Here is a 70,182-nt window from a genome sequence, read left to right as displayed (position 1 = left end):
CGATCCCAGGTCTCCAGGACCACGCCCTGGGCCGAAGGTGGCGCTAAACCACTGAGCCACTCGGGCTGCCTATCTTATGGGTTTGTTTTTTTTTTTTTTAAGATTTTTATTTATTCATGAGAGACACACAGAGAGAGGCAGAGACATAGACAGAGGGAGAAGCAGACTCCCTGTGGGCAGCCTGATACCAGACTCTGATCCTAGAGCCCCAGGATCACAACCTAAGCCAAAGACAGATGCTCAACTGCTGAGCCACCCAGGTGCCCCTTGGAGTCAGTTTTATGGAGGCAGCCCCTTGTCTATGCATCAAGCTCCTCGGGCTTTATCCTCAGCTCTAGAGCCCACTTTCTGCATCCTCAGTGTGTGTGACTCTGGGTTCTGGACAAACAGGGATCAAGGGTTCCCTTCATCCCAAAGGATGGGTTCCCTTCATCCCAAAGGATCTCACTTTCCTCCTTTACTCCTCCTGCCTTGGCTCACCCTGATTCAAGTCTTTATTCCCAGTCAGTATGAACAATAGGAGCTCTTCCATAAGGGCACTCACTGTATGCCAGGTCCTCTCTCACCCTTTACTGCATAGACTCATTTGATCTTCGTAACACCCCTATGAGGTCAATACTATTTCTATGCCCTTTTTGTGAATGAGGAAACCAAGATACAGAGAGATTAATCTAGCACTCCATGAAGGTGGGGGTCTGGGCCTAGATCTAAGTTTGCCATATATATATATATATGTGTGTATATATATATATATATATAGTTCCCTGTATGGAACCTGCTTCTTCCTCTGCCTGTGTCTCTGCCTCTGTGTCTCTCATGAATAAATAAAATCTTAAAAAAAAAAAAAAAAAAAAAACCCTGTCTGCCTGTCTCTATTAAAGGACTTCCTCACAGTGGGGAAAAAAAAAAAAAAAAAGATTTTAAGAGAAGGAGAGTGAGCACAAGCAGGGGAGGAGGAGAAGGAGAGAGAAGCAGGCTCCCTGCAGAACACGGAGCCGATGATGTGGGGCTGGATCCCAGGACACTGGGATCATGACCTGAGCCTAAGGCAGATGCTTAACGGACTGAGCCATCCAGGCGCCCCTAAGTTTGCAACTTCTATGTGATGTTGACTTGTACCTGACAGCCGTGCCTCACATCTACATGACTGGATTTAGAGGGCATAGGACTAGTCCTTGCATCTGACAAGGCCCAGCTCTTTACCCAGACAAGTATCTCTTGGTCCTCCAGAGAACAAACAGAGCCCCCTCCCCCTTCTGCTCATGACATTCTGCTCCCCACCCCACCCCCAAGTGTTCCTGAGAGTCTGCCACTGGCCTAGGTGGCTCTTTGCTTTCCTTGGGAGCCTGTGTGTTCCCTGAGGCATTCTGCACACGTGAATGATGAATGGCTAAGGCTTTCATCAGGAAGGGAGACCCTGTTGTACACTTCAGACACTTAACCCCGGAGAAGTCCTTCCAGAGATCTAACCACAGTTTGTCCTGTGGCAACAGTAGCTCGAAATAAACCCTCTGGATTCTGTCCTTACTCCACACACAGACTGCTGGTAGGGTTCTCCCTCCTGCTTCTTTCCTCTTGGCTTGGGGTTCCTCCCCTTCCCACCTCCCCCCTGAACGCCAGAAGCAGCTCATCCTCCCCAGCCTCCTTCCCTGAGCCCAACCCCTCCCCTGCACCCCTACCTAGAGTGACCAGCTGCCTTCTCTCCCATCACCACCACCAGGAGCAGGGACGCCAGCAGGAGACTGAAGATCTTCATGGCCACCATCTTCCAAGGGTGATTTCCTGAGCCGGGAGAGAAAAGGGATGAGGATGAGGGAAGCACTGTGCCCAGGCACAGCCTTCAGGCCACCCAGGTACTGCTGATGCCTCAGAGCCTCTGTGGCTTCTGCCGGTGGGGGGCACTGAGCTCCGGGGGTCAGGGCTTTTCTGAGAGGCTAGAACAACACTTGGGGGGCTGGCAGGGGTGCTGGGTGTTGGAGTCAGATACTAGAAGGGTCACGGAGCCTGGCCAGGAGGAGGACCTGCTTTTTGTTGTGGAGTCTGAGTTGGGGAGGGCAGGGGGGAGAGGTCCAGGCAGAAGAGAGCAGCTAAGACCCCTGACAGCCGCCTTCCTGGCTCCAGTGGCTGGACGTCAAAGGCATGTGGCCTGGCGAGACTCCCCATAGAGCCCCCCAAAGTCCATACCAGCCCTGCTTCCAGCTGTGGGATTGGCTGTCACCTAAACCATCACAGCTCTTTCGCCCCAAGTGAAAGGCACAGGTAGGACCATTCCATCCTCTCCTCCCCGAGGTTCACTATCTCTGTGCAGGGAAGCTCTTCTTGGGGTCCTGCTGCAGGAAGATGAGGTCTGGTGGCCCAAATAGCTCTAGGTCTAACTTTGGTTTTCAGAGCTGGGAGGAAGGTTCCTTACTTACTGCTCTTCATCCCAACAGAAGACTCCCTGGATGAAATGGGACCAGGCCTCATTCATCCTCCTGCCTTTGTCACTAGGTGTTACAGGAATCCTGAGAGCCACCTTCTTATTTCTTAGAATGTAAGATGCAAGGATGCCAAGCATCTCTGGGTGCCAAGACCCACTGCCTCTCCAGTATCCCCTCCACCCATCCCCTGTCCCAGCTGCTCTCTCACCTGGCTTCCTTTCCAGCTCTTCCAGAAGGACAGGGCAGGGGTTTCTTCCTCCTACCTTCCGGTCCTTTGGAGCCTGTCTCAAGAAAGTCTGCTGTAGCTCCTTTATATCCAGGCATCACACACCTGCTGATTAGCCTAAAAGCGTCTTATCTCAAGAAATTAAGTCCACAGCTCCCGCCACATTAAGTCCATTTTACGCGTAATAAAGTTGCCCTTTCCACTTGAACTGTGCTAATCGATGATTAACATTTGGGTATCTCCAGTTCCCTGCGGGGGTAGGCCGCCTTAAGTGTCCTCTTTCTTCTCCCCCCTCCTCCCTTCTGGGCACAGGGCCCTGTATTCTTCTAGCCTCACTTCCTTTCCAGGTGTCCCCAGTTGGAAAGGGGGCCCTGGGTGAGGGCAGACTTGGGTCGGGTGGCACTAGCTGGGGAAGGACCCCTCCCATAGGCAACAGGCTACCCTGGGGTCCGAGAGAGTGGAGCACAGTCATTTGCACCCCAGCTCTGGATAGTGGCACACAGCTTTGTCAGTGAGGCCATGTCCCTATTGTGAAATCTAGGGGGGTATCCCAGCTGGCCAGGGAAAGGGTTGGAGGGAGAGTAAGAGGGTTGAAGGACCGTGAAGGATGGAAGTTTCCTGGGGGAGCTGGGAACTGAGGACTTGCAGTCAAGCTGCCCTCCTGTGTTAGGGCAGGATAGAGTTGGGGAGGGACCCCAGGGTGGCTCAGCAGTTGGGTGTCTGCCTTTGGCTCAGGGCCTGATCCCCGTCAGGGATCAAGTCCCACATCAGGCTTTCTGCAAGGGGCCTGCTTCTCTCTCTGTCTTTCATGAATAAATAAATAAAATCTTAAAAAGAAAAAAAGAATGGAGTGGGGAAAGTGGTCCACTTACCCCTTGGGAACTTGAAGGAAAGTGGGCAGCTACAATTCTATCTGTAAAGATTTATGAGACCCAGTGTGGACCTGTCTCTGCTATCAGACTGGGGAGCCCTGAGGTCATGCTGTGCCTGTTCGACTGGAGGGCTCTCTGGCACAGGGGCTTTGTTCCCCTGATCAGACTGGGGGGTCTGTACCAGGAGTGTGAACCAGGAGCCATCTCTTCCCCATCCTACAGAAGGTTCCTGAGGCTAAGGGCCATGCCTGCCCCTCAGACTGGAGACCCCTCGAGGTGCTGCCTCTGCCTTTCACCAAGGACTGAGTATATGCCTCTCTCCTCATGGCTCAGCCTAGAAGGGGCAGGGCAGACACTGCATTTTTGGCAGACCCCCCAGGTCCTCCTTCCCAGGCTATTCCTACTCTACTCACCATAGCACTTTGAACCATCAACAACCCAGCTCATGCTCTGCTTATTAGCTCCAGGGTCTAGTAAAGGCCACTTTCCTTTCCAGGTAAACTGTGGCCAGGAAGCAGCTCCAGCATGAAATTAAGTGCTTGTGTGGGATGAGAGTTAACTGGACTGGGGCGGGGTGGGGGGCAATTCAACTCTGCTTCCTAGAAACCTTGCCCACCCATTTTTCACTATCTAGAAAAACTTCTCTCCGGGCAAGCTCTCCAAATTCCATCTCCCAGCTATCAATGGGCAGAGTGATTAGACATCGATTCAGATTTGGCCTCCAAATGGGATGTGGGGTTGCTTGTGCTCCTGCTTCCTGTTGAGCAACAGTTAATGGGCTCAGAAGAGTCTGTATGTCAAAACCTGGGCACCTCCACCTGGAGGCACAAGGTATCCAAGGAGGGTGGACATCATTCCCTGGGACCTCGGTAAATCTGATGCCAAAACAGAGTCAAGGAGGATTCTGGGATGGGTCCCTGCACTGCAGCTCTGAGTGTCTGCCTGGTGCTCTGGGGATTTGTTTTGGGGGTGGGCTGCTCTGAAGGCCACTTGTGCTTCAAATTCTCACCCCACCCCCTCTTGGAGGGAACCTCTCTGCAGCCCACCCCCCAACCTGTTTCCCTTTGATCTTTTTGGCTCTCATGCTGTGCAGTGGACAGACTAAGGAGAATGTAGCCTGAGCCCTGGTGGAGGAAGGAATGTGGGGAGATCAGAGAAGATGCCAGATGCCCAGAGGAGCTCACAGCCCTCACCCCCTAGAGCATATTGGGAGGCTGGGGAAAAGGTAGCCTTCTTTTTAAAAATTTATTTTAAATTAAAAAAAATTTTGAAAAAAAGAAAAAAATTGTTTTAAAATTTATTTTTCATGAGAGAGAGAGAGAGAGAAAGAGAGACAGAGAGACAGAGACACAGGCAGAGGGAGAAGCAGGCACCATGCTGGGAGCCCGATGTGGGACTTGATTCTGGGTCATGCCCTGGGCTGAAGGCAGATGCTCAACCACTGAGCCACCCAGGTGCCCCTATTTATTTATTTTTTTTAGATTTTATTTATTTACTCATGAGAGACACAGAGATACAGGCAGAGGGAGAAACAGGCTCCATGCAGGGAGCCCGATGTGGGACTCCATCCTGAATCCCTAGGATCACGCCCTGGGCCAAAGGTGGTTCTAAACTGCTGAGCCACCCGGGCTACCCTATATTTTTTATTTTTTAAAAAGATTTTTTTTATTTGAGAGACAGGAAGACCATGCATAAGTGGGTGGAGGGGCAGAGAGAGAAGCAGACTCTCCACTGAGCAGGGAACCCAACATGAGGCTCAGTCTTGGGACCTTGGGACCACAACCCAAGCTGTAGACAGATATTTAACCAACTGAGATACCCAAGTGCCAAAAGATGGCCTTCTGAAGTTTCTGGGGGATCGGAAGGAAGGGGCTGCTGGATTTGATCAAGATAGTTTAATGAGGGCTCCCCAGGTAGCTCAGGAGAGTGTGTGACTCTGGATCTTGGGGTTGTGAGTTCGAGCTTCACGTTGGGTGTGGAGGCTACTTAAATTTTATTTTTATTTATTTATTTATTTTTTAAAAGGAACGTTTGGGGGCAGCCGGGGTGGCTCAGCGGTTTAGCGCCAGCTTCAGCCCAGGGTCCGATCCTGGGACCTGAGATCAAGTCCCACATTGGGCTCCCTGCATGGAGCCTACTTCTCCCTCTGCCTGTGTCTCTGCATCTCTCTCTGATGTGTCTCTCATTAATAGATAGATAAAATCTTTAAAAAAAAAAAAAAGAAAGAAAGAAAGAAAGAAAGAAAGAAAGAAAGAAAGAAAGAAAGAAAAAGAAAGAAAGAAAGAAAAGAAAAGAAAAAGAAAGGAAGGGATCCCTGGGTGGCGCAGCGGTTTGGCGCCTGCCTTTGGCCCAGGGCGCGATCCTGGAGATCCGGGATCGAATCCCACGTCAGGCTCCCGGTGCATGGAGCCTGCTTCTCCCTCTGCCTGTGTCTCTGCCTCTCTCTCTCACTGTGTTCCTATCATAAATAAATTTAAAAAAAAATTAAAAAAAAAAAAAAAAGAAAAAAAGAAAAAGAAAGGAACATTTGGGACGCCTGGGTGGCTCAGTGGTTGAGAGCCTGCCTTCAGCCCAGGGCGTGATCCTGGAGTCCTAGGATCGAGTCCCACATCAGGCTTCCTGCATGGAGCCTGCTTCTCCCTCTGCCTGTGTGTGTCTCTCTCTCTTGCTGTGTCTCTCATGAATAAATAAATAAATAAAAATCTTTAAAAATAATAAAATAAAAATTAAAATAAGTAAAGATAGCTAAATCCACTGGCAACTCTACCAGCCCGGCCACCACACATGGGGAGAAGTGGCCCTAGTGTGCCGCCTGCAGCACGGTGCAGGGGTGGGGTCTGGGAGTGGGGGGCTCTGACCCTCAGTCCACTGGGGAGCTGTTCCAGGATGTGAGGGGTCACAGGGTCACAGGGGCTGGGAAAGCAAGAGGAAGCCCAGATACCAAGGCTGGGGGCGAGGGGCAGACAGGTGGAGAGAGTGGGGGTGCGAGAGGTGCCTAGGACTCCTGGAAGCCAGGGAATCAGCGCAGGAAGGGACGATGGTGATATTGTGAGAGAACCCAGGGTCCTGCTTCCCAGACCCTCCCAACCTCTGGATCCAGACACCAGGAGGAGAACTGGAATGGCAGAGGAGCCTTGGGGGCTTGCTGGCTCTTCCAGCTCCCGGTGGTGACTCACCGTTCCCGCCACAGCCCGAGGGCCACCGCAGACATTCCAGACCCAGCTCCACCGCCAGGCCAGGGTGACTCAGAGGGCTGCAGCCTCCCTGCCAACGACTCTGCTCCAGAAGTTCGCTTGGCCTTCAAGCTCCCCGGCTGACTCAGAAGGCAGACATCCCCTCTCCGAGCTCTCCTACGCCAGGTGGCGGGTTTATGCTTCTCCTCCTGCGGAGGATACAAAGGGACAAACTCTGCTGAGTCATCGGGTCTGTCCTGATTCCTAGAAGGGCCACTTTCAGCTTTCCTCCCCAGTCACATCACAAGCCCAGTGGTGGTCCCAAACATTTTTGCCCAAGTCAGCCCCTGTACCACCCAGGCCAAGATAGATACTTTTCAGAGGGATCTTCAGAGAAAGACTTAGTCAATAAGATTGCAGTAACTTTGTACGGTGACAGATGGTCGCTGCGTTTATGGTGGTGAGCATTTTGTAATGTATAGAGTTGTCAAATCACCATGCTATATACCCCCAAGGAATACGATATGTCAACTAACATTTTAAAATAAAGAAAATAAAACTCTCCACTCACAACACGGAAGATACTACCTAAAACCTCTCTTGGCCATCTGTTATAAGGAATCAGTTTGGAAGTCCCCTCTCAGGTCTAACTCCAATCCCTCTTGCTGTTTTCACAGGCTGTTTTTGGTCTGCTTTTGTCAAGAAAAGAGCTCAGCCCTTAGTAATTGCGACCTAATCCATGGGAGAAGAACTGTGGGGCAGTGTTAGAACTGGGAGAGGTGACCACAAGGCTCTCACTTCCAGAGAGGGAAAGAACTGGTGGTACATTTAGGGTGAAAGGCCAAAGGGCCAGGCCTCCCAGGGAAAGCAGCATTCCTAACTCCTTCTCTGTCCCAGGTGGGAGCACCTCCCAGGAGAAGGAGGTGAGGGGTGAGAAGAGAAAGCTTCCCCTTTTCTCTGCATGCAGACAGCTTCCAGGTCCCCAGTGAAGCCTAGCCCATTCCTGTGATAGGTATGGGGAGGTCCTTCTGCAACCTCCACAGCCACACCCTTTTTAAAATAGATTAGGGAGGGAATGCCTGGGTGGCTCTGCAGTTTAGCCTCTGCCTTCGGCTCAGGGCGTGATCCCGGAGTCCCTGGATGAGTCCCACATCAGACTCGCTGCAAGGAGCCTGCTTCTTCCTCTGCCTGTGTCTCTGCCTCTCTCTTTCTGTCTCTCGTGAATAAATAAATAAAATCTTTAAAAATAGGGCAGCCCCAGTGGCGCAGAGGTTTAGCACTGCCTGCAGCCCAGGGTATGATCCTGGAGACCCTGGATGGAGTCCCACGTCGGGCTCTCTGCATGGAGCCTGTTTCTCTCTCTCTCTCTCTCTCTCTCTCTCTCTCTCTCTCTCTCTCTCTCTGTGTGTGTGTGTGTCTCTATGAATAAATAAATAAAATCTTAATAAAAATAGATGATAGATATAGATAGATAGATAGATAGATGATAGATAGATAGATAGATAGATAGATAGATAGATAGATAGATAGATAGATAGATTAGGGAGTAGCCTGTGGGGTGGAGAGGGTATAGGAGGAGGATTCCAGCCCCAGCTCCACCTGCCCACCACTCCCAGGTAAGCTTTGGATTTGGACAAAGCCCTTATCCACTCTGAGCTTTTAGTTTGCACATCTCTGAATTGGAGATAAGAAAACCGAATCTGGGGGATCCCTGGGTGGCGCAGCGGTTTGGCGCCTGCCTTTGGCCCAGGGCGCGATCCCAGAGACCCTGGATCGAATCCCACGTCAGGCTCCCGGTGCATGGAGCCTGCTTCTCCCTCTGCCTGTGTCTCTGCCTCTCTCTCTCTCTCTCTCTCTCTCTCTCTGTGACTATAATTAAAAAAAAAAAAAATTAAAAAAAAAGAAAACCAAATCTGGGAATGTCTGGTGATGCTTGGTCTCAGGGTGGTGAGTTCAAGCCCCAAGTTAGGCAGGGAGACTACTTAAAAGGGAAAAAATAAATAAATAAATAAAAAATAAAAAACAATAACCACCTTCACCCCAGGAAAAAAACAAACAAACAAACTAGAATTAGTCCCCCCTACCTCATAGGTAAGTGTGAGATTGTTTTGTTAACTTGCCAGTGTAGTGTTCTCTGGCATGGTCTCCTCTACTTCACTCTATGGTGAGCATTCAGTAAGATGAAATATCAAAGCCAGGTTGGGGTGCCTGGGTAGCTCAGTTGGTTAAGTGTCTGCCTTCAGCTCAGATCATGATCCCAGGGTCCCTGGGCCCCTGGGCTCCCTACCCAGTAGAGAGTCTGCTTCTTTTCCCTCTCTCCCCTACCCCAGCTCTCGCTCTCTCTCTCTCTCTCTCTCAAATAAAATCTTTAAGAAAAAAAATTGTTTGGGGAAACAAGCATACTGAGCAGATACATTGTGTTACATCATATCTTGACACATTAGTGATCCTTTGCTGGGTAACTAATTGCTCCAAACATTACCAATATAAAGCAACAGAACATTCCCTAACTCACAGTTTCTGAGAATCGGGAACCTGGCGGTGGTTCAGCTGGTGCTTCTAGCTCAGGTCTTCATGAAGTTGAAGTGAGCTGATAGCCTAGTTGCAATCTCAGAAACCTGGGGCTGTAGATCGCCTTGTAGGCTGAAGACTTCAGACCTCTCCACACTTCTTCCCTCAGAGCAAAGTCATCCACCTAAATTGAAAGTTTAAGTGAAATTTAGAAATGACGTACCATCCCTTCAGCTTTATGCTGTTGGCCACATAGATCAACACTGGCACCATATGGGAGGAACTGCACAAGGCTGTGAACGGAGGGAGGTGGGGGGCTCATTAAGGGCCACCTTAGAGGTTGGCTACCGAATCCATAATCTGCCCTTTAAAAATACTGTCCATTATTATTATTACAGAAGGTGCTAGATTTATTTTTTAGATTTTTAAAAAAATTTTTTAAAAAATTTTTAAGATTTTTAAAAAATATATTTTATTTATTTATTCATGAGAGACACACACAGAGAGGTAGAGACATAGAGAAGCAGGTTCCATGCAGGGAGCCCGACGTGGGACTCGATCCCAGGACTCCAGGATCACACCCTGAGCCAAAGGCAGATGCTCAACTACTGAGCCACCCAGGCATCCTAGAAGGTGCTAGACTTATGAAACATTTCTGTTCATCACCATGAACTCTGGCCATTTAATATCTACTTATATTTATCTCAGTCTGCTTCTGTCTGCAAGAGTGAGAACTGAGATGATTTTGTATGCTGAAGACAGATAAAGCAAGAACTTTGATATTCCACCAAGACCAGCAGAGTACAGATAACAAAATGAATTGTATTCCCAGAGGGTACTTGCTATTTAGGCAGAAAATACTGCATGGGATATACTTATACTAAAAAGTGTTTTTAGGGGTGCCTGGGTGGCTTATTTGTTTAAGTGTCTGACTTTAGCTCAAGTCATGATCTTTGGGTCCTGGGACTGAGTTTCGACATCAGGCTCAGTGCTCAGCGGGAACTCTGCTTCTCCTGCTCCCTCTGCCCCTCCCCCGACTCATGCTCTCTCTCTCTCTCTCTCTCTCTCTCTCTCTCTCAAATACATGAATAAATAAGTCTTTTTATAAAAAACGTTACTTGTTGTTTATCTGAAATTCAAATTTAACTGCACATCTTGTACTGTTATTTGCCAAACCTGGCACCCTGGCCTGGAAAGCTTTTTAAAATCCCCATGGCTTGGGGCACCTGGGTGGCTCAGTGAGTAGAGCATGCAACTCTGGATCTCAGGGTTGTGAGTTTGAGCCTCATGTTGGGTGTGGTGCCTACTTAAAAATAAAATAAAATCCTAGTGCCTCAGAGCCATTCCCAGAGACTCTGATGTCATTAGCCTGAGGCTTTTTTTAAAGCTTTCATTTTAAAGTAATTTAAAACTTACAGGGAGGGTGCCTGGGTGGCTTAGTCAGTTAAGCCTTTGCCTTCAGTTCAGGTCATGATTTTAGGGTCCTGGGATCAAGCCCCATATTGGGCTCCCAGTTCAGAGGGTGGTCTACTTCTCCCACTCCCTCTGGCCCTCCTCCCTGTTTTTGTTCTCTCTCAAATCAATCAATCAACCCCCCCCCCTTTTTTTTAGATTTTATTTATTATTCATGAGAGACAGAGAGAGAGAGGCAGAGACATAGGCAGAGGGAGAAGCAGGCTCCGTGCAGGGAGCCCGATCCCAGGATGCCGGGGATCATGCCCTGAGCTGAAGGCAGACACTCAACTGCTGAGCCACCCAGGTGTCCCTATTCCCCCCTCTTTATCAGATTCAGTCCAGGATCACATATTGCATTTGTCATGTGTCTTATTTTCCTTTAACAGTTTTTCTCTCAGCCTTTGTCTTTCATGATACTGACATTTACAAGAAAAATTTTTAGGGATCCCTGGGTGGCTTAGCGGTTTAGCACTGCCTTTGGCCCAGGGTGTGACCCTGGAGACCCAGGATGAAGTCCCACATTGGGCTCCCTGCTTGGAGCCTGCTTCTCCCTCTGCCTGTGTCTCTGCCTCTCTTTCTCTCTGTGTCCCATGAATAAATAAATAAAATCTTAAAAAAAAAAGAAAAAATTTTGACTTTATTTATGGATGAGAGATATAGAGCAAGGTAGAGACATAGGCAGAGGGAGAAGCAGGCTCTCCATGGGGAGCCCGATGCAAGACTCCATCCCAGAATCCTGGGATCATGCCGTGAGCCAAAGGCAGATGCTCAACCATTGAGCCTCCCAGGTGCCCCAATACTGACATTTAAAAATATTTTTTTTATTTATTTGAGAGAGAGAGTGCACAAGTCAGGGAAAGAGGCAGAGGGAGGGAGAGGGAGAAGCAGACTCCCCCCTGAGCAGGGAGCCTGACCTGGGGCTCAATCCTAGGACCCCGAGATCATGACCTGAGCCGAAGGCAGACATTTAATAGACTGAGCCACCCAGGTGCCCTATGCTAACATTTTTTAGGGTACAGGCAGTTATGCTATTGAATGTTTCTTAATTTGGCTTTGTCTACTTTTTCTTCCATATTAAATTCAAATTATACATGGTGGCCAGAAGACTGTAAAAATTAAAGTGTGGGGCAGCCCCAGTGGCTCAGCAGTTTAGTGCTGCCTTCAGCCCAGAGTGTGATCCTGGAGACCCTGGATCGAGTCCCACGTCAGGCTCCCTGCGTGGAGCCTGCTTCTCCCTCTGCCTGTGTCTCTGCCTCTCTCTCTCTCTCTCTCTCTCTCTGTCTCTCATGAATAAATAAATAAAATCTTAAAAAAAATTAAAGTGTGTCCTTACCAAGTATCACACTTAGAGGAAGTCTACCTGCCCATGGTTTTTAAAAAATATTTTATTTATTTATTCATGAGAGACACACAGAGAGAGGCAGAGACAGAGACAGAGGGATAAGCAGACTCCTGGCACGAAGCCCAATGCGGGACTTGATCCCCAGACCCTGGGACCATGCCCTGAGCCAAAGGCAAATGCCCAATCGCTGAGCCACCTAGGTGTCCCTGCCTGCCCATGATTAATGATAATTTTGATCACCTAAAGTTTTGTTGCATTTTTCCCACTGTATAGTTACTACTTTTCTCATTATAATTAATAAGCAATCTACAGAGACTTTTTATTTTTTCAACTGTTTTTTTAAGGTATATTTATTTCTTTATTCATGAGAGACAGAGAGGTAGAGACACAGGCAGAGGGAGAAGCAGGCTCCCTGCAGGGAGCCTAATATAGGACTTGATCCCAGGACCCCAGGATCACGACCTGAGCCAAAGGCAGATGCTCAACCACTGAGCCACCCAGGCGTCCCTTACTTTATTTTTTTTAAAGATTTTATTTATTTATTCATGAGAGACACAGAGAGAGAGGCAGAGACAGAGGCAGAGGGAGAAGCAGGCTCCCTGCAGGGAGCCCGATGTGGGACTCCATCCCAGGACTCCAGGATCATGACCTGTGCCAAAGGCAGACGCTCAACCTCTGAGCCACCCAGGCTGCCCAAGAGACACTTTAAGACCATGTAGATACCCCTTCTTCATCAGATTTCCCCCACCCTTGGATTTATTTAGCAACTATCATTTTTTAAGATTTTATTTATTTATTTGAGAGATAGGAGAGTGAGAAAGCCTGACTGAGCAGGGGACTGGGGGAAGGGATAGAAGGAGAGGGAGAAGCAGACTCTCAGCTACGCAGGGAGCCCCACATGAGGTTCCATCTCAGGACACCAAGATCATGACCTGAGTTGAAGGCAGACACTTAACTGACTGACCACCCAGGCGTCCCTCAACCATTGATTCTTGCTTGAATCCATCTTCATGATGATGATGGAAAATGGTCATTTTTTCAATTCACCACTCCCTCCATGGTATTGGAATTTTTTAAAACAGCATTATCAGTGTATAACTGACACATAATTAACCGCACATATTTGAAGTGTACAGTCTGATGTTTTAACATATGTCTTCTCCCATGAAACCATCACTACAATCAAAGTAGTGAACATTGGGGCACCTGACTGGCTCAGTCAGTAGAGCATGCAGCTCTTGATCTTCTAGTGAGTTTGAGCCCCATGTTCGGCATAAAGTTTACTTAAAAAAAAAAATTGGGGCACCTGTGTGGCTCAGTTGGTTGAACGACTGATTCTTTTTTAAATTTAGAAAAATTTTTTTTTAATATTTTATTTAAATTAAATTTGCCAACATGTAGTGTAACACCCAGAGCTCATTTCGTCATGTGCCCTCCTTAATGCCTGTCACCCAGTTACCCCATCCCCCCACCCTCCTTTCCTTCTGCAACCCTTTGTTTCTCAGAGTTAGGAGTCTCTCATGGTTTGACTTTCTCTTTAATTTTTCCTCACTCAGTTTCCCTCCTTTCTCTTATGGTTTCTTTCACTATTTCTTATATTCCACATATGAGTGAAACCATATGATGATTGTCTTTCTCTGATTGATGTATTTCACTCAGCCTAATACCCTCCAGTTCCATCCACATCAAAACAAATGGTAGACAGTCATCATGAGCAACCGATTCTTGATCTCCACTCAGGTCTTGATCTCAGGGTCGAGTTCAAGCTCTGCACCTACTTAAAAAAAACTAAAAAAATAAAATAGTGAAAAAAAATAAAGTAGTGAGCATATTTACCATCTCCCCCAATTCTTTTTTAAAAGATTTTATTTATTTATTAGAGACAGAGAGAGAAAGAGAGAGAGAGAGAGAGAGACAGGCAGAAGGAGAATCAGGCTCCATGCAGAGAGCCTGATGTGGGGACTTCATCTCAGGTCTCCAGGACCACACCCTGGGCTGAAGGCGGCGCTAAACCCACCTACCAGGGCTGCTCCATCTCCCCAAATTTCATGGAGCCCTCTCTCTCGGGCTCACATCTTCTAACCACTGACCTGCTTTCTGTCACTAGGGATTAGTTTGTAGTTTCTAAAATTTTATGCAAATGGAATCATATGTATTCTTTTTTGTCTGGCTTCTTCATTCAGCATACTGATTTTAAGATTCATTTGTAGCATGATCAATAGTCTATTCTTTTTATGCTGAGTAATATGCTTCCATCATATGGATATATTATAATTTGTTCATCCATTTACCTGTTGGCAGACATTTAGGTTGTTTCAAATTTTTGGCTATAACAAATAAAGCTGCTGTGAACATTTGTGGACAAGATGTTTTATGGACATATGCTTTCCTTTTTCTTGCAGAAATACCTACAATTGAGATTATGTTTAACTTTTTTTTCTTTTCCTTTTTTAATATTTTATTTACTTATTCATGAGAGACAGAGAGAGAGGCAGAGACACAGGCAGAGGGAGAAGCAGGCTCCCTGCAGAGAACGTGACGTGGGACTGGATCCTGGGTCTCCAGGATCACGCCCTGGGCTGAAGGTAGGAGCTAAACCACTGAGGCACCCAGGGATTCCTTATGTTTAACTTTTCAAGAAACTGTCAAATTATTTTCTTTTTTGTTTTCTCTTTCTTTTCCAGGGGCTCAATAAAAACTTTTAATTATACCTCAGAGACTTCATACAGTGCAACAGTGAATGGCCACTAATAATGTTCACAAGAGTCTACTTTATCAAATGTCAACTGCATCAAAAATATGGAACACACACACACAAAAAATATGGAACACTTCATGAATTTGTGTGTCATCCTAATGCAGGGGCCATGCTAATCTTTTCTGTATCATTCCAATTTTAATAGATGCGTGACCAAAGTGAGCACTGTCAAACCGTTTTCTGAAGTGCTTATAACATTTGACATATGAAATGTCTGTTCAAATTTTTTGCCCATTTTGTGGGGAAGAGGTTGTTTGTGTTCTTGATATTGATTTTTGAAAGTTCTTTATATATTTTGGATACAAGTCCTTTATGAGATGCATGAATCACAAATATTTTTCTCCCAGTCTGTGGCTCATCTTTTCTTTCTCTAAACAATTATCTTCTAGAGGCAAGAGGGTTTTTTTTTCCTTTTGGAAATTTTGATAAAACCCAATTTATCAGTTTGGCTTTCTGAATTTTGCTTTTGGTAGTATATCTAAGATATCTTTGCCTAACTCAAGGTCACAAAGGTTTTTTCCTAGAAACCTTATAGCTTTTGGTTTTACAGTTAGATATATGACCTAAATGATTACATTTAAGTATATTGAGTTAATTTTTGTTTCTGGGATGGGATGTGGAAGGAAATCTATTTATATTTGCATATATACCTAATTGTTGCAATACTATTTGTTGAAAAGATTATCCTTTCTCTGTTGAGTTGTCTTTACACCTCTGCATAAAATAAGTTGTAATGGGGTGCCTGGGTGGCTAAGTTGGTTGAGTGTCTTACTCTTGATTTCGGCTCAGGTCATGATCTCAGAGTCCTGGGATCGAACCCTGTGTGGGCTCCTTACTCAGCAAGGAGTCTTCCTGAGGATTCTCTCCCTTTACCTCTGTCTTTCCCCACACTCTCTCTAAAATAAAAATAAATGAATCTTAAAAAAAAAAAAAAATGTGTGGGCTGCACTAGGATTTTTATTTACTTAATTAAAAATTTTTTTTTAGGGATCCCTGGGTGGCGCAGCGGTTTAGCGCCTGCCTTTGGCCCAGGGCGCGATCCTGGAGACCTGGGATCGAATCCCACGTCGGGCTCCCGGTGCATGGAGCCTGCTTCTCCCTCTGCCTATGTCTCTGCCTCTTTCTCTCACTGTGTGCCTATCATAAATAAATAAAAAATTAAAAAAAAATTTTTTAAACTAATTTATTTATTTATTTATGATAGTCACAGAGAGAGAGAGAGAGAGAGAGAGGCAGAGACACAGGCAGAGGGAGAAGCAGGCTCCATGCACCGGGAGCCTGATGGGGGACTCGATCCCGGGTCTCCAGGACCGTGCCCTGGGCCAAAGGCAGGTGCCAAACCGCTGCGCCACCCAGGGATCCCCTTACTTAATTTTTTAATAAAAAATTTAAAAATATTTTATTTTATTATTTTTTTTTAAGATTTTTACTTTTAAGTAGTCTCTACACCTAACATGGGGCTTGAAATTACAACTCTGAGATCAAGAGTCACCATTCTCCACTGACTGAGTCAGCCAGGTGCCCCTGAAATGTTTTATTTTATTTTTTAAAAATTCTTTATTTGAGAAAGAGAGGGAGAGAGAGTGAGAATGCAGGAGCAGGGGGAGGCACATAGGGAGAGGGAGAAACAAACTCCCTGATGAATGTGGAATCTGAGGCTGGGCTCAATCCCAGACCCTGAGTTCATGACCTGAACCGAAACCAAGTCTGATGCGCAATTGACCACGCCACCCAGGTGCCCCTAAAATATTTTATTTTTAAATAAACTTAACATGGGGTTACACCTTACATGGGGTTCCAGCTTACAACCCCAAGATCAGGAGTTGCATGCTCCATGGACCCATTCAGCCAGGTGCTGCATACACTATGATTTTTATTTTATTTTTTTAAGATTAAAAAAAGGTTTTATTTATTTATTCATGAGAGACACAGAAAGAGAGAGGCAGAAACACAGGCAGAGGGAGAAGCAGGCTCCATGCAGGGAGCCAGATGTGAGACTCAATCCTGCAACCCCGGGATTACACCCTGAGCCAAAGACAGATGCTCAACTGCTGAGCCACCCAGACGTCCCTGCATACACTAGGATTTTTAAATGCTGATATAAGGGCAAGAGCAAGGACCTGAGGTCCAGGACAGTCAGATTGGAATTCTGGTTTTGTTGCCTGTCTATGGCTTAGTTGACCTATAAAATAGAAACCACGAAGCCACCCAGCTCAGGTGTTCACCACATTTTACAATATCCTCTCTCTTTTCTTTTCTTTTCAGCTCTCCTCCCAGGCAAAGTGCTGGAACTAGGAAAGCTGGTCCTAAGGAATGTTTCTCAAACCTTAGGCTCCCCAGATCCAGGATCTCAGTAGGAGGGAAAGAAGGTGTACTGGTTACAGTGGTGTCCGTAAACTAGTTCCAGTCAGTTAGGATATCTAATGCAAATCAGACATTTGCTCCAGGCAAGACTGAATGGACAAATTCCAATTCCAAGTCCTTTTTACTTTTGGTGGGAATAATACAAAGTCTTGCCTCTTGTGTAGAAGCTCTGCTTTGCCACTCAAAATGAGAAGAATTTACAACTTGGTCAATGGAACTTTTTGATGGGCAACAGTTTTCAAAACATTGGGCTCATGGAAAAATAATAAAGGAGATCTTAGTTGGTGAACATAATGGAAACACCTCGCTTAGAGAAGGGAAACAACATGGATTGTTCCCTGAGGTTTCCAGTGTGTTGAAAGGCGTGATCTCACAAGAACCTCCCGGACTGATGAGGCAGAAATGGGCTTCACTCTTCGAGGTTTCCAGTGAATGCACCCGAAAACAAATATGCTCATGCATGAGAGTTGAAAGGAGCAATATATCTGCAAGATCCAGGACAGGAGGGGCAGGTGGGCATCTGGGTACTTGCTTCCTGTTTACCATGCTTGTCCTGAGTTTCAGTACATACCATCTCAGTTTATTATGAATACATGTATAATTAATCAGACCTTTAGCTAAAGTCAAGCCACATCCGTGATTGATCAAGGGTGAGTTGCAGTTAACCCTCAACACCGGTTGCTAATGGAAGGAGATTTCTGGCTGCAACAAAATCTTGGAACAGAAGATGACCTAAAACTCTTCCCTATTTACTTTGTAAAGGTATTCTGGGGTGATTCATTTGAATATCCATTTGACATTTTTCTTAAGTTTGTTATAAAAACATAATAATCTAGAAATCTTGAAAAATATAGCCAAGTCAAGAGAGAGAGAGAAACAGGAAAAGAGAAAGAGAGGGAGGGAGAAACAAAGACAGGAATAGACAGAAATCCACTAATCTCAAAACCAGAGTTAGTATTAACAGTGTTTTTCAGACTTTTTATTATTTCCATTAATTTTTGTTATGAACTATTTACATTTAACAAAGAGAATGTAAACTGTACATGTATAGTTTAAAAGAATAAGAAAACCAACACTTGTGTGGCCACCACTCAGACTGAGAACTAGAACATCCATCTCCAATATCTTTGAAGTGCCCTGTGAGTCCCTCACAATGATCCTTATGCTACTTCCCAGAATTAACCATGTTCTGGAAATTTTAAAAAATTATTTATTTATTTTTATTTTTATTTTATTTATTTATTTATTTATTTATTTATTTATTTTATTTATTTATTTATTTATTCATGAGAAACACACAGAGAGAGAGAGGCAGAGGGAGAAGCAGGCTCCATGCAGGGAGCCCGACGTGGGACTCGATCCCAGGACTCTGGGATCATGCCCTGGGCAAAAGGCAAGTGCGTTCAACTGCGCTGAGCCACCCAGGGGTCCCATACATTTTGGAATCTTTTCTTTTCTTTTCTTCTTTTCTTTTTTCTTTCTTTTCTTTTTCTTTTTTCTTTCTTCCTCTCTCATTCTTTCATTCTTTCTTTCTTTTTTCTTTTTTTCTGGGAAAAGCTTTATTGTTTCCATTTGGTCCACAGCTTAGGAGAGGGCTCCATTGTGGTTAACAAGCTGCCAAGCAGCTGCAGGGCTCTTCCTTCTCTTTAAACTTCAACCTCTTCTGGATGCATCCCTAAACAACACAATGTTAGTTTTGCATATTCTTGAACTTTTATAAATGGAACCATAATGCACATATTCTTTAGTCTCTAGGTTTTTGTTTTTGTTTGTTGGTTGGTCAGAATTGTGAAATTCACTCACCTTGATACACAGAGCAGAAGTTCCTTCATTGTGATTGCCACCAAATTTCATTGTATGGCTATACCCAGCTTTGCTTAATCCACTCTCCTTGGAGGTGGGCATTAATAGGGTTTCTAAGGTTTGTTATTGTAATGTAAGCAATGAGGCAGCCCGGGTGGCTCAGTGGTTTAGCGCTGCCTTCAGCCCAGGGCCTGATCCTGGAGACCCAGGATTGAGTCCCATATTGGGCTTTCTGCATGGAGCCTGCTTCTCCCTCTGCCTGTGTCTCTGCCTCTTTCTCTGTCTCTCATGAATAAATCAATAAAATCTTAAAAAAAAAAAAAAAAGTAATGTAAGCAATGCTGCTATGAATATTCTTGTACACATTTCTAGGTATCCATGTGCAAGAGTTTCTGTAAGGTAATTTCTAGTCCTTAATGTACATATAGCTTTGGTCATTGTGTTTAAGATGGTTCCAACTGCACAGATTTTATGAGTACAAATACTAAATTTTGTGATGTACTTTTTTTTTAACTTCTCCTAAGTTTTTCCTTTTTTGTTTTTGTTTTAAATATTAATTTATTTGAGATAGAGTGAGTAAGAGTGTGCACAAATGCAGGAGGGGGAGGGGAAGGGGCAGAAGGAGAGGGAGAAGTAGACTCCCTGCTAAGCAGGGAACCAGAAGTGGAGCTGGATCCCAGGACCCTGAAATTATGACCTGAGCTGAAGGCAGGTGCTTAACCTACTGAGCCATCCAGGCACCCCTATACTATGATTTTTAAAAACAAAAAAATTTTTTGGCCTTCCAAAATATCGACAATAAAAGACTGAACAGGGGCTCTGTGCACAGTGGGGAGTCTGCTTGGGATTCTCTTTCCCCCCTCCCTCTGCCCTTCCTGCTTTTCTCTTTCTCTCTCTCAAATAAATAAATAAATCTGTACAAAAGTATACATAAAAAATTTTAAATTTTAACCATTTTTAAAAAATATTTATTTTTTCATGAGAGACACACACAGAGAAAGAGAGGCAGAGACAAAGGCAGAGGGAGGAGCAGGCTCCTTGTAGGAGTCCAAAACAGGACTTGATCCCCAATCCTGGGATCTCAACCGGAGCTGAAGGCAGCTGCCCAACTGCAGAGCCACCCAGGCGTCCCAATTTTAACCATTTTTAAGTATGTTAAGATTCATTGGCATTAAGTACATTTACATTGTTGTGCAACCATCCCAGTATCCATCTCCAGAACTTTCTCCTCAAGTTGAAACTCCATAAACTTCCCACCTCACCCTCTCTTCCCAGGCCCTGGTAACCACTATTTTACTTTCTACCTCTATGAATCTGACTATTCTAAGGTATCTCATACATATTTATCCTTTGTGTCTAGCTTATTTTACTTAGCGTAATGTTTTCAAGTTTCATCTATGTTGCAGCTGGTATCAGAATTTCCTTCTTTTTTAAGGCTCAATAAAATATTTTATATATTGGATTTTTGTTAGGAAAATTACTCAAGGGATCCCTGGGTGGCGCAGCGGTTTGGCGCCTGCCTTTGGCCCAGGGCGCGATCCTGGAGACTCGGGATTGAATCCCACATCGGGCTCCTGGTGCATGGAGCCTGCTTCTCCCTCTGCCTGTGTCTCTGCCTCTCTCTCTCTCTGTGTGTGTGACTATCATAAATAAATAAAAATTAAAAAAAAAAGGAAAATTACTCAAAAGTGCAACTTCTAAGTCAAACAATATGAACTTTTAAAGGTTTTTGTTGTCTTAAGTTTGTTCTCCCACACAGCCGTATGGAGTGTTTTATTTCACTATATTCTTGCTAGTAATGAGTATTATAAATCAAAAGCAAAAAAAAGCACTTTGCTATTTCCATGACCTGCTTAAATTTGACTTTAATTTAGCCTGTTATAAAAATTGGTTTGCCTTCTCCTTAGTGTTCATAGCTGTATTGATAGGTAGGTATTCAATAAACATCTATTATGGGGAACAGCTATACCAGTCATCCTGGGAATCAGTGAGATGGAAGGTTGTCTGGGGGTGACACTTGCTTTGGATGACATACAAAATAATAAATCTTTACATGGTTAATGGGGTGCTAGCTATATTCCCAGAAATAAGACCCTAAGCGAGCTGTTGGCAGGAAGTGCATGTGGACTATCCCTTGAGATTGTCATCCTGATTGGATGGCATCAAGAGAGATAAGGATAGCAAAGGTTTGTGCCAACTAACTCTGATGGTTGACATCGACTGCCTGAAGCCTTAAGGGAGAAGAACTCCAAGGCTACATAACCAGACAGAAGGGAAAGAGGATGGTTGTGAATGGACATCAGGGACAGGACAGTCACGGGCATGAGACTAGAGAGCTACAAGCCAAAAGATAACCCTTGGTTGCTCTTCTTGATGTAGACCAATCAGCCTTTTGAATGACTGAATTTACCTGTATTTAACCTGATGATTGTGGAGTATAGTATTTACAAAAATAAAAACAGGAAAGAAAAATGAGAGAGAGAGGGAGAAAGAGGGAGGGAGAAAGGAGAAAAAGAAAAAGCTCTACGGGCTGAACACAGCATTTTATTTGATTACACTGACCATGTCTTTCTAGATAGTATCAAAAGATACTTACTATGTATTTTTGGACACCTGTCAGCACTGTGTTGGACTCCTTGGGAGATATATAGGCTTTGCCCTCAAGGATTTGATACACAAAATGCTAATAACAAAATCGGTTATAAGCAACATAAGACACGGAAAAATGATACAAAGAAGTAAAAGTTTCTAGTGAATGTTAGGACAATAAATGCTGGGAGAACAGGGAGCTCTGTGGTCTGAATCACATAGACATTCACCTTAATAAATGCAACAAGCTTTTCATTTTGGTGTATAAAATAACTCTCGCATCTCTGTAGCCTTCCACTTCACCAGAAGTAACAGTTTGAATGACAGCAAGTTAGTGATAGAGGGACAGGAAAAAGGAAAAGGAAAGGAGTGAAGAAAAGTATAGAAAGTTGGTATAGGTATATTGATTAAAAAGAGGAAAGAAATGAGTTGAGGGTCAGAGGACCCAGAGAATAATAAAAAGGGGAAGAGAAGTAACAAAGAAAAAAGAAAAATTAAAAAGAGGGTAAAGGTAAAGGGGGAGGAGGAAAGGAATTGACAGTGTCGGGAGTAGGAAGAAAAATGGAGGAACAAAAGGGGGGGAGAAAGGGGAGGGGCGGTGGGAGGGGCAGGGAGGAAGAGGAAGATAGGAAAGGACATCATGAACCTCATTTCAAAGCAATTTAGAAATAACTCTAGTATTTGTTTCCTACATACTTTGTAAACATATTTTAGGAATGAAAAGAAAATAATAAAAATGCATTCAATAATTTTGCATATAAATGCTTACCAAATGCTTTCAGGTTATGTTTAAGAATGGAAGTTAAGTTGTGTCAATAATAATTCTTGAAAAAAAATGTGAGTGTTTTTGGGAGAGGTAAGTGGACCAAAAAAACTCTTTCTCGATTATTAACCCATGAAAATCAGAAATCATTTTTAGAATTATATCTTAGTCAAACAACCAAAATAATATTCCATTAGTCTGGGTCCCTTCTCTTTGTAGAACTGGTTTGTTTTACAAAGACAGATGAAATGTTTCTAATGAGCATTTTGGTGATCAGATATTACTGAAATAGTATGTGCATATGATTTTTAAACTTTAATATAAAAAATTATAGCAGCATCCCCCTGTAAGCACTATGAAATATTTCAGATAGCTCCTGAAAAAAAAAAATCCTAACTAGAAACAAGAGTAAAAGTAATTAATCTTCTTATCAGGAATAAAATTTTAAACAAGCAAACAAAAATAATTTGCTTCCTACACAGAAATATCTTTTAGTTTTAAAAAGCATAGATGTAGCTAAAACTGAATTAACTCCATGCAGTTTGATGTTGTAACTGATGCATTTTGAATTAAAATTATTTACATACTTAGAAACTTTGTGGATGTCAAGTACCAAAATTATCTTATTATTACTATGTTCACTTTAAGTAATATTGAGGTATGGATTCTCTTTCTTTTGTTGCTTTTTACAATTTGTTTTATTTTGGAAAACAACATTTCCTTGTCTTTTCTTGAATTATACAATCCTCCCCCAAATAAACCTGGGACTTATTTTGCATTTTGTGTCAAATAGGGACTAAACAAAATTGTTCATTATCTTTTAACCAAATGACTTTAGAGTGAAAAAAAATGCAAAAGGCAATAGTCATGTAGGGTGAGGAATGTTATTGACCATTTCTTGTACATGTGTCAATAGGGCTAGTGTGGTGTAGTTTAATTTACTCATAAACTGAATTTGGAAACATCCATTTTTAAAAAGTTAACAAAATAAACGATTCCCTTCCTTATCTAAAGGTTTCTACATTGCAAACCCGAGCCAAAACAAAACACTGAGCGGTTTTGTCACACAGGCTGTGTGACCCATAGAAAAACAGATGATTGTTCTTAAAGTTCTTTTTTCTCTTTGAGTCTTTTCTATCTCTGGAATAAACACATTTCTTCTTAAGGTCTTAAACATGGAACACTTTTCAATAATAATTTGAAGGAAGAAATTTTCCTTTTTCTGCTCACAATTCCTTTACATTTTATGAGTTATCTTAAACACATAATTATCCCTATTTATTTGACAGGAGAAAATGCTTCATGTGCTTTTAAATTGTGACTAATTTACACTTTTTCAAAGTTTATAGGCATTTAAAAGAACACACCAAGACTTCAAGTTGCAGGAAGAAACAAAATATCCCAAGGCAGTAAGAAGGAAAAAACAAGCAAACAACAGCAAAATAAAAATAAAACCCAAGCAAACAAAAAACAAATTCCTCCAAGAACTGTGAAGTCTAAGTAGCCCTGTGTCAGTAAATGTGAATTTTTTTCTTTTTCTATATTTCATAGAAACTGTGATTCTGTTTCAAAACTGATTAGGATTTACTAGAAAATAAAATACAAAAAAGTTCTATTTTAATATATTTCCTTCCTAACTGTTTCCCAATTTTTTGTGTCCTCTCTTTTGTAAAATATGCTGAACTTTTAAAATAGAAAGTCATGGATAAATGTAAGATTAGAAAAGAAGTATGTATATTCTGGGGATTTATTCAAATGAGCTATTTTAAGAGAGGAAAAAGTTGTATGCCCCCAAATACCTATTCAGCACTACTTACAAAAGTAAAAAAAATAATTTTTTTTGATGTAATATGTATCTAAAAATAACGATTAATGATTAACTTAAATCTACAGGACAGACTGTTGTATGTTGGTGAAAGATGATAGTTATGAAAATTTTCAGGCAGCATGGGGACTACTTCTGGTTGAACAGCAAGTAAAAAATGAAAATATACAAATAAGATAACAAAATCTAAAACTATCACCCATGGACAAATATTGGGAAGAAACATTTAAAAATAAAACTCATATTGTATGACAAGGGAATTGCTGATTTTCTCACTTCATATTTCCATTTTGTTAGAAAAATTGTTTTATTTTTTTTTTTTCTCTCTCAATTTGTATGTTCACCTTGAAGGAAAATGGATCAGAATTCCATCTTTAAAATGGAGTCAAGTTTCAGGGTTTCTGGATTCAGAGAATTGAATCCTGTAACTAGACCAAAACACTTCTCCAGGAAAAATGAAGAGGAAGGAGGGAGAGGAAGAGGAGAACAAACAAAACAAAACAACAAAAAAAGCCCAAAGATAATAAGTAGGTGGCATAAAACAATACAAATAAAGATGTGATTAAAGAAAATAATTTCTCCTGCAGCTATATTTTTAATTCTTACAAAGTTTAATTTTGTGCTGATGATTAATCTTTCCCAAAGAAGCTGCGTAGGACAAGAAAACAAAACAAAACAAAACAAAACAAAAAAAAAAGGAAAACAAACACAATGTTTATTAGTTGTCTTCAATAACAAAAGAAAGGGAGAAAGATAGGAAAGGGGAATGAGAAATTGTGGCACTCCAAGTTGGCCCATTCCTATCCCTATCCTGGGAATGTGAGTCTTGACAAGAAATAACCCCACTCTCAGGTTAATTTTAGTGCTGGACTCACTCAGAGGGGGGATGAAGCACCAGTCAACATCATTCAGTGCCCCCAACCCCAGCCTAAAATAGCCAGATCACTGAGGCAAAACTGATTTGGGGGTTAAAAAGATCTGCATCTCACCCCAGCTGTCTCAGCTCTCTTGTGTTCTTGCAGCCTCTGACTATACACAGAAGCTCTTGGTGGGGGTGGGGGGGGGAGGGTTAGAATTCAGTGGAACATCTGATTTTTTAAAAAGAACTAATCAGTTTCAATTTAATAATAGTTGGTAAATTTTTTATTTTCACAAGTGTCTATTTTCTCCCTTACTGTCATCTTAAAACATCTAAAAGAAACTAATTTCAACTAACATTTAGACTTCTTTTATATTTTTTAAATGGGAAAAAATTCTGAAAGTGAACTGAATTCAGTGATTACTTTTACAATTTTTGTTTCCCTTTGAATCTAGGCTAGGAAAAGGTGGGCTGCATTTCACAGGCGTTTTAGAGGTCTGGATGGAAATTTTTTTGTGGGGTGTAACTTGCTTTTGTTTTAGGAATAAAGAGATAGAGTAGTGGGCATGTTCCCCAGGGAGAAACCCTGAGAGGTGCTTCTATTAATTCTTAAGAGATTTAAATTAAATGAAGGAAACAGCACAAAGTTTGTGGGAACTGCAGTACCCTGCCTAGGACCCTCTCCCTTGTTCCCCAATAAAACAGAAGATTTCAGGAGATTGGGGCTCCTTTTTAGGAAGAGGCCAAGGAATACAACAGCCTTTCTGAGACCATCTTTTAGCCCTTTCAAAAGTCCACACACATCACCAAGAAAAGTCCCCGGGCAACAGACACACATTCTGGCAAGATTTTTTTTTTTTTTTTTTCTCCTGGACTCTCAATTTTCCTCTGAATTCTCTTTGCTCTGCAGTTTGTATTAGCTGGTTTTTTCATTTAAAAAAATGTTTACTGAATGCCTACTATGCGACAGACACCGTTTCCAGCTCGTTGGTTTGTGTGAAAATTATGGTCTAAGAGCTGACTAAATATTGAGAGTCAGAAACGGTGGGGAGGGGGTCGCAGGAGGTGTGGGGGGTGGGATCCAGATGTCGCCCACCTTCTTGCAGAGAAAACATTCTTTTTCTACTCAGCAACTAACAGCTCATAGTATTTTCTGTTGCCCCATGCAAAGAAAAAAAAAATCACAAGCCCCCAAATCCAACAAACACGTGGCTGGCTAGAACAAAACGCGGATTTGGAGAGTGGGTTTTGAAGGTGGTGGAGATGGAGAAACCGAGTTGGAAGCCCTCCCCCCACGCCCAAGCCCCGTTTCTTTGCAGCGCGCGGGGAAAACCGGGAGGGGGACAAAGGTGCGGCGTGTGGTCTTTTAACTCCCGACTTTTTGAACGGTATAAAAATCGTCTGGCAGAGGAGCGGTGCGCCCAAGTCGGGAGTCAGCTCCCTGACTCTGCAAACAAAAAAATAATAACAAGGAAAAAAAATCCAAGGCATTCATATCAGTGCAGCCAACACGTGTTGCGGAGTCGGCCCGGGCCGCAGGCGACTGAGACAATGGGGTCGGGGACGGGGAAAGGGAGAGTGACCCCCTTCCTCACCTGCCCTCGCAGCACGCGTGCCCCCGACAGAATTGTTTCTCCCACCCGCACAAGCCAGAGCAAAACCCGAGCTTCCGCCCAGTCCAGGCAGAGTCTGGCATGACTGGGGGTCCACCCCCTCCGCCCCCCGCCCCCGGGCAGGGGAGCTCCGGGGTCCCCGGGCCGCGCTCCCCGCCGCCCCCCGCCCCCCGGCGCCGGCCCAGCCCCCTCCCCTGGAAACTCGCTGCCCTCGCCCGCCACTCGGCCCGGGATCCTGGTTGCGCGTGGACCGCGCGTCCCGCTCTCCGCCGCCTCTCCTGGACTCCGAAACGCGCGGCGGACGGCCCCCTCCCCCACCGCCGAGACGGGGTGCGCCCGCCCACGTGTCGCCCCTTGCCCAGTCGGGTCCGTCCCTCGGGCTCCCGGGGCCGGAGGATCCGGAGCGAGTTGGTCAAAGGCGAGGAAAGGGACCAGGGCGGATCCGCTTCCCCCTCCCCGGGAACGGGCGGGGGAGGGGCCGCCGCCCCCTCCCCGAAGCTCCCGCCCCTCGCTTCCCCGAGCGCCGAGCGGAAATTACCCCCTCCCCCCGCGGGTCTGACCTGGGGACGTGGGCGGGGCCTCGGCGCTCGGCCCCCCGCCCCCGGCCCCTCTCCCGCCTTCCCGCCCGGATCCGAACGCTGCGCCCCAAACAAAGTTCCGAGCCCCGAACCCGGCGCCGCGAGGGCCGTGGTCGCCGGGCTGGGTGGGGCGGGCGGGAGGGGACTCCACCTGTCTGCCCCCGCGCCGGGAGGGAGACGGGGAGCGCTCGGGTCTCCGCCCGGTCACTCCCTCCCGGAGACGTCCCCTCTGCGGTCCGCTCGGGTCTGCTCCCGCTACCACTCCTCTTCCTCCCCTTCTCCCCTCCCTCTCTCCTGGGGTCAGCGTGGGCCGGAGCCGCGCGTCCCCCCAGGACCCCGGGACGGTGTCGTTCGGCAGCCGAGCCCCGGGGGCGAGCCACCCGCCCTTCTCCCGTGGGAACCCCGAGACGCGGTTCCCTGCGGAGCCCTGCTTCCCGGCCGCGGTCCCCCGTGTTCCCAGCTTCCCGGTCCCGCGCCCGCAGGCTCCTTCGGTGCCGGATTCCCGGAGGCAGGGGAGTCTCCCGGGGCCGGGGCGGGCGAGGCCGAGACCCCTCACTTAAGAATCAGGGGAAGAGCGCCTTTCTTTAAAAATCACCGGCTTGCGCGACCCCCGCCTGGAGACCCCAGAGTCCTCGGCTTCTCTTTGTCTATCTCGGCCGTTCCCCGCCTGTCAGTCGCTAGCAGTTAACCGGGGTAGGGTGGGGAGACTCTCGCCCCCCACCCCCGCCCCGACCCCCACACGAATAAAAGATAACCGCACACTTCACCCGTAAAGAGGTGGGAGATTCTGGGCCCGACCACCCTCCCCCAGCCGGGCCCGGGGTAGGGGGATGGGTGGGGGCGGGGCGCCTCCCTAGGGGCCAGATTCTTGCCAAGGGGGAGGGGGCAATTAGAGCTTCGGGAACGCAGCCCCCACCGCCCAGTTCCCCGCCCGGGGGGGGGGAGTTGGGTGCCCCCTCCCTGCCCACCCGGGGCTGCAGATCGGTGGGCTGGGCCGGGCCGGAGGGCCGGTGGGCCCGGAGGCGTCGGGGGTCTTCCCGAGCTGGGTGGGTGGGGGCTTTCACCACGTGGCTTCGCCTTTTTTTTTTTTTTTTTTTTCCGCTCCATTTTTTTTCAAGTCGATTTTATTTAGAGGCGGCGCCAGGGCGGCCGCGGAGAAACGTGACACACCAGCCCGCTCGGAGGGGTTTCGGACAGAAGGGAAGGAGCAGCGCCGCGTCGTCCGCCTCCCAGCGCGCCGCGGGCACTTCTCCCGGGCCTCCCCGAACTCTCCCGCGACCTCTGCGCGCCCTCAGGCCGCCCTCCGCGCCGCGGGCCCGGACAACTTCGGGGGTGGGGTGCAAAGAAAGTTTGCGGCTGCCGCCGCCGGCCTCCCGCCTCTCGGCCTAGGAGGCTCGCCGCCCGCGCCCGCCCGCTCGGCCTTGCCAGGGGACCGCGTCCCGCCGACACCGCCACCATGAACAAGCTGTACATCGGCAACCTCAACGAGAGCGTGACCCCCGCGGACTTGGAGAAAGTGTTTGCGGAGCACAAGATCTCCTACAGCGGCCAGTTCTTGGTCAAATCCGGCTATGCCTTCGTGGACTGCCCCGACGAGCACTGGGCGATGAAGGCCATCGAAACTTTCTCCGGTAAGAGTGCGCCCACCTCCCCGCAGAAGCCAGCACGACGCCCCCGGCGCCCCCCCGCCCGCCAACTCCTCTCTGTCCCCGGCCTGCGCCGCTTGGCCTCGCCATCGACCCCCCGCCCGCCTCTTTCGACGCCCCCCGCGTCCCCCCGCGCGCCCCCCGCGCGGGAATAGCCCGGACCCCGTCCCCCTCCTCCCAGCCCGGGAGGCCGGAGGCTTTGGGAAGGCCGCCCCTGCCCCCCACCGACGGGGCGGGGGCCCCACGGGCTGCGTTCGCGGGGGTTCCCACCCGGGCGGCCCGGGTCTGGGGCGCTGCTCCCCCGTGCACCCCCGCGCACCCGAGCCGGACCCCTCCCCCCGCCCCCGCCCCCGCCCCCCGCGCGAACACCACCCCCACCCCCACCCCACCCCAGCTCCCTCTCCTCGGCCCTAGGCCTCTCCGGGCGGGGAAGGGGTCCCCGCGCCGTCCCCGAGCTCCCCGGTTCCCAGGGGGACGGCAGCCTTCGGGCGGGACCGGAGAGGAAGGGGGGTCCCGCCTCCCGCCCTGGGCCTGGGCTTGAGCCATTTTGATTTGAAAGTGGGGCGTGAGCGGGGTGGCGCGGCGGCGGCGGCGCCGGGTCGCCATGCTGCTTCCCGAGACGCCCAGGCTGGGCCGAGAGGCGCGCGCCGCGGCCGCCGCGGACCCTCCCCGCGGGGCCCCGCTGCGCTCCCCCAGGGCCTCGGCCCGCCACCGGCCCCGACAGGTGAGCGCCTCGCCGCCCGGAGCCCTTCCCTGCGGCCGCACGGGAAACTAAAGTTTCGTGCTGCACCCCTCCCCCGCAACACACTTTGGGAGCGCCGAGGAGCCCTTTCTCCCCCCGGCCCCTGCGCCCCACCTCCGGGGGCCGGGAGGCAGCCCGCCCCCACCCACGCCCCGGTCGCCCCCCGCTTCCCAGGTGGGGCGCCCGCAGCCCTCCACGACCCAAGTGACCTCGGCGAGAGAACAGAGCAGAACGAAAATTAACAAAACACAATAACGAATTTATAGATTTCCACCATTCCCAGCGCGGCCGTTTCGCGTCCGGCCACGGAACCCTCTGCCTGGATTCCTAGGCAGATCTCTGATCACAGTAACTCCTGAATTACCCTCTTTATCCTTTTCCCACCCCACACCCCTGTTCAAGATCTTATATTGTCTTTTTTTTTTTTTTTAATCTTTAGGGAAAGTCGAATTGCAAGGGAAACGCCTAGAGATTGAACACTCGGTCCCCAAAAAACAAAGGTAGGAAAGGGCTCTTCGACGAAGAAGGGAGGCAACCTGGGGGCGCTTAGAGGTTGTGTTAAGGGGTCCATAGTGTCTCCAGTGGAAGAAACCCATTACTGGCCTTCCCACCCCCAACTCCGGATGTTGGGGGCAGGGAGGGAAGATTGGCTAAGATCTTGTAATGGGTGGTTTACAGCTTGTAAAAAATAAGCTGGGGTTGGGGTGGGCTGAGAGATGGTATTTGGAGAAGTAAAAGGGAAAAAAAATCAATAGAAAAACCTTGTGGAGTTTGTTCAAGGTGTGTGGGGCCATTTTTGTGGGAAGCTAAAAATCTTTGAAGAGTTGCAACTCGACATTTCTGCAACTTCTAGCAGGCCTCCTTTTTTCTCTTTTCCCCAACCCGTCCTTTAGCATAATTCTTAAGTGGATGGGGGGGGGGTCCCTTTGACTTCCTAGGGGAAGTGAAATGAATTCCTGCCCCCAAAAGAATTCCCTTATGCTTGTGTTAGATGTGTATTTCTGCAACAGGGAAGGGCATTTTTTTTCCAGACCCCTAGCCCTAGTCCTTCACATCACACGCCCTCCCCTCCCAACTGGATTTTGCAAAGAATATGCTTTGGCTGTGCGATCCTTTCCGAGCCCCCCTACCCCCACTCCTTCAGTCCATTGTTATAAGGGGACCATCTGGGGTGAGAGCTTTGTGTTCAGGCTGTGAGCTGGGGCTCTTTGGAGGGTCTAGAACTCCCTGGATGAATTGTGAGAGAGAGGGAGAATGAGTGAGACAGAGTGAGTGTGTGTATGTGTCCCAATACCTTCCTACTCATTTAAGCAAAGTGGGGTATCTCTATCATGGTATCCCTAAATCTGGTTCATGGTGGCTTTCAGATCTTTCATTGAACTCTGGCTGGGAAGTATAGGGGCAGAGTTTCTGCTTTCTCAAATCTGACTTTAAACATGTTGACAGTGAAGAGTTTTCCCTCCTGTTGCTGCCCCCAGGAAATCTTTGATCCTCCCGTTCTCTCCCCCATCCCCTCCCTAGGTGTGTTCTCCCTCTCATTTCAACTAGAAACTTGCTGCGTTTAGAATAATCCTGGCTTTTTCTGGGTGGGAAAGTGGAGGTGGGTGGCAGTTTTTTGGGTTTTGTTTTTTTTTTTTTTTGAGCCTGTGAAGTTTAACTGTAAAGTATAAGTGAGATAAAAATCGGTCCAGTAGGTTTAGCTTGAGATATTTTAAGTAACTTTGAACTGTTGTATCTATAGATGATCAATATGGCTTGTAACTATGTTTATAGAGCCTGTGATTTAACCTTAAATGCTTCAAATACTCTTATTGGAAAGGCAATTAGAGTTAGTAGTAAAGAGGCAATAAAATCGGAAGGAAGAGAAAAAGTCTTATTTATTATTTTGAAACATTTCCTGGAGATGGGAATGAGAGAAACATACTGACACCAGTGGATTTATTGAGAAGACTGGATATTTGAGCTAAAAGCTGAGCGTTTGAAATATGTTGATGAGAAATGTCCAGAATAACTGGAATTCTGACGTGGGATTTTTTTTCCCCTTTTGCTTTTCTGGATGGTTTAAATTTTAAAGGGAATGAAGTGAAAGCAAGAGAAATTGCAAAATGTGATGAAATGGGACCCCAAACATTTATATTTTAATTTCCATGGTGCTCTGTATTTATGGATCTTTTTCCCCTAAGCCATCTGCTTGCTTTCAAGCCATTTTTAGGCTCCTTCTTGTTCCCTCCAAAATGCATGACATAGGGCGCTTTTGAGGAAGGGGTGGGATTTGTAAGAGTGGGTACAAAATCTTCCTTTCCACATCCATATTAAATTCCATCTTTTGTATGTTCTCTCTCCTGCCCTGAAATAATTTTTTGAGCACACTGAGTTAGTTGTGTGTGTGTGTGTGTGTGTGTTTGTGGGGTGGTTGAGAAGGCACTTCATTTTTCTAGAATGAATCAATTTTTGAAGTTTGAGGATTTTAAAAAAAGAGTTTGTTTTCATGAAGTCAGTTTGCTCTATCATTTTGTGTTCTTTGAAGGAAGCATTTTGTGGTATGTGTTCTTAGTCTGTCTGAAAACTTTTTTAGTTGGTCTGTTCCTGGCTTTTTCAATCTCATGGATATATAGACCAGGAACTAGTTAATTAACTATGACTAATATTTTAAGGAACATGAACAACTGTATTTTATATATGTGTGTGTGTGTGTATATTTATATACACTCGTTTTCACTGTTTGAAAAAATAGAAGCAACTTTTGGATACACTCAGTTTCAAATGAGTTATGACTTTAAACATTTCTAAGAGATTCATAAAAATCTAATAACCTAAGTGTTCCTGTTTTTTGTTTGTTTTTGAGAGGGGAATTAAACAAAAGGTAATAAGCAGTTACTACCTTAGCATCCTCTGATTTTGAACTAGTAATTCATTTTGTTCTAACTTTGTATCTGTTTGATATAGTTTGTACTTTTTAAAGAACCCAAAAGACTGAGCACATGCCTTGAAACTGAGAACATTAATTTGATATTTTAAATGGATGATATTAAATTTCTCCCACCTTCCCAAACTCTCTTAGACAATGTTGGAATTTTGGCCAACAGTTTTATCTTTTGGTTGAGAATTTGTATATATTTACTGTCAAATATTAGGACACAGGGAAAAGCCAAAAGCAGTTTGAAAACAATTGTGGAAAGGATTTGTATGTGTTTTATTTTGAGAGATGGAAGAGTAGTTAAGGTGGGGGGGGGGGTTCCATTTTAGACTTGTTTATTTTGGGAAATGACTTGCTTTTTAAAGGAATTGAACTTTTGTTTCATTTGCCACTGTGCATGCCTTTTTCTAGAGGAATGTGACCTAAAGATAGCATACATACTGTCAAGTGTCACAAAATAAAAGGTGTTAAGAAAAAAATGCAAGAGATGTACTGCATTTCTCTGCATGAAATGTGTTCGACTTAAATGATTTTCTTAGGCAGGTTAATGGTGGTTCTTTCTCTAAGCTGACTAAAAATGAGGTGGGCTGAAAACTTTCCCTTAATTTTCCAAGTATTTTAAAAACAAAAACCAAAACCAGAAATTGGTGTCAGAACCATAGAAGTGCAAGAACTCTCAGAAAATACTTAAACTTTATTCTGATTTTACAGTTTAATTTCCTAAAGTTAGCAGCTTTGAAAATCTGTGTGATGGGATGTCTTGTATGAGGCAAAAATATTTTTAATTTTAAATGATTTGCTCTGAAGCAATTGGATCACTAAATGTTTTTAAAACAAACAAAAAGATGTTGCTTTCAGAAATGGATTTGTCTTTAATGAAATTTGTTCTTAGGGGCTGAAAATGAACTATAAAGAGGGGGTTAAGAAGCAAGGGAATGTCTAAAAAAAAACAAAGGAGTAAAAAAGTGGAGTGGGAGGATTTTCAGGCACTTTACTGGTTGTAGTTGATAGATCTGACCTGTATTTAACTAGTAAGCTTAAAGTAGAAACAGTTTATGACATTATTAGTAAAAGTTTTTCTTATTAGGTTTTTTTTTTTTTTTTTTTTTTTTTGCTTTTAAATAAACTTAACAATGGTTGCTTCTTAAATTTTTCAGCCCTGTTTGGAGGGAAGGTGGAAATTCACTCACATTTTAATTCCTACCTAGAAAGTAAACCTTACAAATTCATAAGTTATGTTTTCTTCACTGGTAGGGAATCCCTTAACTTGTTATCATTTAGTGCACAGTATTTCAAGGTATTTTCCTAAAGGCAGTGTATTTGTCCACTGGGAGAGTGGTAGGTTTCTAGAATGCTTTATTTTCTGACCCAAAGTAGAAAGATGAAATTTTATTCTAATGCTTTCTCAGATGGAGAACTTTGGAGGAAAGGCTGGGAAGAATTGTAATTCCCATTACTAATTTATTCAAAGTATAGTTAACTGTTCCAAATGTAAAGTTTTAATGGCACAGCTTTTGGTGGAAGAAGAGGAAAACATTCTTATAATTATGTTTCAGAGATGAAATACATGACATTAGCAATTGGAAGAATCTTGATTCAAGGGTTCTGAGCTTCTAATCTTTTTAAATTACCTTAATATATGTCATTTGAATCTATTTTATGTGTTTGGGTACTTTTGAGGCTTATTTTTTAGGGTTTATTCTGAACTTCAGTGTGTAACAGTTGACAAAGATACCATTGAGATAGGCTAGTGAGTATACAATTTTAAAAAATCAGAAAAAAAATTTCAGATTTGGTTTAGTTGAATGAAAAGGGGGGAAAGGAAGCCCAGCAAGTGCTGTGTGAAATTTGGAGTTTTTTTTTTTTTTTTCTTTCTGAAGGTGGACATTGGTTATATCTCTGGTTTTTGTATGGGGGATGGTGGTAGTGGTATCATTAGAATAAATGTATGGACCAAAGGCGTTTGAAGAACATTTTGCCAGCTGTTAGGATTTGAATTCCGTCTTGTTCGCTCCCCATCCTCTTAAAAGATTCTTAAAATGTGGCTAATGCCTTCCAGAAAGTACAGCTTAGAATTTGGGATGGGAGTGTTAGGGAGGAAAAAAGAGGAGGAAAAAAATTAGCAGGGGAGACTGGAGAAATCAGACGAGTTAGTCCTGGGTTGGAAATTCCAGACGGGGGAAAAAAAGAGAGAGACATGGGGGTTGGGGGGTGGAGTTCCCGCTTCCCTTTAAAAGAGAAGCGGCTGGAGGCGCCCAGCGACCCACGGGAGAAGGGGTCGCACACGGCAGCTTTAAAAGACGGGTGGGGACTGGGCGCAGGGCACGGCTCCTGCTGCTGTCGGAGTTGCCTGCCTTCCCTTCCCCTTTTCAAAAAGCAGAGAAAGTCGCGGAGGCGCTGTAGGCGCTTCCTGGAGAGCCCGCGGCGGCCCCGCTGCCCTGACCCTTCCCAGCCCGCAGCTGCTCCGGGCGGCCCCCCAATCTCTGCCCGCTCCACGCCCCCGCGCCCCCCGCAGCCGGGGGGTTCCCGGCAGGGCTGCCTTCCCCCGGGGTCCCCGAGAACCCCCGGCCGCGGCGCGCCCGCAGACAGCTTCGCCCCGGTCCCGGTCGCCCCAGATCCCCAGCCTCGCCCACGTGGAGCGCTCCCCGGTTGCTGGCACAGCCCTTCCGAGCACCCCGCCTGTCTGCAGACCTTTCCATTCAAAGGCCAAGGCGAGTGGAGAGGGTGGGAGAGAGGGGGGTAAGGAAAAAAGAGGGTGGGAGGTGGAGAGAAAATGGAGGTGCATGTAGTGGTTGCCCTCTCCCAGGAGCTGAGGCCCCTCCTTTGGCAACAGGGCACAGAGCTGGAAGAGTTAACAGGGTCCAGTAATCTTTAGAAAATTGCCTGCCTCCATGTCCCAAAGGCTGATTGGAATAATAACAAAGGAACAGTTACCAGAGGTTCTAGGGTGGGTTTTATTCGTGTTGTAAAAGAGAGACAACAGGTCCTCCAGGGGGGCCACTGACTGGGCTTGCAAGAGTTTTCTGGGGTCCCAGCCAGTGTCTGACTCCATGTTAGGTTTGCACACCATTTCCACCTGTGCTGAGCACATTTCCTCTCCTCCCCCACACCTTTTAAAATGCCTGTCAAAACAAAAGCAAGGAAAGGTCTCAAAAAACAGGCACTCAGAGCACATGCCCCTTTGGTTACTGATAGAAAGTTCGATTTGGCTAGAAAAAGATCATACTGGGGGAGCGTCTGTGATAACATACCACTGCAAGGAAGAGAGTGCCAGCAGAAGATGTTCAGTCCCAAGTTTGCTAACTCCATTCCAATAGAAGAGCTTGAATGTTCCCTCAGATTTTGTTCAGAGTGGGGGCTCTGCTTTTCTAGTGAGTAGGAGGGGTCATCCTAGTATGGAACAAGCAGAGCCAGCTTCGTAAGACCTCCTGTTTGCAATAAATAGTTGAATGAAGGCACAACAGGCTTTTCTTTTTTTTAAGATTTTATTTATTTATGAGGGACAGAGAGAGAGGCAGAGCAAGAAGCAGGCTCCATGCAGGGAGCCGGATGTGGGATTCAATCCTGGGTCTCCAGGATCATGCCCTGGGCTGAAGGTGGTGCTAAACCGTTGAGCCACCTGGTCAGCCCCGGCATAACAGGCTTTAACCCTAAACACAGACCACTGAAATAGTGTGTGTTGATTGTGGGCAAATCATAGGAGAAAAGTAGGTCTGGCCCTCATCATTTTAATACAGTTGGAGAACACCTGATTGCAAAACATGGAAATATAACTTCACAGAACACATGTCACCAGCCACCAGAAATGTAGTCCTATCACAGAAGTCCAGTCTTCCAGGATTTGATGTTCTGGTTGTAGGGAAGAGAGCAGAGTATGGCAAACCATTAGTGGTAACCTGGTTTTGAATTAAATACAGAGCAAACAGCTGGATAATAAGAAATTTGGCTGGTATGTCAAGGTGTTTGCAAGATGCCTAAGGACAAGTTTGATTATTAGACAAGTGGCATTTTGGTGGCCAAAGGCATATAAGGACCTGTCAGAAGGGGTGGATGTGAATTTTGGTCATATTTGGGAGAAGGGTGTGGAGATCTCTGAGTGGAGACAGAAGTGGAGGATCTCTTTCCTATACCGGGTCTGTCTGGTGGGATTCTAGTCAGCCGTCTCAATATTTCAGTAGGAAAAGAGGGTGAAGGAAAACTTCAGTTTTTATTCATTTTGAGTAAGTTCCAGTTGAAAAATTGGTTCTTCATCCAGATGTTTTGACCACTTGAAATGGAAAATGTTAAGTGTGAGTGAAATTTGATTGGATAGTCAGTTGATTGGATGCAGTTAGAAATGGATGCAGAGGAGAAATCAGGATTCAGGAAAAAATGGTGTAAAGGTTGTTTGTGGGGTCTGAGCACTTTGGTAGCAGGAGCTGGGTGGACAGGAATCATTCTGACCTTTTGAGGCTCAAGGAGGGAGGAAGCTCTATTATGTCAGGGTCTCCCAACTTACCCTAGGTGCCTCCTTCCACCCTCTTAGAGGACTATGGAGGAAAGGTCTCCCAGGAGAGAGAGCTCAGGGTTTAAAAGCAAGAGCTTTGGAGTCAGGCAATGACCGAAACTGCAGAAGTTAATCTTCTTAAGCCTTGATTTCTGTAACTGTGAACCCGTGTTATTACACATTAACTATTATTATTGCTATTATTTGTTTTAGATACGACCTCTCTGCCTCCTGTCTTTGTACTGGGGCAGCTTGGGACATAATCTAAGGCCATGGGTACGGTGTTTTAAGGATTCTTCTGTGACTCTGACATGTATTTTTTGTGGAAAAATGGATAGGCATACTGAAGTGGATTTATGTGTAGGCTGCTTTAATGACCTGTATGCTGAAAGGAAAAGCCACTTTTTGGGAGAGGGAGATGAAGCTCACCAGGGCAATCTCCCCAGAGCCCTTGGGTTATGGACTCCATCCTGTCAGACAAAAAACTTGAAGAAAACGCATAAGCGTGGTAGAGAATGTTCCTCAAGGGAGTGGGCCATATATTCTGTTGCTTATGCCCTGAACCCAGGCCAGATGAAACTTCACACTTAGGGGCTACTGTAAAAGGTAGGGTAGGGACACTGGGGAAAGAGGAACCACCTTAATTCTGCAGATGAGGTAAGTGTTATAAGAATTCAGAATGAGGGATGCCTGAATTGGTTTAGTGGTTGAGCATCTGCCTTCTGCTCACATCGTGATCCCAGCGTCCCAGCGTCCTGAGATCGAGTCCTGCATTAGGCTCCCTGCGGGGAGTCTGCTTCTCCTTCTGCCTGTGTCTCTGCCTCTTTCTCTGTGTCTCTCAGAAATAAATAAAATCTTTTAAAAAATAAAAAAAATAATAAGTTCAGGATGAAGGGGACTCTTGAGTCCTTGGGGGTCTGAGGAAGGAAGAAATGAGAGCAGCTTCCCCCACCTGGTGGGAGATGGGATGTTTGCCTTGACGTTCAGCTCTTGGTAAGCTAACAAAGTAGCCTTTCAGAAGTTGGGGATCCCTGGATGCCCAGGAAGTGCCTACACAAATTGTTTCCCTTCCTGTGCCCTTGTAGAGGGCAAAGCCTCAGTGGCCTCCCTTTCCCTTGTCCCCCAGACTAGAGAGAGAACCCACCTTGACGTACGCTTCCTCTTGGGCCCTCCCCGCTCAAAGGGTGCACACACACCCACTGAAACAGACCTCTTGCCCCTTTCGAAATTTCAGTCTAGGGACTAAGGATTGAATCTCCTCTTAGTGGGGCGGGAAGAGGAAGGGCTTCCAATCCGGATGTGGCTTTTGGCCATTTAACAGGCTTGTGACTTTAATCAGTTACTATAAAGGGTTTTACAATTAGTTTATGTGGAATGATGTGTGTTGCCTCTTTTCTGGAGTGGTGTCTGGGATTGCTAGGGGCTCCTTAACTTCCCATGAGGTACTCTGAAGATGAAGAGGACAAAATGAGGGGAGACAGGAACTCAAGTGGGGGCTGGCGGGGTGGAGTAAACTTGGTGAGGATGTCTGTTCGGAGCTAGAAATATTTATTCTGCTTCCTCCTCCAGGTCTTTAAGTTGTTTGGGAGGAGAAGTCCAACTATAATAGAGCAGTTGCTTTGGCAGGATTTGGAGACAGAACCCGAAATTAAAGAGTAGAGATGATCCTTCGCAGACCAGACTGTTGGTGGCTACAGCCAGTGTGTTCTGAGCAGAGACTAGACAGGGAATGTGGGCTTGGGGAGGCAGCAGCATTCAGAAGAATATTCTCTTGACTCCTTATGTCGAGTGTCCATACCAGCAACTTCTTTATTGAATGTTAAGAGAAGGGAAAATCTAGCTGACTATAGTCATTTTATTTAGAGGGTTTTCCTGCTTGTGGTTATTACCATTTGATTCAAAGCTGCTGCTCCTGGCTTTTTAGATTGAATAAGGTAGAGTGATAACCTGTTCAGAATCAGCTGGGGCAGACAGGTGGAATATGATGATCTTCATAAACATACTATGTCTCTATGAGATATATTTTTTTCACTTTCCTACTCTTGCCCCTTACTATCTTGAATGAGTAGTTTGCTAAATTTAAACTAACTAGAGGAAGAATGGAGCCTGTCTAGGCCCAGGCTCATTTGCTCTTTTTAAAACATCCCATGGTCAGCAACTTTAGCCTGGGTATCTGGGGGGGGGGGAGTGGGGGGGCACTTTGCCACTCAATCATTAGCAAATTTTGAAGGGGGGGGAGGAGAGATGTTAAAGATACATATTTACAGCCAAATCCTACATAAGGAAATAGTTAACAAGATGTACAGACTGGTGAGATAGCTAGCATTTTGCTGTGAAGTTTGGTACCTCTCATGGTGTATTCGTTCATTCATGCACCCGTATGTTCACTCATTTTATATATTCAGAGTCTACTATTGTGTGCCATGCCCTCTGCCAGGTTTTAGAAATACAATGTAGAACAAGTGAAAGACCAGTCTTAAGAGTGAAGATGGAAGGAAATACAACTTATCAGTTCATTTTTCTCCAGGAGCTTTTTTTTTTTTTTTTAAGATTTTACTTATTCATGAGAGAGACAGAGAGAGGCAGAGACAAAGGGAGAGGGAGAAGCAGGCTCCATGCAGGGAGCCCGATGTGGGACTTGATCCTGGAACTCCAGGATCATGCCCTGAGCCGAAGGTAGGCGCTAAACCACTGAGCCACCTACACATCCCTCTCCAGGAGCTTTTATATTTAAACTTTTTCCTTAGTATTTTAAGAGAATTTTAAACTAAAAAAATTTTGAAATTAAAGTTTGAGAGAGCGAGTGAGCAAGACAGAGCATGAGCAGGGGGGAGGGGCAGAGAGAGAAGCAGACTTCCTGCTGAGTAGGGAGCCTGACTGTGGGGCTTGATCCGAGGACGCTAGGACCACGAATCTAGCCAAAGGCAGAAGCTTAACCAACTGAGCCACCCAGGTGCCCCAATTTAATAAAAAAAACCAAACCTTTAAATTAAAAATAACTTATCTATTTATTTATACGATTTTATTTTTAAGAATCTCTACACCCAACGGGGCCTCACAATTACAACCCCCAAGGTTGTAATAATTGAGTGCTCTACCAACTGAGTCAGCCGGGCACCCCTAAATTAAAAATAATTTGAAGGCACCTGGGGACGCCTGGGTGGCTCAGCGGTTAAGCGTCTGCCTTAGGCTTGGGTCGTGATCCTGGAATTCTGGGATCGAGTCCCACATCGGGCTCCCTGCGTGGAGCCTGCTTCTTCCTCTGCCTGTGTCTCTGCCTCTCTCTCTCTCTCTCTGTCTCTTATGAATAAATAAATCTAAAATTTTTAAGGGGCACCTGGGTGGCTCAGTTGATTGAGCATCTGCCTTTGGCTTGGGTTATGGTCCCTGGGGTCCTAGGATCAAGCCCCTGGGTCCTCCCTGCTCAGTGGGGAGCCTGCTTCTCCCTCTCTCTGCCCTTCCATTTCGCCCACTCTCCACGTGTGTGCAAGTACTCGCTTGCTCTATTGTGCTTTCTCTCAAATATTTTTTAAAAATATTTTGCTTATTCATTCATGAGAAACAGCGAGAGAGGCAGAGACATAGGCAGAGGGAGAAGCAGGCTCCCCGCAAGGAGCCCAATGTGGAATTTGATTCCAGAATCCCGGGATCATGCCCCAAGCCTAAGGCAGACACTAAACTGTTGAGCCACCCAGGCGTTCCTCTCAAGTATTTTTAAAGATTTTAATTTATTTATGAAAGAGAGAGAGAGAGGGAGAGGGAGAAGCAGACCCCCACTGAGCATGGAGCCTGATGTGGGGGCTCTGTTCCACGAACCCCGGGATCATGACCAGAGCTGAAGGCAGCTGCACAAATGACAGAGCCACCCAGGCGTTGCTAAAATCTTAAAAAATATATTTTAAGTATTTTAAAATTGTTTTTTTTTTTAATTTTTTATTTATCTATGATAGTCACAGAGAGAGAGAGAGAGAGGCAGAGACACAGGCAGAGGGAGAAGCAGGCTCCATGCACCGGGAGCCCGACGTGGGACTCGATCCTGGGTCTCCAGGATCGCGCCCTGGGCCAAAGGCAGGCGCCAAACCGCTGCGCCACCCAGGGATCCCTATTTTAAGTATTTTAAAATAATTAAATACCTTTTAAATAATCTTATGTGGGGATCCCTGGGTGGCGCAGCGGGTTTGGCGCCTGCCTTTGGCCCAGGGCGCGATCCTGGAGACCCAGGATCGAGTCCCACGTCGGGCTCCCGGTGCATGGAGCCTGCTTCTCCCTCTGCCTGTGTCTCTGCCTCTCTCTCTCTCTCTCTGTGACTATCATAGATAAATAAAAAATTAAAAAAAAAAAAAAAAAAAAAGAAGGCAGTTGCTCAACCACTGACCCACCCAGGTGGTCCCCTGGTGTGAGTTTGAAAAATAAATAAATAAATAAATAAATAAATAATCTTATGTGATGAAGCATATATAATATGACATTTACTATCTGACCATTTTTAATCGCACAGCTTAGTGGTATCAAGAACACACTGTTGGGCAGCCATCGCCTGCATTCATCTCTAGAACTCTTTTCATCCTGCAGGACCAAAACCATACCCAGTAAACAGTAACTCCATTCCACCCTCCCTGTAGTGGTATTTAAACCATGGCCAGTTTTGCTTTTTCCTACAGAGTGGCACTGCTTTGTCCTACATAAAACGGGTGTCTTTGCCTGACCCCTCTCTTGGTATTAATACTAATTATTGGGGGTTTTTTTTAGCACCTTTGGGTCTTTTTCAGAGTGGGTAAGAGACAAGGATTGAGAGAGGGAGCTGCATAAGAGGTACAAGATAAAAATCTCTGGCCTCCAGCATTTTCACTTTAGATCCAGGAAAAGCTGTGGGACAGAAGAGGCCAAGAGACTATGTATTAAAATGGGAGGCACACATTCTGAGCGACTAAAATAGAGGAGGGAGGCTTTGAGTGAGCCAAGCTTTGTTTTGGAGGATAGGCAGACAAAATAGGGGTGGATTAAGGAGAGCATTATGGATTGACAGGGAGATGATGATGGGAAGACAATTGATCTAGAAGAAAGGGATAGCATTGTTGTACAGAGGCCCTCCGGCAGGTAGGGCATATGTCCTTGTTTAATTCCCTTATTGAGCATCTTTGCTCCAGAGCTCTGTTCAAGGTGATCCAGATCAAAAGATGAGCTCCTTCTACAATTAGAGGGAGTGTTTATGGACTATCTCGTCACATTTAAGCAGTGGGACTTTCACTGGATCCTCATAAAGAACTCCTGCAGGTGTCTTCCCTTCTACAGAAGAAGAGGCTGAAGCTCTTGAGTGGTTAAAGTAACTTAGCCAGGGTCTATACTTTGAACAGGTAGTAGTGCTGGGATTCAAACCCAAGTCTTTCTACCTCTAAAGCTGAGCTCTCTTAGAAGGGAGGGACAGGTGATCCTCTACCATTCAAAGAAACTGAATCTTACCTTGAGCTTTTCTGGGGGTAGAGCATAAGGCTAGCAAATAAAAACACGCCCAACATGGATTTCTCCCTGTTCTGAAACTCTTCTTCCCCAGGTATTTTATTTTTATTTTTTATTTTTTCCCCAGGTGTTTTATACCTGCATTGCATTTTATTTTCCTCTCACTGTTGGGATTTTCAGGCAATCTTAAAACAAAACGAAACAAACCTGAGAAAAGTCACCTCTCGTCTGGGCAGCTAAGATGGGAAAGGGGATTCTGCTTTTAGAATGAAAAAGACCCACAGAGAGCTGAGTGAAGTGGAGAAGGACTTCAGTGGGGTTAAACTTCAGGTATCCATCTCAGCCTGCCATTTCCCCAGATGTTGCGGGATCCGGGGTCTCTATCTTTTTTTTTTTTTTTTTTAAAGATCTTATTTGTTCATGCAGAGACACAGGCAGAGGGAGAAGCAGGCTCCATGCAGGAGCCAGAGGCTGACATGGGACTCGATTCCGGGGTTGCCAGGATCAGGCCCTGTGCCGAAGGTGGCGCTAAACCGCTGAGCCACCCAGGCTTACCCCGGGGTCTCTATCCTTTCTGGTTTCTCATTTCCTCACCTGCAACTTCCCCATCTCCAGAAAACCCGTGAAATAAGCTAGGTATTTTGAGTTAGAAGGGGCTTCATCCTCTGGCATTCTGGTAGGCTTCAGGGCTGGAGCCTTTGGCTGGTTTTCCCCTCCTCACTACTCTTTGTTTGGGTTCAACCCCAGGGAAAATGGGAGGCTGGGGGGAAGGGCAGGGATTGAGATACTTCTCTTCCCCTCCCCCTCCTCCTAGCAGAAAGGGACAAAGAGTTCACCTTGGTTACAAGCCTACAGAATCATAATTCATAGCTTATGTATGTTTTTGAGGAGCAAGAAGTCAGGTACCTTGTTTCTGCTGATGAGGAGGAGCAGGGACGCTTCCTGGCTAGTGTCATCTTGGGTTAGTCACTTAACCTCTCTGAGCCTGTTTGGAACTGCAGAATGGAAATACTCTCATTCGTCTGTGGGGGTTCAGAGGCTCAAATCAACCTCTAGTCACTGTTCTAGTACATAGGAGGTGTGGTGCAAAGGAGGACCTGGTAAACTCTAAAGTACCGTGCAAATGTGAGTTAATAAAATTATCATTAAATGATGACGCCCCAAGAGGGCAGACAAAGAAGGTCCTTCTCACCCCCAGACAAATGCCCTACTCCGTGTGGGAGGGGAGGACTCTGGGATTGCAACTTTTCTGACGGGGCTCCCAGGACTCCCGGGGTTAGAGGGTCTTTTTTCCTCCAGGCCGGGAAGGCCGCCTCGGTCGGTGCCTCTGGCCCAGCCCAGCCCACTCCCGAGCCTCGGTTCCAGCCTTCTCAGTGGGAGGCCTCCCGCCGGTGCTGCCTCCTCCTGCAGCCCGGCCGAGGTCTCTAAGGAATGCCGCCTCCCGGGCCATTCTGTCCCCTCCAGCTTTTGCGGCCTCACTTCCAGCCCTCTCCCGGCCCTCTCCGGGCCCCCTACCCCCAACCGGTTCCCACTTAAATGCTTGCAGGCCTGTTTGCAGGCGGGAAGCCCCCTCCCCCACAGGACCACCTCAGTCACAGCCCTGACCACAGGGAGGTCGGGTCTGGATTTACTAAAGGACCCCGGAGGGGGAGCCTGCCCCTCGCTGGCTGCCTGGCTCGCTCATGGGGTCGGGTTTCGGCCGGTGGCTCTGGAGTGAGAGAGACAAAGGGCAAAGTCCTGTCCCCACCCCCACCCGGCAGCCCCGGGGGCGCTGGGCCCCTCCCCGCCCCCATCCCCCCATCCCCCCATCCCCCCGGGCCCTGCTGAGGAGCCGAGGGCCCCCTGGGCCGCGCGGGACCGGCTCCGAGCCAGTCGGGGTCCGAGGGGGTTCTGGCCGCAGAATCTTCTAGATTGCCGAGCCTGCAGCCGTGGGGAGGGGGGCGGTGCCCGGGGGGCAGCGCCTGCCCCCTCCCTGAGCAGCCGACGCGGCCCACCCAGCGGCTGGGGTGGGAGGCCGCGTGCTCAGCTTTCCCTGGGCGAGGTGAGGGGCTGGGGGAAGGGGCCGCCCGCGTGGGGCGCAGGCCCGGCGACGCCAGCGCGGCCGCTCAGCTGCTCGGGCCTTCTCAATTGCCCGTTCATGAGGGCTCCCCTCCTCCCCCCAGCTGCTGCCAGCCCTCCCCCACCCTCAGCTGCTGCCGCCCTTCCCAGGCACCTCTTTCTCGGCCGTTGCCCTGTCTGCCCCCGCTTTCGGCGGCAGGAAGGCCCCGCTCGCCACCCGGGCTCTCCCGGCGAGTCTGAGACCCTGCTCGCTGCACCGTCTTGGAAGGTGCTGGTGCGACTCCTGGGCGCGTCCCTGGGCTGGGGAGAAAGGCCTACGCAAAGGCCCTCTACGCCTGCCTCGGGGACGGGTGTCCATGTCCGAGGGGACTTACCTGATAACTACCCCGCCCCGCTGGGGAGAGACCAACACAAGCCCCTGAAGTTCCTGACTCCCAGTTGGTCTTTGCAGGGCGGTGATGGGGGCCTGTAGAGGAGAATTGCCTTGAGGTGCTTAACCTCCAGGAGGGACACAGTGGAGGCTCCTTTCCACTCATGGAATGGTCAATTATTTTTCAATATATACTGGGATACGTTCCTATCCTTTCACAGGCAGTGGTGATGATTCCAAGAACTGTGCTAAGTCCCACAGGGTCTTTTTCTCAGTGGGGAATTGAGGTGCTGAAGACTGATTTCTCTTGAGGCTGGTCTAGTTTCCTTATCTTTGCTTCTGAGAGCTCCCACCACAAAACCCTGTCATGAACTGGGCTCTCCAACTTGCGGTTGCCACCCCAGGACAGACTCAGCCTTTCTATTTCTGAGGCATGCCCCATGCTGCTTTCCGCTGAGTGCCAGCTCTGTCCTCAGCCAGGTCTCTGGGTCCCAGGGGGATAGACCATTTGGCTCTTAAGCTTTCTGGAGAGGTGCTGACATCTCCGCTGGGGGATGAGGGTTCAGCCAACGTCTGGTGAGGTTGGGGCAGGAATGGTCTTTCTAGCCCCCCCCACCTTGTGCCTTTTCCTCTCAGATTATATTAGCTTCCACCCCCCCCCTTCCTCCGGTGAAGAGGCTGGAAACACTTCTCACTGCCAGCCTGAGAAGGTTGGTGAATAGTGTCCACAGCAGTTCATTTCTGATCCCCACACCATCGCTGCTTCCACCAGGGAAGGGTATGCTGTCCCGTTGAGTCACCTCTTTATCACTTGTCCCCACAAGTTAGGTTTATTCTGGAGGCTTCTCCAGATGTCTCCATAGCCTCCTACTTCACCTTGCAGCGCTCAAATGGCCAGCTCCGGCTCTAGGAATCACTCAGGTGAAAGAGTGCAATTCTAGTCAGGGAGCAGGGTGGAAGGAGGGAGAAGCAGTTGGCCCAGGCTGACTTGAAATTTGTCTGGAAAGAGCTCCACTGTCTCAGAGCTTCTGTTTTGGCTTCTTCTCTGGTGCTGCCCAGATGGGCAAGAAAAAAAATGTGGGCTGTCTTGTCAAACCATTTATTTCCAAAATGAGTGAACCGAGCGAAGTATTCCTGCTTTGAGGTTTGCTTGCTAACACCGGTTAGCACCATCCCCGCTTCATGTCTCACCTTTGCTTCCTTGCCTATCCCTAGACGTATACGAGATTTTGGAAGAATTTTTGGTTACTATCCTTCTACACTGCTAACATTTTTCTGACAGTCATCCAGCCGTATTATAGTATAGTTAGCTCTTTTGTGAGTTAAACCCTATGCCCAAATTAGAGCCGCATGCAGTAAAAGCCAGTTGGCATGCACTTAGCCATACAGAATATGGGCATTTTTCCTGCTACTGACATCGGGGCTATACAAGCTTCTGCTGTGTTAACACTTCTTGTCAGAGAGAAAGCAGTAAGGTTTGGTGAGATGAGCACAGACCAGCCTCAGAAGAGAGCTGAGTTCCAGTTCTACCTTAGCATTGCCAAGGCTCTTTTCCTTGTTTTTCTGAGCCCTGGTTTCTCCAGCTGTCAAATAAAGGTGGCTGGTGAAGAGCCTCTCAGGCGTGAGGGGCTTACTCCCTCTCGCTTCAGTGTATGAATCTGATTTCCTTGAGTTGGAACTTGATAGCACTGGGCTTCCATGTGCGCACCCGCACACATCCTTAGTCATGTAAGCAGGCTAGCAACTCCTCCCTGCCCCCTACCTGCTTCCCTGCTTCCAGGTAGACTGGGAGCATATTTAACATGATATAGAGCCTTCCAGAGGTTGAGGGGGGTGGTGCATGGCTCATCCCAGTCTCTCCTGGAGATTTGATTTTCCTTTCTGCTTATCCTCAGCGTTAGCACAGGAGTCCGAGCATATGTGAAACAGTACATGTGCACTATGTACATTTAAAAGACTGTGTTCACGGGACCACAGATACATTGCACTGGTGTCCCTGCCTTCCAAGTCCCCTAACCCGTTCCCTACCACACACACACCTTGGCATTCACCTGGGTGGTGACATCCTCTGCCTAGTTCTGTACCGTTCAGTAGGTTGATTTCCTTTCCAGGCCCTACCCTGCCCATCAGCCCACCCGACAGCCCGCCTGTCTGGCTGCCCTGCCTCTGGATCAGCCTGGCACGGAGCCCTGGGCATTGGGCCAGCTCCTCCTCCCCTCTCGAGCCCCGCCCCCTTTCTCAGCTACTGCCATGCCTGGAGCGTGCCAGGTCCGCCCCCTTCAGAGGCTTTCCTGGACAATTATTTTCTTCACCTCTCCACCCTCTAGGGATAAGGAGGCAGGGTGGAGAAGGACTGGGTCAATGGTGGTCTTAGGGAAAAGGCAGGGATTGGCACTTTAGGACATTTTTTATGTGTGACTTCTAGCTGGAAAAAACTGGGAGGAGAGCCAGCTTCGGGAGGGTGCTTCTACTATAGCGTCAGCCACAGGGGAGTCTCTTGTTGAAGAGTCAGCAGGATCACCCACTTGTAAAGAGATCCTGCGGACAACCCCTCCACTCATTTATCATTGTACACCCCTTCTCGCATCTTTAACCAATGGGATCCCCTACTTGCGGTCAACTCCTTGAGAGCAGGAGGCTTACCTGTCTGCCATCACCTTATGCTCTGCTCTAGCACAGTGCCCAGGCCCATCCAACAGAAATGCAGTGACAGCCACATACGTAAATTTTCTTCATTTTTTTGGCTTAGATTCTTTTTAAATTTTTGAAATTCCCTAATAGCTATGTCAGAAAAGAGTGAAAATAATGTGAAAGTTTTTTTAAGATTTTATTTATTCATGAGAGACAGAGAGAGAGGCAGAGACATAGGCAGAGGGAGAAGCAGGCTCCATGCAGGAAGCCCAATGTGGGACTCAATCTCAGGACTTCCAGGATCATGTCCTGAGCCAAAGGCAGACGCTCAACCTCTGAGCCACCCAGGTGTCCCAGAAAGGTTAATTCTAAAATTAATTTAGAATTTGAAAATGGTATTAATTCAGCATGCAGTCAATGTAATAATGAGGTCTTATTTGGGGGGGCATGTACAAAGTTGTAAGGAATCTGAATGTGTGTTATTTTATATTTTGAGCCTATCTAATTCAAATGCTAAGTTTTCATTGGAAATATTTGATCAGTATTTGAATTATTTGTAAAGATTTTTAGAGTGTGTGTGGTGGTAGGGGGCCAGGCAGGGCGAGGGAGAGAGAATCCTAAGCAGACTCTGCTGAGCATGGAGCCCAAGGCGGGGTTGAGACCATGATCTGAGTGGAAATGTAGAGTGGGACGCTCAACCCATTGAGTCAACCAGGTGTCCCCTGATCAGTATTTCACAAATTTTACAGAGGAAAAGTTTATATATATATATATATATATAATATAAATACCTCGAAAACGAGTATTCCGTGCCTCAGTTGCAGTACCCACAATACAGTGGCTCAAAAGCCACATGTGACTAGTGGCTATTGTGGTGTGGACAGCACTGCCCTGGTGCTTAGTAGGGGCCAAGAAAAATTTGTAGAATGACTGAGTGCAGCAGCTGGACTACAGAAACCAAAGCACAAGCCATGGTCGTGAGTTTGCCTGTGGATGAAAAAGCAAGCATGTGTGCTCCTGCAGGTTTTTGAAACCTTTGTTGCTTACTCTTTGCCGACATGCAAGTCACCACTCCAGCCAAGTCATCACTCCAGCCCAATCCCCAGCCAGCCTCATTTTCTCATTGCCTTGGCTTAGTTTCTTCCCAGCTTCTCGAAGAGCCACCTGCAGGCTTGAGCGAATACTGGGGCATCTTTGGGATGTGGGATGAAGTTAAATGTGTAGACGTGTGAGAGGATGTCTTAACTGTGGACTTACGGATGGATTCCAAAGTCTTTAACTCCTGGGATCTTGAAGAAATTGTGTGCGAAATGCTGGCACTTTTCTAGTATAGTTTTCTTAGCTTTTATCACATTCCTAATGGGAACGAAGTATCAACAAAGGTGTTCAGAGGGGTGGGTGTTAAGAACCACTCTTTAAGACCTTAGGTTACAGAAAATCCTTCAGATTAAGAATACCTCTTTCTATAGGTAGACAGGGTTGATACCTGTCTGGAAACACACGACCTTGTAAAACAGACCAATCCTAATTCTTGTTTCCCAGTTATGAGAAGCAGAGGTCCAGAGTGTTGGAAGGCTGGACTTGGCCAAGGCCACACGGTCTGCTTGTCAGAAAATCACAGCCTGGAGGATGGAGGGCAGCTGGAGTGGAGCATCTAATCTGGAAATCCCAGTTTAATCCTGGTTCTCTGAGGAGATGAAAGTCCAGGTTGGAATCTTGATCTGGGGGCCCCAAGCTTGACAAGATTGCCAAAACCTGTTGCTGCTTCCCTCCACCTCCCCCCACCTTCCACTGATTTACCCCACCCTAGTTTAAAGGAACTCCTTCTTCCAGGGGAGGGGTCAGATTCCTTCCCTTGGGGTTGTGGAGGTGGAAGAGGAATAGAACACTTCCTGGGGCAGTTTTCAGCCTTTTTCCAGGAGACCTGGAGTCCTTGTATCTAGGGTGCATTCTGCTCTGCAGAGAGGCTTCATTATGAAAAGATAGATTACCATTTGTATATCTGTTCCTCTGGATACCAGACCCCAGGCCCATGACCCCTTCCAGACAGGCTCACCACACCAAGGCTTGCATTCTTGCTAGTCCAACACCAACTGGAAAATATCATTAGTTAGATCCATTATTTTGGAACCTGCTATGACTTTTAAAACTGGGTAAGCTAGAATAATTTAAACAATTTTAGGGGCTCTTGGGTGGCTCGGTCATGAAGTGTCTGACTTCTTGGTCTCGGTTCAGGTCTTGATCTCACGGTCGTGGGTTTGAGCCCTGCTTAAAACAAAACAATTTTAATTATGGAAAAAAATTAAACAGAAAAGTAGAAAGAATAATGTAATAAATCTCCCAGGTACTCATCACCTAGCTTTAGAAATTAGCAACTCCTATCCATTGGTATTTATTTTTTCTAATTATTTTGAAGCAAATCCTGGACACCTTATTTTTAATCTGTAACTATTTTTTTTTTAAGATTTTATTTATTCATGAGAGAGAGAGGCAGAGACATAGGCAGAGGGAGAAGCAGCCCCCCACCCCGGGAGTCCAATGTGGGACTCACAGGACCTTGGGATCAGGACCCAGGAGGGAGAAGTAGGGAGCCCAATGTGACCAAACATGGGTCTCCATCCTAGGACCCTGAGATCATGATCTGAGCTGAAAGCAGATACTTAACTGACTGAACCACCAAGGCACCCCTGAATTCTGAATATTAATTTTTAATTTTTTTATTTTAGACTGTATTTATTTATTCATGAGAGACAGAGAGAGCAGAGACATAGGCAGAGAGAAGCAGGCTTCATGAAGGGAGCCTGATGCAGGATTCGATGCCAGGACTCCAGGACCATACTTTGGGCCAAAGGCAGATGTTCTACTGCTGAGCCACCCAGGAGGCCCTGAATATTTTTAATTTGTTCTTTGGCCTAACTTGACTGAATTTTAGAAGAGGCTTTTTGTCTCCTTTCTCCCATCAAAACAGCAGTGTAGGGGAAAAGGCACAGAGCCCGGAATCAGACAGGTTTTGAGTTCAAAGTCTGTCTCTGGCTTTTAGTACCTGTGTGATTTGGCAAAGATAATCTTGCGTTCTTGGAGCCCTGGTCTGTAAAGTGGAGCCGTGGACCCCACCTTCATGGGTAATAAGAGTCTTCCAGCAAGTGGTGAATTTCAGCTTGGCATCTGTTAAGCATTCCTCAGATGTTCGGCCCTTCCCTAACTGACCTGTTTTCCTTTCCAGTCTAAGTCAGTAACACTTCTCTGAGAAGGTGAAAAGGACGAGAACTTCCTTCCCAGGGAGGACTCCCAACCACATCCCTTTCCGGGTATCCAGCTCCTGTGTTTCCGGAAATTCTTGGTTTGCTACTTATTTCCTTATGCTGTTGCATGGGTGCTCTCTCACTCTGTTCTCTCTGAAGTCCCCCAGGGCTTGAGAAATATGGTCATTTGGTCTCTGTGGCCCTCATGGGCCCCCTCCCTTCCCCACCACTTCCTCCAGATGGATCCCCTGTGGTTGCTCTGTGTTGGGAGCTGCCCCAGGGCTTGATAACTGCCCTTCGTGCCAGGACAGGCAATCTACAGGGTGTTGGCACCCAGGGAAATAATTGGGTTGGTGAAACCATTGCTTTCATTGCCAGGGGCTATCACTCGACAGGTTTATCAGTTCCTGGGTGAACCTCTAGGCATTCTTTTGCCATTTCTGAACAAGGATGTTGAGGTTTAGGCACTCCAAGATTGGCTCAGTATAGTGCTCTGTTGTTACCTGTAGGGCAGAGGTACTGTTCTACCTCATGGAAGCTGATACACTGGCATGTGGAATGCGTCCCTGGACCAGACCATAACCCTTTAGCTGTCAAGAGAGGCAGGGGAGCAGGATTGTAGGCCCACTGCATCCCCAGCAGTGAAGTCTAAATATTATAATGACTGTTCCCATCACACTGAGTGCTCGTTTTCAGCCCTTCCTTCCTCCCTCTCTCTTCCTAAGCTTGTCTGGGCTCCTGACGACTGGTACAGGGATTGGGCACCCACTCCAAGTCAGGCACCTTCACTCACACTTCTTTAAGTCCTCACGAAAGCTCGGTCACTTTCCACAGGTGGAAAGTAAGGTGCAGAGCAAAGGAATACCTCATCAGATGCTCGTAGCTTGTCTCTAGACCCCTAAGCCCCCAGCATACTGCCCTGGCCCAGCTTGCCACCTGGCCTTCCATACTTAACCAGCAGTCCTGGGCAGGGAGGATTGGGTACAGTTGCCAACACCGCTCCGTGTGCTTTGGGCTTGAAAGAAATTAGGTAGCACCATAAGTAATAGAAACCAGGCCAAGGGCTTAAAAGACAAAGGGTCTTCCGAGGCTTCTGTTGTGTGTTTGTCAGGGTTGGGGGCCTGCTGAAAGGAGGTTTGGAGGCCTCAAGGGGTTCCCAGGATTGGGTGTGTGTGTGTGTCCTCGAGGGGTGGGTGTCTGCCTATTGGGGGTTGGAGAGGGCTGCCCAGAGGTCTTTTCTTTCATTGGTTGTGTGGCCCTGCCCTCCTCCCCCTCCTTCTCCTGGAACATTCCAGACATTCCAGACTGCCATTGCTTTCAGGATATGGATTAAAACCCCAAACTGAGATTTGATTCCCTCACACCATCCCCTCCCTAACTCTTCCCTACCCTGGAAAGAAAGCCCCTAAAACTGGGAGTTTTGAAGTAGGACTGTGTTTTTGACCCTTGCCCAGAGATTATGCTAAGGGGCCATCTTGAAAGAGCCATCTTCAAACTGAGCCTCCCGCACAGGGGTTGCTTTAAATAAACCCTACTGGTCTGAACTCCCAGGAAGACAGCCTCAGCCCTTCATCCACAAGAGTTTGCTAGAGGGAGTGACTCCTGTTATTGGCATCAAGCGAGATCAGTGTCCTCAGTCTTCCAATGCTGTACCCATCTCTTCTTCAATTCTCTAACAGTTGGGCTTTGATGGTGAGAGTTTTTGTGTTTTCTCTTCCCCTTCGGGCACAAAATGAGTGTTATATGGGACATCCCTCACAAGGGCAGATGCCGAGGGTCTCCCTCCTTTGCCTATGAATGCAATAGAAGAAAGTGGCCTGGTGGGAATTCTGAAGACCTGGGAGTGGAGTTGAAGTTTGCTATCCTTACTCTTGGCCTGCATTGCATTCTGATGACCATAGATCAGGTTCATGAACCAAATGAGATAGAGAGCCATACACATAGATTCCCTTCCACATGTGTCTCCTCTTCCCGGAAGTCATTTTGTCCCAGGAAGAGATTTCCTTTGTGTATTTCATCAATACTTTTCATGCTCAGAGCTGCACAGCTCGAAGGGATCTTAGTGACTCTTTCATTTTCCATTTTGCAGCTTAAGACATTTAGGGTCACAGGGATGGAATGAGTGAGCTGGCCTAGGGACAGCCAAGAGGGAAACATTGGAGCGGAGCATCTCTTCCTTTGTTCCTATGTGTTTTCAGCACCCTGCACCCCTAGCTTTGCAGGAGCTGACATGGGCCCAGTAGGAACACTGAGGCCTGAAGCTTATACTTGGCTTAATCAGAAGACCCAATCGGGTAGTTTTAAGAGCTAGAACAGGATTTTCTTGCTTCCCAGGTCAGATTTCCTTCATGCTGTTAATGTTTCATTGGACTGTGTCCCCAAACTAAGTTTGATCAGGGATATGCAAAGACATAAATGACAATTGACTGGTGAAGATCAAGTCAATTGAAATGTTGTAAGCCCAGGGATTAGGGCATCGATTTGGGTAGTGAGCAGTTAATTGCCCTGGGAATCAACCTTGGACCTGAAAGCCTTTCTGGGGAAAATGACACTTTTAAGAGGTATTTGAAAGATGGGAAGGAGAAAGTACCCTCATTTGGAAGGAGGGAAGGTGGCGGTCATGATGCTGTGTTGTGTGTTAATCGCTTCTACCTTAGTATTCTGGATGCATCTGCTTGAAGCCCTTTGCTAAAATCTAATATTCTCTAACATCACCTGAAACCACCCTATGAATAGGTATTATTCCTGTTGTGCAAAGAAAGGAAAGTGAGCCTCAAAGAAGTGGAAATAATTTTAAGGTCAGTACTGTTAAGTGCAACACAGATTAAAATCCATACCTGTATAAAAAATACTTGACTAGGGGTGCCTGGGTCGCTCAGTCAGTTAAGTGTCTGCCTTTAGCTCAGGTCATGATCCCAGGGTCCTGAAATTGAGCCTGCTTTGGGCTCCTTGCTCAGCGGGGGGAGTCTGCTTCTCCCTCTTCCCTCTGCTCCCCTTGCTTGTGCTCTTTCTCTGTCAAATAAAACACTTAACAACCTTACTATTATCCTGTCGTAATTTGTTTGCATGTATGTCTCTCCCAATAAACTGAGTACCTTAGGGCCAGACACATTGTTTTGTCACAATGTCCCCAGTGTCTAGAACAAAATATAGCATGAAGTAGGCAACAGTTAAATGGGCATCAGATTAATAAATGATGTCTTCTGTAGCAGCTTGGTATTCCTAAGTGCCTGAAACGTAGTGGGAGGTAAGAGATGAAAATAGGTGGTTAGTGAAGAAAACAGAGGGCAAGACAAGTAGAGGGACAACTGAAGCATATGTGATTGGTGTTACCCTGGTGCTGAGGGCACCTGATCTTAGGCGTCATATCTGTGGTAGCACTGATAATTTACATTCTCAAGGGAGGCACCCCTCCACCCCAAGTCTTCATTCCCAAAGGTTATCATTCTTGGATTCTTAGACTTGAGTGTTGAACAGAAGGTAGGGAGATCAAAACTAACAAAAGCATTAAACACTGCAGGGTCATAGGTCCCTATAGCATCCAGAGCATCATTAATCCTTTTCCCTCTTATTTCAGGAGTCGGAAAATTCAGATCCGAAATATCCCACCCCAGCTCCGTTGGGAAGTAAGTGATTGGGGGAAACTCAAGGCGTGGGGTGGTGGGGATGGAAAGAAAGCCCGGGTCAGTCTGAGTCAGCAGGGATGACTGGGGAGGTCCCCCTGGTGGTTTGGGGGCTAGGCTAGGGTTGCCAGTGCTGACAAAGGTTGATTGGGTCTCATTTTCAGCCCAGGACTACCCATGTTAGCTTTTTTGGGCTTATCCTTGTCATGAGAGGCATTAGGGAGGTGGGTAGGTTGTTCCTTGAGCCCGAAATTTAGTGATGGCAGACGTTGATTTGGGGACCCCAGCGGCCCAAGTCTATTCCAAAAATAGACATTAAAATGTCTATTTTAATAAAAATAAACATCAAATCCTTTTCGGTGCTCAAGTACATTTCTTCGAAGATACCCTAACAAATCACCATCAGCATCGGTACCCTAGAAAGGGGAAGCTGAACAGGTGATACTACTCAGTCCCCACCTAAGGCTCTGCCTGTACCGCCTTGCTTTGGGGAGAGGGTATCTGGTGGTTGTGATAGTTCCTGGGATGCTCAGAGTAGCCTTCTTCCCTTTGCTATGCTCCTAGGTGCTGGACAGCCTGCTTGCTCAATATGGTACAGTGGAAAACTGCGAGCAAGGTAAGACTACAGAGGTGGTGGCTGGTGGGAAAAGGGTGGGTGTTGGAGCACTTTGGGGGGATCTGCTCTGCTTCGTTTTCCATGACCAGATCCACCTGGCATACAAAAAGAAGGCAGACAAGATATGGCAATATGGCACAGAGGAAGATACACGCACAGGAGGGCGTGGGCATGTCATCCCAGCTTTGGCTATGCTTCTTCTCTCTAGAATAGGTTTCTCTTTGTTTAATGAGGAAAGTCACTCATTTCCAGCATGAGATGCCAAGCTCTTAGGGGTCAACCTTGGTAGAAATAGAGGTCTGAGGATTTCAACAGTAGTATAAACATGGAAATTGTGTACTCAGCCCTAGTAAGTCTGCAGCCCTTTTACTTTTTAAAAGCTTTATGATTCTTCATGTTTGACAGGAATAGCCAACTGGTTTTCTCTTTTTAGAAGCTCTGATTGTCAGCTACATGTCTTTGGTCAATTAAAAGAAACAAAAAATGAGATTTTATTATTGGGCACTTAGTGATGGGCAAGCACAGTCTTTGAAGAGTGGGCCCACAGGAGAAATAATAAGAAAAATCTGGGTCATAAAATATTTGCTAAGATTTCTGAGGTTCCTCCATTGCTTACGGTTATAAGTAATTTTCAGAGGAAGTGAGCTAAAATAGAGAGTGATTTTGGTTGGACATGAGAGTTTGGCCAAGAGAGAAGATACAATTAGAGTTTGTAGAACTTCAAGAAATGTAAATAATCACCCTGTGAAAATTTAAATTTTCATTTTCTGTGGAAAGATGGAAGCTAGAAATCATTCTAGATTAAAATATTTGCCTGCACAAAGGTAAGGTGCTGAGTCCATCAGATGGGTTCTCCTGCTCTGATCTTGTAGGTTGCTCTTGATCATAAATGCCAGGACACAGCCAGCCACACTGATAACCATTGCCCAGTACTGCTCACTTGTTAGACTGGTGACTGAGTTACTCCTGGACAGACAGCAAGACTGAGCACTGGCTTTGAGGCTCATCGTGAGCTTCACTGGGAGGCCCTGCAGGAGCTCATACTAGTGGAAATCTGTGTGTGGGTCACCTGGGCAGCTGTAGCACAGTGCGTCCTGCTCCCCATCCCTACAGAATGGGAAATGTTGGATTTTGTTGGACAACAGGGAAAGTCTTCAACTGTCACTGAGTGCTTTCTGTCCACTATTTAAAATCGCATCCCTCTCCACCACCTTTTTTTTTTAAGATTTTATTTATTTATTCATAAGAGAGAGAGAGAGAGGCAGAGACCCAGGCAGAGGGAGAAGTAGGCTCCACGCAGGGAGCCCAATGTGGGACTCGATCCCAGGTCTCCAGAATCACATCCTGGGCTGAAGGCGGCACTAAACCACTGAGCCACCCGGGCTGCCCTCCACCACCACCTTCTTTACCCTGATTTACACTCTCTGGCATTAATCAACCTCTGCTATGCTAGGGAATTTGCTTATCATACTTTGTGTTGTCTCCTCCCGCTAGAATGTGAACTCCATGACAGCAGAGCTTTGGTCAGTTTGACTCCCGTTTCAGTTTAACTGGAAAGAACAATCTTTCCATACCCTACTGTAGTAGTGGTGGGGGAGATTCTGCTGATGAAGGCCAGAGGGGTTAAGAGTGGTCTGCACTGAGGATTTGTGGCCAGGTAACTTACTAGCCTCAGGGAAGTGGGGGCAGAGTCTTGGTTTTGGCAGTGTCCTCCACCCTGGTGTAGTGGTGCTGAGCTGGCCTAGGAAACCCTAAATCAAAAGACAGTGATGATAAGACAGGTTAATCTCATTAACTTAAAATAAGAGGTGTGCCTTCAGACATCTGGAATTCTTTTTTTTTTAAATTTTTATTTATTTATGATAGTCACAGAGAGAGAGAGAGAGAGAGAGGCAGAGACATAGGCAGAGGGAGAAGCAGGCTCCATGCACCAGGAGCCCGACGTGGGATTCGATCCCGGGTCTCCAGGATCGCGCCCTGGGCGCCAAACCGCTGCGCCACCCAGGGATCCCACATCTGGAATTCTAATGTCCAGCCCAGTCTGGGACTGGCTGTAGGAGAGAGTGTATGGCAAAGTCAAATGAAGTCCAAGAGGATTCATGATTAAGTGCAAATGATTTAGGTGGCCTTAATGAATGGCAGGTACCATGAATTTTTGATGGATTGAATGTGCATTTCCATTGCCAAGATGTTTGGAATACTCACGAAATCGCCACCCCTGGGCTACCTAGCAGATGCTTCTCTCTGCCCACTTAGCTAGGTCATGATACACTCACGTTTCATCTGTCCTTGAGGATGCTCTGTAATGGATGTACATCTCTTTACCATATTCTTACAGACCATGTCTCAGGATGTTTGCTTCTGTAAATTGCTAATCTTACTGTGTATGTATTTTCAACTAGTTTGGCTTCCCCAGAATAAATTTGCTTCCTAGATGGGGTGTGTGCGTGCACTCCCCGCTGCCTAACTGCTGTGTTCACTGCACTATTTTGTTGCCCAGCTCTCTTGGCGGCTGGCCAGAGGGAATCAGAGGAAGACACAGATGGGAGAATGTAAAAAGGTTTGAATTTTCTAAGATTTCTGGTGAGAGGGTTCTAAAAGGGGAAATATTTTGCCTTGTCATCCCAGTATTTTCTTCAAACACATGTAACTTCTATAACCTTCTAACCTGGAAGGATGAGCTTTAAATGCTTGGGATTCCTTGGTGGCATTTCCAGATCTCACTGCTCTAACCTTGGCTTCTGTTTTGCTCCCCCAGTGAACACCGAGAGTGAGACTGCTGTGGTGAATGTCACCTATTCCAACCGGGAACAGACCAGGCAGTGAGTGGGCTGGGAAGCGGGCCAGGGTGGATCTTTGGGAGGTATTGGGAGCCAGGTACCTCTTACAGGGCTGGGGTCCACACAGGCAGTAGTGCCTGCTTGGATTCCGTTATTGTGATAGCCAATTGCAGACTCTTGTTCTTTGGTTCAGGGATCTTAAAAGTTCAGAAACTCCTCAGGATTGATAGCAAATTCACAGAAGGGAAGAGACCCAAGGGCCTTTCCAGGAAAGGGGAAATCCTCTGTGAGAGAATAGATAGGTTTTCTGTTGGATTTCTCTAGCTGCCTTGGACCTGCAAGAGTCCTTTGCTGTGTTGATTGTGCCATCTAGTGATAGTGAGGAGGAACTGCGAGATTTACAAAAGGGATTTGTTCTTGTTCTGCTGGGGGGGCGGGGGCAGACATTTTATTGTGGTGAGGCCATGAGCCCAGTTTATGCTGTTGTGGGGTCCTGTTAGTCCCACCACACCCATGCTTTCTCGATTCTTAAGCCCTTTGGTTGAGCAATTACACTTCTCATCTACTGGTACTGACACACTTTGTACATTTTGTGCATTTATGTAAGATTTGTGTAAGACCTGTTACAGGCCTTTTGCTACATTGTGCTTTTGATTGCTTTCTTGTTCCTTCAGAATGCTGTCTCTAACTGGGTGGTGATGCATTGTAAAAATCCCACCACTTCTTCAAATACAATTTCCTTTATTTTTAAAAAAACTTTATTTATTCATGAGATACACAGAGAGAGGCAGACACATAGGCAGAGGAAGAAGCAGGCTCCCCACAGGGGGCCGGATGCGAGACTCAATCCCAGGACCCTGGAATCATGACCTGAACCAAAGACAGATGCTCAACCATTGAGCCTCCAGGTGCCCCTATTTTTAATTTGTTTTAAGTTTATTTTAAAAAGTTATCCCTATACCCAACGTGGGGCTTGAACTCATGACCTTGGGATCAAGAGTTAGCACACTCTACTAATTGAGCCAGTCCCCATTTTCTTTTTTTTTTTTTTTTTTAGTCCCCATTTTCTTTAGACCGCTCTCAGGCTCAGGATTTTCTGGAGGCCCCTATTGTCTCTTGTGGCCAGTGTATGGTCCTTAGCCTGGCTCTAAAGGTCATGTCAATACTCAGCTTATTCCCTGCTCTCTGTTGTTGCCTTGTTAACTTTTCTTTCTTTTTAAAAGATTTTATTTATTTATTCATGAGAGACACATAGAGAGGCAGAGGCTTAGACAGGGGGAGAAGCAGGCTCCTTGTGGGGAGCCTGTTGATGGACTTGACCCCAGGGCCTCAGGAACACACCCTGAACCAAAGGCAGATGATCAACCACTGAGCCACCCAAGCATCCTGCCTTGTTAACTTTTCTAACCTGCATCAGCCAGGCTGGGACTGGATGGAGCCTGCCCCTCCCCCCCCAATGTTACTCACTCCTGGTTTTCAGGCATTCTAGGTATATTTAAATTCCTGCTTCCAAGCTGTAAGCAAGAACATTCTGTCTCCAACTCTTTTTTTAAATTTTTTTACAGTTTTCTCAAATATGGAAGGTGCCAACTCAATAAGTGTAAAAAAAAGTCTCTTGTTTCTCATGTTTTTATTAAATTCATTCACTCACACGAATCTGGTAGTTCTGGCTGAAATTAATAGGCCAATTCAAAATTCATTGAAAATACTTACTTGGGTTTCCCTTTGTCTTCAGCCGTTATTTTCCTAAGATTTTATTTTTTTTGAGAGAGAGCATAAGCAGATTGGGGCAGAGGGAGAGGGAGCCGATTTCCTGCCAGGCGGGGAGTCCAATGCGGGGCTCAGTCCCAGGACCCTGAGATCATGATCTGAGCCAAAGGCAGATACTTAACCTACTGAGCCACCCAGGTACCCCTGTCTTCATCCATTTAATTTAGACTGGAAAGTTCTCTGAGGTGGAGGTGGGAGTGGTGGATAGGTCTTCTCCCTTGCTTTTAGTATATTTCATGTTGTAACCCGGAATGCTTTATACATGGAGTGCATTTGGTGCTATTGTCATGGATTGGAGTGACCAGTAGATTTCCCTTTGTCCTCAGAGCCATCATGAAGCTGAATGGCCACCAGTTGGAGAACCACGCCTTAAAGGTCTCTTACATTCCTGATGAGCAGATAGCACAGGGTCCTGAGAACGGGCGCCGAGGAGGCTTTGGCTCTCGGGGTCAGCCTCGCCAGGGCTCCCCTGTGGCAGCAGGGGCTCCAGCCAAGCAGCAGCAAGTGGATATCCCCCTGCGGCTCCTGGTGCCCACCCAGTATGTGGGTGCCATCATTGGCAAGGAGGGGGCCACCATCCGAAACATCACGAAACAGACCCAGTCTAAGTAAGTCTTGGCCGTTGGGAAATGGAGGTGGGGCGCCTCCAGGAAGCACACTGAAGAGTCTTAGTATTTACTACTTAGGCGATGTTGCCTGGAATGTATTCCCTTTTTTCTTCATTTGGGGTTGGGGGGCCTGCGGTGGTCATTACTTCCAATTGCAGCCTCCTGGAACGGTGAGGGCAAGTGGGGATGTTAAGTGGGCCTGGGGCTTCCCGTTTGGTGGCAGAGGCTGAGGCACACAGTCATTAGTAAGAAGGGTTCTGCAATTTCTTACAGGAAGTCAAATCAAGCAAACCTAGTCTAGATGAGTCAGCTACTCTTTGGTGCTCTGTGGTTTCAGTGCTGCTTGTTAGTGGACATTGGGCTCAGCAGCCTGGCCAAGGTTGGCCCTCAAGAATAGGTCACCATCCTGTCCCATCTCCAATGTTCACCACAGCTACCCCCTCTAATCTTTTAGAATCTGACTTCTATTTTTAGCAGTAATCACGCCTCGGATAAACCTCATTGGCTACGATACTGCCACAGCGCAAAGCTGAATTTGACTTCTATTTTTAAAAAATATTTTATTTGAGAGAGAGATAGTGTTTGTGAGAACAAGGAGGGGGACAGGGAGAAGCAGATTCTCCACTCCAGATTCTTGGGTTCCCTAAGTTGTATGAGAGCCTGATGAGGGGCTCAATCCTAGGAGCCGGAGATCACGACCTGAGCCATAGGCACATGCATAACTGAATGAGCCATTCAGGTGCCCCAACTTTATTTTTTCTTATTTGCATGTAGTTGACACCTCTTATCTTTTTTTTTAAAGATTTTATTTATTTATTCATAGAGACAGAGGGAGAGAGAGGCAGAGACACAGGCAGAGGGAGAAGCAGGCATCATACAGAGAGCGCAGGCATCATACAGAGAGCCTGACATGGGACTTGATCCAGGATCTCCAGGATCATGCCCTGGGCTGCAGGCGGCGCTAAACCGCTGCAGCCACCGGGGCTGCCCGACCCCTCTTATCTTTATAGCTGGTCAGTGTACTCTGGAAAAGAAAAAGCCACATCATATCCTTATTCCAAATACATCCTTTATTAGTCTAAGCTTGGGACAGTGTGCCTTCCCTTTATAGTTGTTTCATGAGGGAATCCAGAATTTAAGAGGAAATGGAGCTTTAGCGTTGTGGGCTGCCATTTGCCAGCCCTGTGTTCGTTCCCATGCCAGATGCAACCATTGTCCACCACCTCCTGATGGAGAGAATCCAGAGCAGCAGGCTGGCCACATGACCCTGGCCCTTTCTCTGCCCTTCCCCATTCTGTGCTTGGACTTGTTTCAAGAGTTGTTTCTGTGCTTCAGTTGAGAAGTAGCAAGGTATGTGAAGAAGATTCTGGGTTTTACCAGGGACTCCCTTAACTGTCCTTGGCTTTGTGGTCCTCAGGATAGATGTGCACAGGAAGGAGAATGCAGGCGCTGCAGAGAAGGCCATCAGCGTCCACTCAACCCCTGAGGGCTGCTCATCTGCGTGTAAGATGATCTTGGAGATTATGCATAAGGAAGCAAAGGACACCAAAACGTAAGGCTTTTATTCAGTGTTTCTTGTAAGGAGGGAATTGCTACCTCCCCCCACTACAACACAGACTTATTAGCAAGAATGCAGAGATAAGTAGGAGACAGACGACATAAACTGAAACATGAAGTCCTCTTTCCCACAAGTAACGAACACCCCTGTACACCCTCTTAGCAACTCTGTGCATTTATAATGTGTGTATTTGTGTGTACATTTGTGTGTGCATAGGTGTATGTGCATGTGCCTGTTTTAGCACACATAGAATCATAATGAGCGCAATTCTACAGTTTGCTTTTTTTACATTATGGATCACCTTTCTAAAACTGCATGGCATTCTCGAGTGGCTATTTTAAAACAGACAGCTGTGAATGGGTTTTACCATGCATGGACCTGTAGAACCATTATCACAATTATGACAGTGAGCATGGCCATTGCTCTGATAGTTCCATGTGGCTCTTGGCAGCCTGTCCCTACCTCCCCATCTCTAGCACTAAGCACCCACCCATCTTTTTTTTTTCTTTTTTTTTGTAATCTTTTGGGATGTAATTTCATACTGGAAACCCCACATTTGCAGTTGCATGCTGTCTGTGTCTCTGCGGCTCACCACTTAGCAGCTCTTGTCCCTTACCCTTCCCAAGGGCCGACGAGGTTCCCCTGAAGATCCTCGCCCATAATAACTTTGTGGGGCGTCTCATTGGCAAGGAAGGACGGAATCTGAAGAAGGTGGAGCAGGACACAGAGACCAAGATCACCATCTCCTCGTAAGGCTATCATTTACCTCTTTATGAGTGGGATGCCCAAGGGCCTGGGGGCACCAATGTGTCATTAGAGAGCCTTAATATTTGGGTTCCCTAAGTTGTATGCAGTTTCTGCCCTACTGAAGGAGAATCTGTGCAGTGGCAAAGAACGTTTATATCTGTGAGGGCTCGTATTGTTGGAGTGAATCTGTCCATCCCCTGTTCTGCACATTACACCTGTCCCCTGCAGTTGGGAGCCGGGGCTTTGGGGTCTTGGGCATGTTTGCCAGGCCATGAGAAGTGGACCCACCCAGGCCCTTGTCTGAGGATTCTCTGAGCCCTGTGCCTCTTCATTTCATCCCTGACTTGGTCTGTTCCAAAAGCACAGGAAATGGATTGTGTAGAACTACTGGAGAAGCTTCCAGTTCTGAACATCCTTCTTGCTTTACCAGTGATGAAAACCTATCTGTGATTGGGTTCATTCCACATCGAGGGGTTTCAGTTGGGTACTCTCATCTCCCTGCACCTTCCTTCCTCCCTGCTCTGGTTACAGAACAAAGGCGAGAGACAGGGAGCTGTTTGCCAAAAGTTAAACAGCCTACAGGAGCTGTTTTTGTGGCTAATTCCTAGCTGGGGCCACTTCCTGGTCCTGGCCTGTCAGTGCAAGGGTGACTTGGCTCTGCTGTCCCACCAGGCTGCAGGACCTCACCCTGTATAACCCTGAGAGGACTATCACCGTGAAGGGGGCCATTGAGAACTGCTGCAGGGCTGAGCAGGAGATCATGAAGAAAGTTCGAGAGGCCTACGAGAACGACGTGGCTGCCATGAGTGTGAGTGGCAGAGGTGGCTGCTTTACCCCTCTCTGAGGCTGAGGCACAGCAGAAAGGGGGGAGGTCTCCATGTAGGTGGGCAGGTCACACACTTGGGATCTCCATTCCTGCAGGTCATTAAGAGATCTTTATCTGCTTCCTGGGGTCGGGTCTCCTCTTGGGCTTCAGTCTGTGATTTTCCTATAAAATTGGTATTTGTGTGTACTTCAGTGAAGAGAGGGGCCGTAATTTTCATCTGATTTTTTTTTTTTTTAAGATTTTATTTATTCATAAGAGTCACAGAAAGAGAGAAGCAGAGACACAGGCAGAGGGAGAAGTAGGCTCCATCCAGGGAGCCTGATGTGGGACTCGATCCCGGGTCTCCAGGATCAGGCCCTGGGCTGAAGGCATCACTAAACCGTTGAGCCACCCGGGTTGCCCTCTCATTTGGTTTTTATTTAATTTTAAATTTTTTTAAAGACTTCATTTACTCATGAGAGGCAGAGGTATAGGCAGAGAGAAGCAGCCTCCCTGCGGGGGAGCCCGATGTGGGACTCAATCCCGGGACTCCGGGATCACACCTGAGCCAAAGGCAGACGCTCAACCACTGAGCCACTCAGGCGTCCTTCATCTGGTTTTTAAAGGGGATTGAGGATGTGGGGTACAGGAGAAAAGGAGTCCTGGATATCTAACGGAGATCTGTCCTTGCTGTGCCTTTTCATAGGAATGTTCTAGCGTAGGGTAGTTGAGTAAATCACCAGAGAGATGGTACATCTGAGGCTCTGGTGGACCCTTCTGGTTGGAGTTGCTGGTTCTTGGTCCAGCAATAATGTTCCATTACTCATGGCTCCACACTCTATAGGTGTGTGTGAGAACCAGAAGCACTCAGTTCTCCTGTGTCCTCCACCCCACCCCTGCCCTCTGGGTTCAACTAGGCCCCTGTAGCCTGAGCTGACCTCTCCCTCCTCACCTTCCTTTCCCAGCTGCAGTCACATCTCATCCCCGGCCTGAACTTGGCAGCTGTGGGTCTTTTCCCAGCCTCGTCCAGTGCAGTCCCACCACCTCCCAGCAGTGTCACGGGAGCTGCTCCCTACAGCTCCTTTATGGTAGGTGCAAGATCTAATTACAGGGGAACTCTGGGCCCTTCCATGGCCTTTGGTAGGGTCCAGTACCATGCGGGAGCTTGACACCCAGAGAATTCTTGAAGAGGGCAGGGAGGTCTGGGATGCCTCTCCTGGGCAGGATTCCCAGCCATGTGGCCGGCACCTGAGATGCTGGAGGCACTCTTCCTTCCCCTTTGTGCTTGCTGGGCACAGGGAGTGCCAAGGAGCACGTAGCCCATGTTATCTTCCCTTTGGGGAATGCTCACCTGGGGTGTGGAGGGGCTCCTGTATCCTTGGCCCATGGTAATGACGTGCTCTGTCTTGACAGCAGGCTCCGGAGCAGGAGATGGTGCAGGTGTTCATCCCTGCACAGGCAGTGGGCGCCATCATTGGGAAGAAGGGGCAGCACATCAAACAGCTCTCCCGTTTTGCCAGTGCCTCCATTAAGGTGACCTGCTCTGGGTCCTCCTGGGTCCTGGGACGAGGGGAACACTGCATCCACCACCTATGTCCCTGGGTGCCACACGTGGCTGCTGTTGTGTGGCCTCTGTCTCTGAGGGATTGCAGTCCCCTTTGGTTTTGAACTTGCCAGGACCTTTGGTGCTCCTCGGCTTTTGGGCAAAGAAGGAGGTGCAGTTGCAGTGTAGGAGGAGAGCCCGAGCTCTGGCACAGACTGATGTGGGTTCAGCCTCAAAGCTAAAGGGGCTCATCACCGCAGCCACTGGCATAATACTGTGAAGTGATGCAGTCGGGTATCCTTTGGTCAGTGCCTGGCAGTCAGTGGTTATAGATGCCAGCTGTTTTTTCACCTTCCTTGGCTAGGGTCCAGTGCGGGGAGAAGGGAGAGTCTGTCCTCGTCAAACAAAGTTCTATTCCACAAGGCGAACTCCATTCGTATTGATGGTCCTAAAAGAGTTGGTCAGAGATTCTTTTCTGCTGAAGGGTGGTCCCCACCCTCCTCATCTGTGCCCCACCTTCTGAGCAGGACCCTACCAAACCCTCCCCAGGAGTTTGGGAGGGTGGGCAGTGGGAGGCCCTGATTAGGAAACCTCCCTGGAACACATTCACGCCCATCTTCTTAACATATTTGGTGCAGGGGCAATGCCTGTGGGGCTCAGGGCCTTGGGTCTTGCCTCTCGTAGCCCTCAGAAGTGGGCGGTGGAGTTGGGGTGGTGGCAGGGGGCTTGGGGGAGGGTGGAGAGTACCTCTTTGACCAGCTCTTTGCTTTCTAGATTGCTCCTCCCGAAACTCCTGACTCCAAAGTTCGTATGGTCATCATCACTGGACCCCCAGAGGCTCAGTTTAAGGTTCTCATCTGTCTTTTTCCAAAGAAGGGAATGGAGGTTGGGTGGGAGTACAAATCTGCCTGATGCTTTTTAAAAAAAGTTTTAATTCATTTAAGTAATCTCTGCACTGAGCGTGGGGCTTGTACCAATGACCCCGAGATCAAGAGTCTCCTGCTCTATTGACTGAGCCAGCCAGGCTTCCCTGCTTAACACTTAGAGCTCCTGTGCAGGGACAGCCTTGTGATGCTGCTTTCAGTTTGGCATCGAACTCCTTTCCGTTGACTTCCTTACTCTTTTTACTTCTCGGGGTGAACAGAAATTGGGGACCGAAGGAAGCTTGAGTGCTTCTTTCTTGTACCCTGCCTTAGTTAAGCAAGATCTTTTTTTTTTTTTTAAGATTTTATTTATTTATTCATAGGCACAGAGAGAGAGGGGCAGAGACACAGACAGAGGGAGAAGCAGGCTCTACGCAGGGAGCCCCATGTGGGATTTGATCCTGGGTCTTGAGGATCACACTCCAGGCTGCAGGCGGCGCCAAACCGCTGCGCCACCGGGGCTGCCCTAAGCAAGATCTTTGATGCCAAATCCCCTCCTCTCCTTTTTGTCCTTGTACATTGGTAGGCCCCGAACTTTTGGTCACATAGCCAGAGAGCTAAGAGTTAGGTCATCCCGACCGAGGCAGGGATGGAGAGAGAGAATGGGGACGCTCTAGCGGCTGTGTGGGGTATCCAACAGACTGTCTTCTGGCTGATTCTTTTGGCTGCCTTATTCAAGTAAATGGGATCATCCTAGACCCTGCAGGGTTTTTTAGCTTATGAATTCTTCTGGGAAGTATGTATTCAGTTACTCTACCCAGGCTCTCTGGTCTTACAATTCTTGGTCATGTTCCTATCACCTGTTGTGGATGGCTGATGCATCCCTGGGTTGGGCCCTTGGGGCTGAAGCTCCAAAGGGTGGAGCTTGGGGGCCTGTCTTCATGTTTACCCACTTCCCTTTTGTTATGTGTATGATCCGCTGATTAACAAGGACCTTCTCTCAGGCTCAGGGAAGAATTTATGGAAAACTCAAGGAGGAGAATTTCTTTGGTCCCAAGGAAGAAGTCAAGCTGGAGACCCACATCCGGGTGCCAGCGTCAGCTGCTGGCCGAGTTATTGGCAAAGGCGGCAAAACGGTGAGCCTTGGGGCCAGATTGGAAGTTTCGGGGTCTCAGCCTGCTCCCCTATCCTGTACAACTTTAGGACTCCCAATATGTTTCCTACTTAATTCTGTCCCCAAGCCCAGCTCTTGAGTCCTTCAGTTACCCGTTAGTGACTTGCCTGCTGCCCCTCCCTGCAGGCCTCTGCATGCCTTCTTGATAGCACCCTGAGCTTCTTTCTGCCCCTCACTCCACCCAGGTGAATGAATTGCAGAATTTGACAGCGGCTGAGGTGGTGGTGCCAAGAGACCAGACCCCAGATGAGAATGACCAGGTCATCGTCAAGATCATTGGGCATTTTTATGCCAGCCAGGTACGTATGGCACTCTTGACTTGTAGAGAGGCAGCAGGAGCCCGAGGATCAGAGAAGCAAAACTCTAGACGTTGACCTGGCATGGCTTTGAGTCCTGGGCACTATGCCTGCCTATGGGCTGGACCATTCTTTTCTAAGTGTGGGAGTGTGATGTGTAGATGTTTTGTCCTCCTTAGGGAAAGTGATTTGAGAACTTGTACATATACTATATATTCTGTGTTACTTGCCATATATTAAGAGTTTTTTCCTGTTTGCCGTTAGTTCTTTGCTATCCCCTTTTGCACTGGACTAGAAATGAAATTCGTATTACCCACCCACCCAGTCTTGTCTGTGGAATAGTAATAGTAATGACGGTATTCCAGATTGCCTTTGTCCAGTACGGTCCCTTTGCCTTTCTCACAATGACTACTGCACCCCTTGTTACAGTTCTGCCTCCCCATTCCAGAACTCACCATCTCCACACCACCTCCAGAGGTCCAGTCAGCACTGCTCGGTATTGATTGGGACTGGCCCCAGAGTCTGGAAAGAGGGTGGATATCAAATTCAAATGCTCTGAATTTTGAAAGTCAGAGTTTGAAAGGTGGTGGTAGTGAGGTTTTCCTAAAATTGGAACTGGAAGGGATATGGAGATCCCCTGGACACACCCCCTTCAGTTCAGAGGATACATACTTCCTAGCAGGCCTATGGCCTGGCTGGTGCTGCCTAAGCAGCCAAGGGCTGAATGGGAGCCTGGAACCCCAGCTCTCAGCTCCAGTGTGGTGTGGCTGCACAGCACCAGGAACGTGTGTTTTGGAGGCAGAGGGCTTTGATTTCAAACCCCATGTGGCCTTTCTGCTGTATGGCCTTGGCTAAGAAACTGCTGGTGACAATCCTTGGGGAAGCATTTTTTAAAATTAATTTATTCATGAGAGAAAGAGAGGCAGAGACATGCAGAAGGTGAAGCAGGCTCCCTTTGGGGAGCCCGATGCTAGACTTGATCTTAGGACCCCGGAATCATGCCCTGAGCCAAAGGCAGACTCTCAGCCACTGAGCTAGCCAGCTGCTCTAATCCTCAGAGAAGTACAACAAGAGCTGCGGTAGCATCTAAGATTTATGGGTGCATCTGATATACTAAGCACCATCCTTTGTGATTGACATAGATTAACTCATTTAATCCCTGTGACAACCTCATTTTACCAATGGAGGAGCATGAGGTGTGAGAAGGTAAAGGATAGATCCGAGTATGTGCAGAGCCAGCATGTACTCAGTACCTAAAGGGGTGGGGCGGGTATTTTTCATTTGTTAGACTGAATTAGGGGGAAACCTAGGTAAACCATCCACTTGTGGCTGACTGAGTAGGAAGTGACATAAATACAGAGTCCACAGCCTTTCCCCAACCTAGACCACCTTTTTCTTGAACCAAGAAACCAAACACTACCTTTATGGAAGGAAGCGATTATTGGTAAACTGTTCAGTGCACCATGCTTGCCATTGGTTTTGATCGCAGCAGAACTCTGTTCTTAGGGAAGAAACCTTCAAGAAAAGAGGAGTCGGATCTTTGCATATTTTCTCCTTTTTTTTTTTTTAATGGCAGAGTTTATGTTTCACTTTTTGCTTGTAACTCCACGTCCAGACATTTCATCCCCTTTGCTGGGGATATTTTCATGGGGGTGGAGCTCACATCTGTGGGGAGGCCTTCTGCCTGATGACCCTCTGGCAAACATACTCCCGGAGTTTTATTTTAGGTTCAGTGACATGTGTGGCAGTTTGTCAGTTTTTGAACTCTGGTCCCTGTGTCCATTCTCCAGCCCTCCCTCCACACCCCATCTCCTGTCCTCTGTCCCATGCAGTAGCATTGCCCCCTGGGTGCTTAATGCCCACGGGGAGGCAGAGGAACTGCTCACCCTTGCTCTTCCTGTTTGCTGTCAGTGTCTAGAACTCAATGGCCTCTCTCCCTGGGCTCGGGTTTTCTCTTATGTCTTTGGAGATCTTCACTCTTGCCTCCTGTCTGCTTCTCCTACAGATGGCGCAACGGAAAATACGAGATATCCTGGCCCAAGTTAAGCAGCTGCACCAAAAGGGACAGAGTAACCAGGCCCAGGCACGAAGGAAGTGACCAGCCCCTTCCCGTCACATCGACTCAAGGACAACGGGCTGAAATCGAGAGCGCGTTCTCCCCAGCAGGCCTGAGAATGAGTGGGAATCAGGGACACTTGGGCCGGGATGTAGATCAGGTTTGCCCACTTGCTTGAGAAAGAGACGTTCCAGTGAGGAACCCTGATCCCTCGGCCCCACATGCCCAACCAATTGGCCCGACACTGCCCACCCCTCAGGGTGTCACCATGGAAATTCTAGCTCAGGGTGCTTTTAAACGTGGATTGTTTTAAGTAAGTTCTCCAGGTCCCACCGAGAGGGTGGGTCAGACCCCAGTGGGAAGAGAAATAAAATTTCCTTCAGGTTTTTGAATCATGCAGAGGGGTGTTTTAATCAGCCTCAAAGGATGGTTTGCTTCTCAACCCTAAAATCCTTCCAACCTTCTCCTGCTTGGTCCATTGATTAAAATACCTCTATTCTTGTGCCCTGACATAGCCTCTTCCTATATAGTCTCTTCCTATATTCACACAAATTGTTTTATCTGTACTGCTACTAGAAAAACTGGGAACTGACGCATTGCTTTGCTTATGTTATTGATTCAAAGGAGAAGACACACCAGCATCTATAGTTTAATTCCACTCCTTCCCTAACCAACCAATAGGAACAGCAGGGGATAAAGAATGGGGGAGAAATATGATTAAAATATATAGTAATCCACGTTTAAAAGGAGTGCCCTTATGGCTGATCTAGTCCAGATCACCATCTTGAAAAATTGGCGCAATTAAAATTTTTCCATTCTGTCGGGACTTCCCCACCAAGATTCCCTGCCCCATCACGTACTTCTACCCATCTAGGTGCACATGGGTGGTACTGAATGCTCAGCGGGATAGGGGCTGACCACTGTACTGTCCTTGATTCCCATCATTCTCAGGCAGATTTTATATTTTTTTAAAGTCTATTTTAATGATTGGATTATGAGCACTGGGAAGGGGACATAACCCCTTGATAAAGTCTCAGTTCCAT

At 47.0% G+C, this 70,182-nt stretch overlaps 2 protein-coding genes, 1 non-coding gene and 1 pseudogene across 4 annotated transcripts in view; 1 reads left to right on the top strand and 3 right to left on the bottom strand.

Annotated features, from left to right (window-relative positions):
• LOC121473802 (gastric inhibitory polypeptide) overlaps window positions 1–2,708 on the bottom strand; it is a 5,858-nt gene extending 3,150 nt beyond the window's left edge. Inside the window, exons 1-2 of the mRNA XM_041726523.1 lie at window positions 2,629–2,708; window positions 1,680–1,782 (exon numbers count right to left, since the gene is read on the bottom strand). Of these exons, the coding sequence (XP_041582457.1) occupies window positions 1,680–1,765 (86 nt within the window). The 5' untranslated portion in view covers window positions 1,766–1,782; window positions 2,629–2,708. The remainder of the gene's footprint in view (window positions 1–1,679; window positions 1,783–2,628) is intronic.
• A 12,108-nt stretch (window positions 2,709–14,816) lies between these two features.
• LOC121474282 lies at window positions 14,817–14,921 on the bottom strand. The gene has a single exon (XR_005983304.1). It is a non-coding gene; the product is annotated as a U6 spliceosomal RNA (small nuclear RNA).
• A 13,497-nt stretch (window positions 14,922–28,418) lies between these two features.
• Window positions 28,419–69,181, top strand: IGF2BP1 (insulin like growth factor 2 mRNA binding protein 1). 2 transcript variants are annotated; one of them, XM_041726262.1, is made up of 15 exons: window positions 28,419–28,782; window positions 29,979–30,039; window positions 54,278–54,326; window positions 54,888–54,939; window positions 57,698–57,761; window positions 59,816–60,097; window positions 61,515–61,649; window positions 62,282–62,404; window positions 63,075–63,210; window positions 64,173–64,295; window positions 64,621–64,740; window positions 65,525–65,599; window positions 66,618–66,749; window positions 66,973–67,086; window positions 69,089–69,181. In XM_041726262.1, the coding sequence occupies exons 1-15, from the start codon at window positions 28,608–28,610 to the stop codon at window positions 69,179–69,181; spliced, it is 1,734 nt and encodes a 577-aa protein (XP_041582196.1). In that variant the 5' UTR covers window positions 28,419–28,607. The 2 variants fall into 2 exon arrangements, with proteins under 2 accessions (XP_041582196.1, XP_041582197.1); XM_041726263.1 differs by lacking the exons at window positions 59,816–60,097; window positions 61,515–61,649.
• Window positions 60,471–60,628, bottom strand: LOC121474403 (annotated as a pseudogene).
• Window positions 69,182–70,182: the final 1,001 nt, after the last annotated feature.

Source organism: Vulpes lagopus, chromosome 12, assembly GCF_018345385.1.
Source record: "Vulpes lagopus strain Blue_001 chromosome 12, ASM1834538v1, whole genome shotgun sequence".
Taxonomy (NCBI): Eukaryota; Metazoa; Chordata; class Mammalia; order Carnivora; family Canidae; genus Vulpes; species Vulpes lagopus.
Note: the sequence above shows the minus strand (reverse complement) of the source record. Positions and strands in the feature narration are given on the sequence as shown.

Coding starts and splice junctions, on each gene's coding strand:
- IGF2BP1 (XM_041726262.1), top strand. CDS start 28,608: ATGAACAAGCTGTACATCGGCAACCTCAACGAGAGCGTGACCCCCGCG. Junction 64,296..64,620: donor CTCCCTACAGCTCCTTTATG/GTAGGTGCAAGA, acceptor CTGTCTTGACAG/CAGGCTCCGGAGCAGGAGAT. Junction 65,600..66,617: donor CCCCAGAGGCTCAGTTTAAG/GTTCTCATCTGT, acceptor ACCTTCTCTCAG/GCTCAGGGAAGAATTTATGG.